The sequence below is a fragment of the Felis catus genome, chromosome F2 (genome assembly GCF_018350175.1).
Source record: "Felis catus isolate Fca126 chromosome F2, F.catus_Fca126_mat1.0, whole genome shotgun sequence".
Taxonomy (NCBI): Eukaryota; Metazoa; Chordata; class Mammalia; order Carnivora; family Felidae; genus Felis; species Felis catus.
The window spans coordinates 5,691,340-5,763,428 of NC_058385.1; the positions used below are offsets into that span (position 1 = coordinate 5,691,340).

At 41.6% G+C, this 72,089-nt stretch overlaps 2 long non-coding RNA genes across 3 annotated transcripts; one reads left to right on the forward strand and one right to left on the reverse strand.

Moving 5' to 3' along the window:
• The first annotated feature begins 606 nt into the window (after positions 1-606).
• Positions 607-29,495, forward strand: LOC109495970. 2 transcript variants are annotated; one of them, XR_002151699.3, is made up of 3 exons: positions 607-1,123; positions 1,783-1,947; positions 28,832-29,495. It is a non-coding gene; the product is annotated as an uncharacterized LOC109495970 (long non-coding RNA). The 2 variants fall into 2 exon arrangements; XR_006592449.1 differs by lacking the exon at positions 28,832-29,495 and adding an exon at positions 5,924-6,203 and having other exon boundaries at positions 612-1,123.
• Positions 29,496-56,703: 27,208 nt separating this feature from the next.
• On the reverse strand, positions 56,704-64,658 carry LOC109495969. The gene is made up of 2 exons (XR_002151697.3): positions 64,017-64,658; positions 56,704-56,835 (listed from the first exon to the last, which is right to left on the reverse strand). It is a non-coding gene; the product is annotated as an uncharacterized LOC109495969 (long non-coding RNA).
• Positions 64,659-72,089: the final 7,431 nt, after the last annotated feature.

Here is a 72,089-nt window from a genome sequence, read left to right on the forward strand (position 1 = left end):
GTCCTTAACCAACACCATCCCTGCCCTTGCACTCCAGATCCCACTCTTCCGTCTATACAGGCACCAGAGTGGCCAGCCCTCCCGCTCTCCTAGAACACCAGTCTACACCTCTTCATTTCTATCAACTTTCAGGCATGATTCGCGTCCCATTAAAAAAAAAAAAAAAATCTCTTGAACCAGCCTCTCAGGCTGTTACCCTTTCTTTGTTCCATTTTGCTCTCTCTTTCTTATTTATTTTTTGAGAGGGAGAGAGAGAGAGCACGAGCAGAGGAGGGGCACAGAGAGAGAGAATCCCAAGCAGGCTCTACCCTGTGCACCGTGAGGTCATGACCTGAGCTGAAATCAAGAGCTGGAGTCTCAAACAACTGAGCCACCCAGGCGCCCCTCCTGTCCCCCCACTTTGCTCTCTTCATAAGGGTCTGTCTATATGCATTATCTCTCATTTTTTTTCAGGCCATTATTTCTTGAACTCACTTTAAATTGCTATTTTTATGATAAAAAAAAAAAAAGATCTCCATGATGCTAAGGGCAACGAATATTCTCAAGTCTCATTTTACTTCCTTGGGCAGCAGAATTTCAAGAATCAGTCCACTTCACTGGAGTATTTCATTTCCGTTTTCATTTCCAGGACGTCCCTCTGTGGTTCCGCTCTCGCCCCTTCTCTGTCTCCCTTCTTACTCTTTCTGTTTCCTCTACTCCTTAATATTAAAATGCCCCACAGTTCTGTCTTCCGTCCTCTTTTCTCCTCTCTCTGCACCTGCCATCCCGGCGCTCTCAACCGATCTCCTAAGTTTAAAAGCTCCGCTAGGCCTTCCGGGGGAGGCCCTGTTGTCTCTGACGTCACCTTCCGCTGCCGTGGTTCCTTCCGGCTGCCGCCATCAGCAACCCCGCTCCTGCCCCCGCACAGGCAAGCTCCCTGCAAAGCCGCCCTGCTTGCGATTCTTCCCCTTGGAATCTTCTTTCCCAGATTTCCACGTGACTTGTTCCCGGAGCCCCTCCCAGTTGTTATTTACATGTAGGGCCTTCCTGGATCTCTGTCCTTCCATCAGTCCGTGCCCTTTCCGGCCCTGGGCGCTATTATCTCGTCACTGGCTGATTTTCCTTTGTGCTTACACTGCGCTCTGTAATTCACTTACTTACTTTTTGGGTTGTCCTCTGTACGAATTGAAGTCCTCACAAAGACGAGATGTGTTTTGCGGTTTTTTTTTTTTTGCCTGATACTATAAATATCTGTAAAGTGAATAAATCCTAGAATAGATCTCTAGATACAACAGCTATCGCTCCTTACATGCTGGAAATTTAAACCAGAATTTAATTTTCCAACATATCCTTCCCCACTCTGTCCCCTCCCTACGCCGTCTTCCCAGCTCCCCGCTATATTCCGTTTTCTTACCTTCTACAGGTAGCAGCATTGACTCAGATTAGGAAGCTTCTCTAACGTCTCGCAGCTAATACACGGCAGAGCTGGCATGGGTTCCCTGTTTAACCAGAGAATCGGTCACTCTGTATTTTCAGACGTTCCCAACCACTCTCTGGAGGGTGATCCAAATACAGCAGAGTCTGATGAGAAACCATCCTACCTTTTTTCTTTTTTTTTAATGTTTATTTATTTTTTGCGAGAGACTGCACGAGTTGGGGAGGGGCAGAGAGGGGCTAGAGGATCTGAAGCAGACAGCCTCTGCTCCGGCTCACGAACCCTGAGATCGTGACCTGGGCCAGAGTCGGACACTTACCCAGCTGAGCCAGCCAGGCACTCCTGATGATCAACTGTTCTGTCGTTAGATGGTGACCTGGTGAATGACATCTGATGTTCATTGTCTACAATCACGTGGTGAGGGTGGCCAGTGAGAAGCTCTGTCACCTGGATAGGGACCTCAGCAGGCAGCTGCCCAGGACACCTATGCGAACATGGACGAGGAGGCCGCTATTGGGAAAGACTTCTTCCAGGTACCTAAGAGGGGGGTGTGTGGTACAAGGTGTGATGAGTCAGGGTGGGAGGAAGGAAACTTGGCCGAGATTCCTGGTGGGTACGTCCACAGAGATTTGGCTGTGAATGCACAGAGGTATTTCTGTTCATTTATAGCCACAGCCCCCCTTAGTGACATCCAAACTATTTATAGGATGTGCTGTCTCCGGCAATCGGGTGATTCATGCAGATTAGTCTTTATTATGCTTTTGGAATACCTGGTGTAAATTATTTTATCACCTTCAAAAGCTAATCCATCAGCATTATTATCAGAAGAAAGTCTACATCACGTTTCTTGATAAAAGAAAACGATATTAGGTCCTTTAAAGGTCATTTCAACCGTTGTAAGCCACTGAAAGGTTGTACAAATAATTTTACGTTTTTTGTCACCAACTTGTGAAAGTTTCCCCTTGATGATGACTACCAAGTGAAGACAGTATTGTTCAAAGCTCTTATGAGAGCTCTTATGCATGTGGTTATTTCAAGTTAAAATCTGTTGGTAAAATCAAGTTCAAATATTGAATTAAGAACTAGAACACATTTTATTAGAAAGTTTTATTTTTTTCCTATCATTATATCATATCAGTGTATATGATGTATATGTATTGATTATGTATATTGATTGTATATATATTGATCATTGTATATGATGTATATGTATTGATATGATATATATGATGTATATGATATATAGCTATATATATATATAGTTGACACACAGTATTACATTAGTTTTAGGTGTAGAACACAGTGATTCAACAGCTCAACATGTTATGCTCTGCTCACCACAAGTGTGGCCACCATCTGTCACCATACAACCCTATTACCATACCCTTGACTGTGTTCCCTCTGCTGTACCTTTCATTCTCATGACTTATTCATTGCATAACTGGAAGCCTGTATCCACCATTCCCTTCACCCATTTGGCCCAGCCCCCTCCTTCCCTCCCCTCTGGCAACTATCAGTTTGCTCTCTGTATTTATGGGTTTGTCTTTGTCCATTTGTTTTGTTTTGTTTTTTTTGGATTCCACACGTAAGTGAAATCATATGATATTTGTATTTCTCTGTTTGACTTATTTCACTTAGTGTGATATCTGGTAGGTCCCTCTTTGTTGCCACAAATGGCAAGATCTTTTTAAAGGCTGAATAACATTCCATTATAGATATAGATATAGATATAGATATAGATATAGATATAGATATAAATATATCTATGTCGAGCGAGCACAGAGCCGCAGCCTCGCTCAGGGAGAGGTCCAAATCTCAGTGGGTGTCAAGACGAAGGAGCTGTGATCGTCACTGAGGTGCCCCAGTAGTGTCAGAGGCCAGTGTTACTCAGAAATTTGAGAATTGCGGTGTGACTTCTCAGTGGGACACTAGGGCTGACTGAAATGTACAACAGTGATATTAAAATGTTACTAAAGGTCTCCGGTTCTGTCTTCTATTCATTGATATTAATGGTTCATTTTGAGCAACACATGGTAATTGCCAGTGTGCTTTTCCTTCCCTTTAATTGTGTAAAAGACATTAACACATAGTTGTCTTTAATCTAATTAGGGATTATTGATCTCAGTGCAGGTATGAGTGCCTTCGTTAGTCCCAGTCAACTTCGGTCCTACACTCGTGTATTTCTGCACTGTAGTTTCTGGTTGATTTGCTTCTTCCGTCACCAAGTGATTTTTAATTGCTTTCCTGTTGGCAGGTCCCATTAGTTTCTCTCATTCTGAGGTGGGTTTCTCCTTTGTTTGAAAGCCCGTACTGTATCTCATTTAATCAACCACAGCGAATCTTTTTAACTGTATGATTTCATCAGACGACGCTTCTTACCTACTTCGGCATATTCTCTTTCTGGTTGTTCTTGTGCCAGACGATTTGAAGCTGGTTCTGGAATGTTAACTGTGGGCAGCATGGCTAACTCAGGTTTGCCTCTTTTAAAGTCTCTTTGTCAGAAGCCTAGGTCTTTTGCGTCACTAAAGTAGGAAAAGACCATATTAAATAATAGTACCCGTGGTTGTCAAAATGGACTTGAATCCACTCTTTTGCTTCCTTGGTGACTTTATAAAATCACATAAACCTTTGGAAATTAATTTGGCGATATTAAGCACGGAGAAGGCACTATTCACTTACATCGTTTCAGGAATTCTACTGCAGAAATCATCGAATACAGGGGAAAATGATATCAGGATGTTTATGCAACAGGGGAAAGAGTGAAATTGATGGAAACAAATGTTCAAAATGGAACAATAATTAAATTAACGATATTATTTGTGTTCTAAGGAGCATTTTGTGACAAGGAAATATCTGGCAACATGAAAAAATTTACTTCACATACTACTAATTGAAACTCACAACTAAATACACTGTCATTACAGCTATGCGCAAACACTCATTTCAAAAAATCTTGCAAAGAAATGAACAAGAATGGCATTGGGTGAGTTAGGTAATGATGACGGGATCACAGGATATCAATTTTCATTCTGGAATTTTCAAATTTCTATATAATACAATTATACTTACTTAAATCTTAAAATAAGTAACGTTCAAGAATAGGGCCATGCAATTTGAATTTGAAAAATCCTGACATATCATCCAACTGACCGACATGGCCCTAATAGAGGGTGTGAGAACTTTGAAACATCACATGCCCTGCACCTGTGCGAGCTGTCTTTCAAAACATCACCATTTGTTAATGTAAGAAGCAAACGTGGTTTGTTTCTATTGTAACTTTTATACTTTAAGAAAAAAATTTATTTATGGAGTGCCTGGGTGGCTCAGTGGATTGGGCGTCTGACTTCGGCCAGGCCATGATCTCACAGTTCGTGGGTTCGGGTCCCGCCTCAGGCTCTGTGCTATATCAGCTCAGAGCCTGGAGCCTGTTTCGGATTCTGTGTCTCCCTCTCTCTGTGCCCCTCCTCTGCTAATGCTATCTCTCTCTCTGTTTCTCAAAAATAAATGTGAAAAAAATTTTTTAAAAAAAGTTTATTTATTTTGAGAGAGAGAAAGAGAAGACACAAGCAGGAGAGGGGCAGAGAGAATTGGAGAGAGAGAATCCCAAGCAGGCTCTGCACTGCCAGCACAGAGCCCAACGCGGGGCTCGATCCCACAAATCGTGAGATCATGACCTGAGCCGCAATCAAGAGTCAGATGCTTAACTGAGCCGCTCAAGCTCTCCTCTTTGCCTATTTTTCCATTTTAGTATTTTTTGGTGATTGATATATGGAAGAACCATGTAGATTAAGGAATTTTGGAATGATTGTGGAATCGTTGTGTTCTTCTTCTTATTTTGTTTATTTATTTTTGAGAGAGAGAGACTCAGAGCAGGAGTGGGGTGGGTCAGAGAGAGAGGGAGACACAGAATCCAGAGCAGGCTCCAGGCTCTGAGCTGTCAGCAGAGAGCCCAACGCAGGGCTTGAACTCATGAGCCCTGAGATCATGACCTGACCCGAAGGTTGGCTCAACCGACTGAACCCCCGGGCGCCCCCATTGTGTTATTTCTTATTGCCAATTTTCCCCTTTTAATTTATTGAATAATGGTTTTAGGTACAAAGATGTTTAAAATATTTTTTGTTATTTAAATCAATAATGTGGATTCTATTTTCTGTACATAAGTATTTCCTACTTTTTTCATTTTGGGGCACTGAAACCACTTAAGAGTGTTTTCCACACACACATACAATTTCACATATATGAAGAAATGCAACGTTGCCAACATCCCAGAAGCCTCCTCTGTCTCTTTTTCACTTTGTGGTCACAAGACCCCTCTTCCCTCCAGCGGTAACTGCCCGTGGGAGGCAGCCTCCGTCCGTGTTCTTCCCTTCCGCGTGGGCTGGACTTGTTGAATTGCCACAAACCAGTAGAATCCAGGAGAGTCAATGAGGTGGCAATTTTGAGATTAAGTTCCATTGCGGTTTCTGTTTCTTCTTTCTCCTCCTCTGCTCCTCCCTGTCCCTCTCTTAGCCCTTGCTCTGGGGAAAATCAGCTGTCTTGTCGTAAGCCCTGTGGAGAGGTCCACGGGACCAGGAACTGGCATCTCCTGTGAACAGCCATTGAGCATCTGAGGCTGCCAACGGCCACATGAGTGAACTTGGAAGAAGATCCTGACCCGGTCCAGCCTTGAGATGACAGCAGCCTCTGTAACATCTTGATTGAGCCTGTGAGAGGCACACAGCTAAGACCCATGGGGATTCCTGACCTGTAGCAACTACGGGATAATAAATGTTTACTGGGGGCACCTGGGTGGTTCAGTTGGCTAAGTGTCTGACTTCAGCCCAGGTCATGATCTCACTGTTTGTTACTTGAGCCCTGCATTGTCTCTCTGCTCTCAGTGCAGAATCTGCATCAGATTCTCTGTCTCCCTTTCTCTCTGCCCTTCCCCTGCTTTCTCTCTCTCTCTCAAAAATAAATAAAGCTTAAAATAAATAAATAAGTAAATAAATAAATATTTACTGTTTTAAGCCACTACATTTGGAGATAATTTGTTATGCAGCAATAGCTAACCAATACACTATTCATTTTTATGGTAATAATTTACATGGTAAATGGACCGTGTAAATTTGGCTTCCCTAAAATTGCAAATTGATGTATAGGTATATCCTACCATTATTTATACCTAGCTTCTGCCACATAACGATTGTAGGATTCATCAGTTTTGTGGCATGTAGCTGTCGTTTGTTTATTTTTATGGCTGTGCGGTATTCAATTTAAAAATATATATCAATTTATTCACTAATTGTCCATGGACATTCGATTTGCATTTTTGGCTATTACGAGCTATGGTGCTGTCACCATTCTTCTACATGCACAATGGTGCAATGCCCATTTATTACCCAGCAGCGGAATTCGCTGTGTGATAAAATATCGATGTCTTCAGATGTTCAAACTATTTTCTGAAGTATTGTACTAATTTATTCTCCCACAAGCAGGTTATTAGAGTTCTTTCATTCCACTTTCTTGTCAAGTCTCATAAGACTTGAAATATTCCTTCAATCTGGTGGGTGTATGACACTATCTCATTGTGGTTTCAGTTTTCATTTGTTTTTTATAATGCAATGAGGAAGTTTTTGTGTATTTATTCGCCATTAGGATGTTCAATTTGTCAAGTACCTGAGTTTATTTTTAAATGGTGTCAGTTGTCTTTTTCTTTCTGATTAATGCAATTTAAAAATACATTCTGTATAAGAGGTAGTTTTTTGTGGTTATGTGTTACAGATATCTTCTCTCATTTTGTGGGTGTTCTTTCTTACTCTTACAGCATATTTATTTGAACAAAATTTTGTCTTGTTTAAGAAACCCTTCCCCGCCAGGAGGTCATGAAAATATTCTCCTCATATTTTTTTCTAGTTTGCTTTTCACTTTAGGTATTTAAGTGGACTTCAATCCTTAAGTCCTTTTTAAGTGGACTTTTTGTGTAGGTGTAAGGTGGGAGTCAAATCTATTTTTTCCTACACGGATACTTAACTGTTTCAGCACCATTTTTTAAAAAGCCCACCACTGGGCACCTGGGTGACTCAGCCGGTTAAGCGGCCGACTTCGGCTCAGGTCATGATCTCGCGGTCCGTGAGTCCAAGCCCCGCGTCGGGCTCTGTGCTGACCGCTCAGAGCCTGGAGCCTGTTTCAGGTTCTGTGTCTCCCTCTCTCTGCCCCTCCCCTGTTCATGCTCTGTCTCTCCCTGTCTCAAAAATAAATAAAACGTTAAAAAAAATTTTAAAAAGCCCACCTTTTTTTCCCCCTTTGCTGCTGGACCTGTCTCTAGGTACTAATTCTGCTCCATTGGTATGTTTTTCCAAAATCAACACTCTGAGGCTTAACCAACTGAGCCACCCAGGTGCCCCTCTACGTACATTTTAGAATCAGCTCATGTAGTTGTGCACACACACACACACACACACACACTTACACCCCAAGACTCGGGGTTTTCTTTGAGATTGTATAAATTAACTCAGAATTCACACCTTTACATTTCTGCCTATTCCTTTTTCCCCCCCAATTTTTATTTAAATTCCAGTAGTTCACATACAGTGTAATATGAGTTTCAAGTATAGATTTTAGTGATTCATACGTGTATGCAACACCCAGTGCTCATCACAAGTGACCTCCTTAATACCCTCACCTGTTTAACCCATCACCCCACCCACCTCCCCTCCAGTAATTCTCAGTTTGTTCTCTATAGTTAAGAGTCTGTTCCTGATTTGCTCTCTTCCCGCCCCCTCCCAAGTTCATCTCTGTTTCTTAAGTTACGCATATGAGTGAAATCTATGGTACTTGTCTTTCTCTGACTGACTTATTTCACTTAGCATAATACTCTCTAGCTTCAACTGTGTCGTTGCAAATAGCGAAATTCTGCTCTTTTTATGGCTTACGTAATATTCCATTGTGTATATATATATATATATATATATATATATATATATATACACACACACACACACACACACACCACATCTCTCGTATCCATTCACCAGTCAATGGACATTTTGGGCTGTTTCTGTAATTTGAACATTGTTGATAATGGTGCTATAAATGTTCAGGTGCATGTATCCCTTTGAATCAGTATTTTTGTATCCTTTGGATAAGTACCTAGTAGCTCAATTGCTAGATCTTAGGGTAGTTCTATTTTTAACTTCTGGAGGGATCTCCATACCGTTTTCCACCAACAGTGTAAGAGTGTTCCCCTTTCTCCGCATCCTCGCCAACACCTACTAATGTCCTGTGTTGTTGATTTTAGCCAATCTGACAGGTGTGAGGAGATATCTCATCATCGTTTTGATTTTTATTTCCCTGATGATGAGTGATGTTGGGCATCTTTTGATGTATCTGTTAGCCATCTAGATGCCTTCTTCTGCCCATTTCTTTTTAACTGGGTATGTTTTTTGGGTGTTGAGTTTGGTAAGTTCTTTATAGACTTTGGCTACTAGCCCTTTATCTGATATGCCGTTTGCAAATATCTTCTTCCATTCTGCCAGTTGCCTTTTAGTTTTCTGGATTGTTTCCTTTGCTGCACAGAAGTTTTTATCTTGATGAAGTCCCAATAGTTTATTTTTGCTTTTGTTTCTTTTGCCTCAAGGAGACGTAGCTAGTCAGAAGCTGCTCTGGCTGAAGTCAGAGAGGTTGCTGTCTGTGTTCCGCTCTAAGATCTCGATTGTTTCTTGCCTCACATTTTGGTCTTTCATCCATTTTGAATGTATTTTTGTGTCTGGGGTAAGAAAGCGGTCCAGTTTCATTCTTTTGCATGTAGCTGTCCAGTTCTCCCAGCACCATTTGTTGAAGAGACTGTCTTTTTCCCATTGGGTATTCTTTCCTGCTTTGTTGAAAATTAATTGGCCACATACTTGTGGGTCCATTTCTGGGTTTCCTATTCGATTCCATTGCTCTACGTGTCTGTTTTTGTGCCAATACCGTATGTTCTTGATGACAGCTTTGTAACACAGGTTAAAGTATGAGATTGTGATACCTCTAGCTTTGGCTTTTTTTTTTCAACATTACTTTGGCTATTTGGGGTCTTTTGTGGTTCCATATAAATTTTAGGATTGTTTGTTTTAGCTCTGTGAAGAATGCTATTGTTATTTTGACCGGGATCGCATTGACTATGTAGATTGCTTTGGGTAGTATTGACATTTTAACAAAATGTCTTCTTCCAATCCATGACCGTGGAATGTTTTTCCATTTCTTTGTGTCATTTCAGTTTCTTTCTTAGGTGTTTTATAGTTCTCAGAATACAGATCTTTTACCCCTTTGGTTAGGTTTATTCCTAGGGTTTTGGTACAATAGTAAATGGGATTGATTCCTTGATTTCTCTTTCTTTCTTTTTTTTTTTTCAACGTTTATTTATTTTTAGGACAGAGAGAGACAGAGCATGAATGGGGGAGGGGCAGAGAGAGAGGGGGACACAGAATCGGAAACAGGCTCCAGGCTCCGAGCCATCAGCCCAGAGCCTGACGCGGGGCTCGAACTCACGGACCGCGAGATCGTGACCTGGCTGAAGTCGGACGCTCAACCGACTGCGCCACCCAGGCGCCCCCTTGATTTCTCTTTCTATTGCCTCATTATTGGTGTACAGAAATGCAACACATTTCTGTACATTGATTTTGTATCTTGAGACTTGGCTGAATTCATTTATCATTTATAGCATTTTTTCTCTTTTCTTTCTTTTCTTTTTCTTCTTTTTTTTTTTTTTTGTGGAGTCTTTTGGGTTTTCTACATAGAATATCATGTCATCTGTAAATAGTGAATGTTTGACCTCTTCCTTGCCTATTGGATGCCTTTTATTTCTTTTTTTGGTCTGATTGCAGTGGCCAGGACTTCAGTTCTATGTTAAATAACAGTGGTGAGAGTGGACATCTCTGTCATGTTCCTGACTGTAAAGGAAAAGCTTTCAATTGTGCCCCCCTGAGAGTAATATTAGCTTGGGTTTTTCATACAGGGGCTTTAATACATTGAGGTATATTTCCTCTAAACTCACTGTGTTTACTTTGAGTACTTTACTCACTGTGTGGTACTTTGTCAAATGCTTTTTATGCATCTATTGAGAAATTTATATCATTCTTATTCTTTCTTCAACAATGTGGTATATCACATTGATGTATTTGTGAATATTGAACCACCCTTGCAGCCCCGGAATAAATCCCACTTGATCATGGTGAATAATTTTTGTTAATGTATTGTTGGATTCAATTTATTAGTATTTTTTGAGAATTTTTGCATTCATGCTCATCAGGGATACTGGCCTATAGTTCTCTTCTTTAGTGGAGTATTTGTCTGGTTTTGGAATCAGGGGGTAATGAAGGCTACCCTCATTGAGTTTGGAAGTTTTCCTTCCATTTTAATTTTGTGGAACAGTTTTGATTGTTTTTTATCTTCTCTGATTTGGGATTTTCCTTATTTGGGTATTTTCTCTTTTCTTTCTGACAAGTCTGGCTAGAGGCTTATCAATTTTAATATTTTTTTCAAATTAACTAGCCCCTGGTTTCATTGATCTGGTCTTCCTTTGTTTTAGTTTCTATATCATTTACTTCTGCTCTAATCTTTATTATTTCCCTTATTCTGTTGGCTTTAGACTTGGTTGTTTTTTTCCTACCTCCTTTAGGTGTAAGCTCAGGTTATCTGAGATTTTTCTTGCTTCTTGAGGTAGACCTGTATGGCTATACACTTCCCTCTTAGGACTGGTTTTGCTGCATTCCAAAGGCTCTGGACTATCATGTTTTCATTTTCATTTGTTTTGATGTATTAAAATTTTTTTTCTTTAATTTCCTGTTGATCCATTCATCATTTAGTAGCATGTTGTTTAACCTCCACGTATTTGAGGGCTTTCCAAATTTCTTCTTGTGGTTGGCTTCTTGTGGTTTGTGCTGTGGTCAGAAAAGATGCATGGCATGATATCAGTCTTTGTGTACTTGTTGAGGCCTCACTTGTGACCCAGTAGGTGATCTATTCTGGAGAATGTCCCATGTGCACTCAAAAAAATGTGCATTATGCTGTTTTAGGCTGAAATGTTCTGAATGTATCTGTTAAGTTCATCTGGTCCAGTGTGTCATTCAAAGCCCTTGCTTTCTTCCTGATTTTGTGCTTGGACGGTCTGTCCATTGATTTAAGTTAAAGTCCCTTACTATTATTGTATTATTATCCATTAGCTCCTTTATGTTTGTTGTAAGTTGTTTTACAACTTGGGAAGGTTTTATAAACTTGGGAAAGTTGGGGGCATAAATATTTGCAACTGTCAGATCTTCTTGTTTGATAATTCCCTTTATTATTACGTAATACCCTTCTTCTCTGATTACAGTCTTTGGTTTAGAATCTAGATTCTCAGATACAAGTATGGCTACTCCAGCTTTCTTCTGTTGTCCTGTAGCATAATAGATGCTTCTCCATCCCCTCATTTTCCATTTGCTGTTGTTGTTGGGTCTAAAATGAATCTCTTGTAGGCAGCATATAGATGGATCTTGTTTTTTAATCTGTTCTGACACCTTATATCTTTCATTTAGTCCATTTACATTCAGAATAATCATTGATAGATATGTATTTAGTTCCATTTTATTACTTGTTTTGTCATTGTTTCTGGAGGTTTTTTTTATCTTCCTTTGTAGTCTTTGTCACTTTTGGCCTTTTTTTTTTTATCATTCAGAGAATCTTTAATATTTATTTTTTAAAATATTTTTAAATGTTTATTTATTTTGGGGAGACAGAGAGACAGAGTGCAAGCAGGGGAGGGGCAGAGAGAGAGGGAGACACAGAATCTGAAGCAGGCTCCAGACTCCGAGCTGTCACCACAGAGCCCTATGCAGGGCTTGAACCCACGAAGTGCAGGATCATGACCTGGGCTGAAGTCTTAACCAACTGAGCCACCCAGGCACTCGTAGAGTCCTTAATATGTCTCACAAGGCCTGGTTTAATGGTCATGAACTCCTTTAGTTTTTGTTTGCTGGGAAACTCTTTATCTCTCCTTCTATTCTGAATGATAGCCTTTCTGGATAGAGCATTCTTGGCTGCACATTTTTCCCATTCAGCATGTTGACTATATCATGCCACTACCTTTGGCTTGCCAAGTTTCTGCTGAGAGATCTGCAATTAGGCTTATGGGTCTTACCTTGTAAATTAGGGTCTTCTTTTGTCTTGCTGCTTTTAGGATTTTTTTCTTTATCACTATATTTTGCAAATTTAATTATAGTATGTCTCGACATTGGCCTGTTTTTGTTGATTTTGATAGAAGTTCTCTGTATCTCTTGGATTTGGATAACTGTTTCCTTCCCCAGATTAGGGAAGTTTTTAGCTATTATTTCCTCAAATAAACCTTCTGCCTCCTTTTCTGTCTCTTCTTTTGGTACTTCTATGGTATCAATGTTATTATGTTTTTTTTTTTAATTTTTTTAACGTTTATTTATTTTTGAGACAGAGAGAGACAGAGCATGAACGGGGGAGGGGCAGAGAGAAAGGGAGACACAGATTCAGAAGCAGGCTTCAGGCTCTGAGCCATCAGCCCAGAGCCCAACGCGGGGCTCGAACTCACGGACTGCGAGATCGTGACCTGAGCCGAAGTCGGACGCTTAACCGACAGAGCCACCCAGGCACCCCTGTTATTATGTTTGATGTAGTCACTGAGTTCCCTAAGTGTGCTCTCATGATCTTTAATTCTTCCTTCTCTTTTTTGCTCAGCTTTCTTATTTTCCATAATTCTATCTTCTGTATCTCCTACGCATTCTTCTGCTTCTTCTCTCCTTATGATTATTGCGTCCACTCAGTTTCAACTCTAAGTTAACACATTTTTCATTTCTGCTTGATTGTTTTTTAACTCTTTTATCTCTGTGGTAAGGGTCTCTCCCTAATGACCTCCATGCTTTTCTCAAGCCCAGAAAGTATCCTTACCATTGTTACTTTAAATTCGCCACTGGGCATATTACTTATATCTGTTCGATAAGATTTCTGACTGTGACCTTTTCTCGCCCTTTCTTTTGGGATGAATTCCTCCATCTTGACATTTTGTCTAGGTCTCTGTCTTCTTTTCTATGTTGGAAAAGCCTGTTAAGTTTCCTGCTCCTGAGGGTAATGGCTCTATGAAGAAGAGGTCATATGGTCTTCAGGGCCTGACACTTAGGGAGTGTCTCTGGTATGTGCTGCGTGAGCTCTGCTGCTGTGTCTTGACTGCTCTGTCCTTCAGGTCAGTCATCCGCAGAGGTTCTTCTTGCCTGCAGTGGGCAGTGCTTTGTCCTTGGCCAGCATGTGGCAACTTTGAATGGGATGTACTCTGTTCTGCCTGCTAAATGAGACCTGCTGTTATTTCCACTAGAACTGAAGCCCTGGAGACTCTACAGTCAGTAGACATGGTGCGTAAGGGGGTTTCCGCCAGTCTTCAGGGGAAAGGGCCCGCTGCACTGGGCCTCGGGAACACTTGCTCAAGAAAAGGAGTCCCAGCACAGTGCACGGGGTGGTATTTGGTGTAGACAGGGTAGACGACCAGTGTTGGCAGGGAGGATGGCACCAGCCAATTTCTTTGTCCCTGGAGGTGGGGGGGGGGTTCCATGCTTGCTGCTCTCAGGGAAGCACCCCCTGAAGACTGAATAATTTCCCCTCGTGTGTCACAGGCATTTTTCAGATCGCTGTTTTCACAGTCTGTCCCTAGAGTGTTTGCCTACCTGGAGCAGTGCAGTGAACCTTGGACTGCATCCCAGCAAAGTCTGCTGATTTTTAAAACTCCAAACATCCGGGACATGCTGTGGCAGGGACTGTCGCTGGTCTTCTGGGAGGGTCTTGCTGTGCCCGAGAGCAAAGCAGGCTAAAGAGTCGGTGTTCAGGTTAGCTGCTCCCAGTATGTGTCCTTGCACAGGTGCTAAGGGGTAGTGGAAGGAAATGGTGCCCACTGGCTCTCTTGTCCCTGGAGAGGTGACTCTGAGATTGCTACCTCTCACAGATGTACTCCAAGGAGAGGTATCTTCCTGTGTGCTTTAGGGGATCCTCAGGGTTGTTTGCCTGTTTCTTTCAAGGAGCAGGGAAGTGCCCTCGGGGTTCTAACCCAGCCAAGCCTGCCAACCACCAAAAGTCTAGTCTTTACGCCCTCTGGTGGCAAAAACTTGCAAAAATCGGCCCCTCTCATCTTTCCAGCCAACGGCTTGGGGGAAGTGTTCTCCTTGTGTGTATCCCCGCGTTCCCCCACTACCACCTACTGGACTCTCTCTGCAATCAGGGCTCCCTCTCCTCCACATCATCCATGATCTGTTTCTCCACCCAAACCACATCTCTGCACTTTGTACCTTCCTCAGTGTGGCCTCTTCTGTCCCTCTGGTAGTTCAGTTTGTTCTGTCGGTCCTCAGGTTGATTTCTTGGGTATTCAGAATGATTTGATAGTTACCTATTTGTGTTCAAGGGATGAGGCAAGCCTAATGTCCTCCTACTATGTTACCGTCTTAGCTCCCCCTCCCCATAAGTCTTCCAGTCCATGACCATATTATAACAAATATGTCTCATATACTAACTTATGGTTATCTATAGAGGTTTTGAACAGATTTTGATTTCATTTGATCCTTAGTTCCGTGATAATTTTGAAGCTATTAGTGGTATTTTAAAAAATATAGTTTCTTGGTTTGTTTATTCGTTTATTTTTTGCTGGCATACAGTAATTATATATTGTATATTATTTTTGTGGGTTGTATGTTTTGTTAAATTCTCTTATTAATACTAAGGGTTTATTTGTAAATTCTTTTGGATTCCTTAGTTAAGCAATCATGTCACCTGTGAATAATGACAATTCTTTTTAATTTCTGCAATTCATTTTATGCTAAAGAAATAGTTATCTCCTTCCAGAACAAATAGCCAACTATTTTTACTAATATTTGTTATACGTTAAAGTTTGTTTTTATTTACCTCATCTGCCCCACTGATTTGTTGATTCTTGTACTGATTACTGTTTTTTTAGGACTCTTAAATTGATGTAGCAGAGTTCGTGCTTTAAAAGCCAGGTCTCCTGTAAACGGAAGGTTCAGAAATTAGAGCCATATTCAAGATTGTTTTTAAGTCATTGGCAAATATTTTATGAATCCCATAATGACCTAAAATGTATGTATTTTCCATTGGTGCTTCGGATTTTATGACTTCGTGGCTATGAAATTACTAATTTCTAGGGGTCGGCTGGTGCAACTTTTCTGGGAAAAGGTGCAGCATGTAATCCTGTCTTTTGTGAAGAGGAAACAGGTTATTTCCCACCGTATACATCCAGGGAGAGTGTAGCCACATTGGTGAAGGGCATAAGCCTAGCACAGTGAGTGCACAGTGCAGGCATCAGTATTCTCGCTGGCTCTATTTAAGGGAAATTTGGAATTGTGAGCTTTGTTATTTGTTCTCTTTATAACCAAATGGAAGCTATCATTCAATATATATCAATATTATATTATTGACATAATCTGTTGGGAGTAATCAAAATCATTACCATGTTCTCATTGACTCGCAGAAGATTTGAGGAGTATATTAATTATTTGGTAAGGGTTTTCTAATCGTTTTCACGAAAGAGGCCGAGTTTCAAGGCCGCCTGGCTGTCTTTGAAGTTTCAACTTACAGAGGCAAAACATTTGTTTTCCTGTCCAAATATGACCCCCATCCACTTCCTTATCAGGCTGTGTAATGGAATGCATGGCAGGTTTGGATAAGCTTGGGAAATGGTATTGACTGGAAACCACACATTTTGGTTCAGAGATTTCCTCATTTTAAGATGTGGTTAACGCTAGACGTGAGAAGGCAGTACTATGATTTCTGAGTGTTGGGAAGTATATTTCAGGCTTTGCCTCCTGCCAGAGCCTGTTGGGTTGCCATTGCCCCTCAAAGCTATCTTTTAAGTCACAAATGTCTTCTGGTGCTGTAGAAGGAGATCTTTTTAGACGTCCCACATGGTCTTCATCCAGAGAAAGCAACTTTGTTCTACCTAACAAATATGCCATGGGCAGTGGCCAAGAGCTCGCTCCCTTCCTTAGCTCAGAGTTTTGTTTCCAACCCACTGTCGTGGGACAGTTAAGAGGAGGCAAAGGAAAGGTATAAAGAATTTTTATTATAATTTCATTGTTCTTGAGTTGGTAGAGAGAACATCATAATAGAGTTTTCTTAATCTGACATCACTGCTTCAATGCTGGAAATCCAAAATCACGGGTTCAGTGCTGGAAGTGAGCTTTTGACTCTTTTTCTAGTCTAATTATTTTAGCTCTTTTCTGTCCCCCCTTTTTTTGTGTGCCAGAAATGTAATTGTCTTCCTAGTAATTTCTGAATAACAAACATATTAGCACACCTGTTTTTATCTCTTTCCATTGTACACTAATTAGCTATTTTTCTGAATGCTAAGCGGAACATTAAATTCTGAAGACCTCTCTAAAACAGAAGAAACATAGTGACAGTATCCTCATGGTATGGCCCCAAAACCAAGAATTTGACTTATTTTGATTGTACTTATATAAAAAAACAGTAAGCAAACAATCAAGATGATTAGTTGCTAAGACAGTATTCCCAAATGCCAGTTTAGATGTGTTGCTTGGAATCCAAAGATATTTTTCCTTTGTTGTTGGAAAGTGCCTCCTCAATCATACCGAATCATAATTATGTATTGTTTCAGGTTGAAAGATTAGCTATCGATCTATATAAACTACCTGAGATCTCCGCCCACTAAGGAGATCTGTTAAATTATTATTTATTTCAAGCATTCTTACTTGGATTTATTCTAAAATAAGTAGAAGTGAAAAAGTATTATGTAAACTTCACAAGGAACATAGGAAGAATATTGACATGGGAAATTAGGCAGAACCGTAGCAAGGCATCACAGCGAGGTATTCATGCCTCATTTTCTCTTTGTGAATAAATAATTCCTCAGAATGGTACTGCTTCCATAGAGATATTGAGATGTTCCTATTGTCTACCTTCATACTACATTTTGCCTTGGTGACACTGCTCTGTTTTTTTTTTGTTTTTTTTTGTTTTTTTTTTTTTTTTATGACAGAGAACTCAGCATAGAATTTTAGAGTGAGAAGGAACATTAAGGGCATCTTATCCAATCACTCACCCACAGTGGTAATTTCTTTAACCATGTCCGTATCCGTACCATGTGGCCACCCATGTTGTCTTACATGGCAGGATTCCTTCTTTTTTTTAAGAATGGAGAATATCCCATTGTGTGTATGTGTCACATATCATGGGTCCAATCATTTGTTGATATTTATCTGGATGGTTTCCATACCTTGACTACTGTGAAAAACGCTGAAATGAACACAAGGGACGTATATCTCTTTGAATTCCTGATTTCATTTCTGGATAAATACCCAGTAGTGGCTTTGCTGGATCATAAGGTAGTTCTGTTTTTACTTTTTGGAGGAACTTCCACACCGTTTGCCATAGTGGCTATTCTAGCCCCATCGAAGCGTTGCATAAGAGCTCCCTTTTCGCTACATCCTCACCAAAACTTATTTTTCTTGTCTTTTTGGTAATAGCCATCCTAACAAGTGATGGAATGATATTTCATTGTGGTTTTGATCTGCATTTCCCTATGCTTGGCGACATTGTGTACCTTTTCATATACCTCTTCGCTATGTGTATGTTTTCTTTGGAGAAATATTCAAGTCCTTTTCTCATTTTTTAATCAGGCTATGATTGTTTTTAATGTTATTCAGTTATATTAGTTCTTTATGTATTTTGGATATTGACTCCATATTAGTTTGCATATTTTCTGCTACTCCATTTTTTCACTTTACTGATTTCTTCTGTCGTATAGAAGCTTTTTGGTTTGATGTAGTCCCACTTATTTATTTTTAGTTTTGTTGCCTGTGTGTCTGGTGTCCAATGCAAGAAATCACTGCAAGACCATTGTCAAGTTTTTCACTCTATATTTTCTTCAAGGAGTTTTACGTTTAAGGTTTGAGCTCAATTTGTGTTAATTTTTGTGTATAATATAAAAGTCTAATTTCACTTTTTTTTTTTTGCAGGCAGATTTCCAGTTTTCCCAACAGCATTTGTTAAAGAGACTATCCTTTATCCATTGCTTTGTCTCTCTATTCTGTTTCATTGGTCTATAGGTCTGTCTTTATGCAAGCACCACACTGTTTTAATTACTGTAGCTTTGTAATATATTCTGAAATTAGGAAGTGTGATGCCTTCGGCTTTGTTCTTGTTTGAGGTCATTTTGGCTATTCAGCATCTTCTGTAGTTCCAAATGAATTGTAAGATTGTTCTTCTATTTCTATTTTAAAAATGCCATTTGCATTTTGATAAGTATTGCACTGAATCTGTAGGGTGCTTTTGGTAGTACGGACATTTCAACAATATTAATTCTTCCAATCCACGTACATGGGGATGTCTTTCCATTTATTTGTGTCTGCTTTCATTTTCTTCATCAGTGTTTTCTAGTTTCAACGTACAAGCCTTTTATCTTCTTGGTTAAGTTCATTATGCTAAGTGAAATAAGCTAGTCTTAGAAGGACAAATACTATACTGCATTCTTTTACTTATATGAGTTATCTGGAATAGTCAGACTCATAGAGCAAGAACACAGAATGGTGGTTGCCAAGGGTTGGGTGAGGGCACAGTGGGTAATTGTTTTCATTGAGAATAAAGTTTCTATTATGAAAGATGAATAGATTCTAGACATCTCCTGTGTAACGCAGTACCTATAGTAAAGAATATGGAATTGTATGTTGAAAAATGTGTATTGAAATAATTTCTAGGCCCAAGATGGACCTGCCTCTGCCTGGAGTGCCACATCAGTGAGTCAAAACTTAGATGACTTTTCCATTCCTATAAATGTAATGTATTTGGATAAGCACAATGGAGAAACTTCTGGATAAATACCCAGACAAATATCATATGACTTCACTCATACGAGGAATTTAAGATACAAAACAGATGAACATAAGGAAAGGGAAGGAAAAATAATATAAAAACAAGGAGGGGGACAAAATAGAAGAGACTCTTAAATGCAGAGAACAAACTGAGGGTTGTCGGAGGGGTTGTGGGTGGGGCATGGGCTAAACGGGCAAGGGGCATTGCGGAAGACACTTGTTGGGACGAGCACTGGGTGTTATACGTAGATGACAAATCGCTGGATTCTACTCCTGAAATCATTATTGCACTAGATGCTAACTAACTTGGATGTAAATTAAAAAATAAAAATAAAAAATATACAAAAAAGAGGGGACATCAATTTGATATGTAAATTTTGAAGTAAGGTAAATAGTAAGATTATGTCCGATAATGTGAGGTTTCAAAACAATATTGATGAGGAGTTTAATGCCAAAATTTTTGCCATTTTTAACATCTGTAACATATTTCTCTATATTGTTTAAATATCCCAAATAATAAATAGATAGCTAGAATAAAAAATTACCTAAAATCTCATCAAATTAGTCAAAAGCTTCATTAAGTTTACTCTTAGCGATAGAGAACAAACTGATGGTTACCAGAGAGGAGGTGGGTGGGGGATGGGTAAAATATATGATGGGGATTAAGGTATGTACTTTAAAAAAAGTTTTTTTTAATGTTTATTTTTGAGAGAGACAGAGTGCAAGTGAGGGAGGGGTGGAGACACAGAATCCGAAGCAGGCTCCAGGCTCTGAGCCATCAGCACAGAGCCCAACGCGGGGGCTTGAACTCACAAACTGTGAGATCATGACCTGAGCTGAAGTCGCTTGCTTAACCAGGCTGAGCCACCCAGGCAGCCCTAAGGTGTGTACTTGTCATGAGCATAGAATGACGTAGGGAATTACTGAATCACTATATTGTACATCTGAAACTAATATAAGACTGTAGGTTAACTATACTGGAATTGAACTAAAAGCATCATTAAATTTGATTTTGATGTCCACAAATGAGAAAAAATGTAATATTCTTAGAAATTGACACTTATTAATTTAACCACTATTTTCTGAATGACCAAGAGGCTGTTTCTTCCTTACCTCCCAGGTTTGTTCTGCCAAATAGGTAAAATTGTTTTTGGTAGCAAGTAACATACTGTCCGACTATATCGGCTAAACAATAAGGTTTACCATTCAATTTCACATGAGAATCAAAGATTCAGGCCATTTTTGGGTTGGCTACCAAACAATTACATCAGAGGTCTAGGGAGACAATATATATGCGCTTCAGGACCTATCCCCACCCTCCCTTCTGGCCAGTAGATCTATAAAGAGGGTTAAGTTATAGTATAACTCATCTAGGGGCATACTGGGTCTGATAGGGGAAGAACAGGTCATACTTCACAGCAGGTACAAGGACCTAGATAGCATGTACTGGGGGACCGCTAGAAATTCTGATGGTGCTTGGTCAAAGTGGCCAGAACATAAAACATAAGAGAGAAGGAGGGAGTTCATTGTTCTGGGAGGACTCTCCCCAGATAATGGATTTATCATCCTATCACAAGTTCCAGAGATGGTACAGGCTCAGTGGTAGGATGGCTGCTAGAAACATGAAAAAACGCAAGGGCCCAGGCTTGTCAAGACCCCAAGCAGTCTCTGAGTAGTTGGTGTGTTAGAAAGGGTATGCCGTGTAAGACTGGAAGGTTCGCAGATGATTAGGTTTTACGGGCTGGCCCAGACGATAACCATTTATTAAAGTCTTATGTCTTATGCAAAGTGTTGGCAAGGAGCATCATTAAAATATTCAATGATGGCTCTCTATAAGCCAAGGCTGATTGGGAAGAGGCCATTACGGAACTAGACTCATCAATAACAAAGGGGATAATAGAATCCTGCAATAATGGAGGCCAAGTGGTGACACTTAATTTGCCAAATTTCCTGAAACCCACCATTATAATGAGGTGTAGGGTCAGAGTGGTTGCCAAGGATGATGGACCTGCAAAGAGATGATTGATAAACCCAGATAAGACAGATGGGTACTACTCATTTTGCATTTCAGAAGAAATCAGGCATGGATGGCCAGGAGTCTGAGGGCAGTCACTCCATGAAGTCACATTCACTTTCCCAGTTTCTGTACTTGAGTCAGTTTTTAGACTTAGAATCTATTAACTGAAGAGGAAGCTGGATCCTAAGGAGGAAGGAATTTGCAACACCGTGATAAGCATCGATGGTTATGACTGTCCTAATCCTTCCCCTAGGAGACCTAAGGCTATTTACACAGGTAACTGATAGCTGGTGAAAAGGGAGTATCTGAATGATTCGAACGTAGGATCTGGTTTACCAGTGAAATCCAAAGACCCGAAAAGTCATAGCCCCTCTGCTAGAGTAGGGGTATACAGAAGCTAGACAAAAATTGCAGTCTTGGCTAAATTCCTGCTTAAATGGATCCACTGGGTTTGCAGTCCCACCTGATTATAATTTCTCTGTTCTCGAATGTGTATCTGTGATTCACATACTTAGTAGTTGGTACAGTCCCCACCTTGGGTTCTTGACCTATGAATTTGGTGCTACTTTAGTAGGGAAGGCCAAGAGATAATCTCTGATTACCCCTGCCTACAGCCAATATAATCAATCAAAAATAATATTGTCTTCCAAGATGGAATAGGTGTACAAGTTAGATTCATTGGTGGTGACTGGTCAGGGGCCTGGAAGAAAAAAAATTGGAAAATTAGGAGAAGGAGGTCTGGGGTGGGGGAAGTAGGATACACATGTAGGAATGGAACAAAGTATGTTCAATAAAAAGCATCAACAACTGGGTTGACAGGATGATTTGGCCACATGATCATCAGCCTTTGTCATTGGCCACTCCAGTACGGGTGTGATAGGTACATACATGAAAGGGGGAGAGTGGGAGAGAGAGGTTACGCATTGGCCCACCAGTATGGGTTTGCACTTAAAAAGGCTTATTTAGGTTCTGCAGTCATGGAAGGTTGAATTTGCCTGTAACAGAGACCAACACTGAATTGGTACAGTCTCATCCCACAGAGAGACCAACCACTGCTCAGTGGCAAGTTGACTGTATCAAATCCCTTCTACCCTCGAAGAACCAGAGAGCTGTTCTAACAGGAAAAAACACAAGCTCCAGGGAGAGATTTGCTTTCTTGCCTTCAAGGTCTCAGCTAAGATGACTATCTGAAGGGTTTGATCCACTGCGTCCCACATAATGTCACATTAGACCAGAGGATCTGCTTTGGAGCAAAGGGTATAAACGAATGGGATCATGAAAATTAGACCCACTGGTTTATTGCCCAGAAGCTGCTGTCCTTATAAAACACCACAGCAGCATCCTGATGGTAGAGTTAAAGGGACAACTTGAGGGAGACACTCTATGAAGATGGGGTGACATTTGCCAGTTCTACATGTGCACCCTGAATCCAAGACTTTTATCGGCATGGTATTCCCACTGAAAATAATGTTGGGGTACAGGAACCAAGGGGTGAAGGCAGGAACAGCCCCACTTGCCATCATTCAAAGTTTATGCTTTCCTTCCCTTTAAGTCTGGGCTCTGGACAGTTAAAGGTCCTGGCCCCTAAAGGGACTGTATTTCGCCATAGGACAGCAAGAGTGCTATTGAACCACAAGCTACAACTGCTGCGTGGCACTTGAGATCATGGGTTGCGGGGCTAGCAGACAAGAGGAAAAGCCTCCATCTTGGCAGGATTATTGACCCCAATCATCGAGCAAGAGGTGGGGATGCAATTATAGAATGGGACAGGGAAGAATATCTGTTGCACTCGGGCGACCCACTTGGACGCCTCTTGATGCTTCTTGATCAATTGTGACTGTAATTGGACAAGTATAGTGATCTCAGCTTAAGCAGAGCGCAGCGACTATGGGCTCAGACCACTCAGGAATGAGGGTTTGAGTCACACCATCACGTCATCTACAGAGACCAGAGGAGGTAATAGGTGAGGGCAAGAAGAATCCAGAATGAAGGGCAATGGGCATTAGTCCCGACAGAAGACCAGTTGCGTCAGTAGAGCTGTGGTTTGCCCTACTAAGCTCTCTTTGCCTTCTAAAGAAACGATACCCTCTGGAATCCTGGGGAAGACAGTCCCACGTGGATATGATGGAAATCCAAGTGACACAAAGGGGGACTGTGGTGGCACAGAGATGTTATACCCTGACCCCTCCGTGAGGAAGCACTTGTTCGTCCAGCTGTCAACAGGAGCTCAAATGTTAGAGATATATATATGTATACATATGTATATATGTATATATCTCTAACATTTGAAATCTGGAGTCAAGATATGTACAAAACTATTAATACTATTTCCTCTAGGTAGTGGAATGGGTTAAGGGAAGAATGTTTTTACTTTTCATTCCTTTCTTTGCTGTTGTAATTTTTTACTAAGTATAGATATTATTATTCTAATATTGAAAAATAAGCAATAGCCTGTCTCAGGCTTTGGTATTTTCCCAACTTGATATTGTCCCAGGGAAAACAGGTCAATAGCACATATATAAACAGGGCAGTGTTCACAGAACCTGAGAAATTTGTTTTGGACAAGCCATAATACAATTTACCTGTAGCTTTGCCTGTGGATTACAGAGGATAATCAACTAAATATTTTAAAATTATTACTAATAGTATAACTTGTTTATTTTGACATTTTAAACTTGCAGAAAAGATGCAAGTATAATATGAAGATTTCCTCTGTGCTTTTCACTTAGATTTATTAATCTTTCACGTTGGCCGTATTTGCTTTGTACCTATCTCTTTATGCATACATGTACATGTATATATTTACATAAATATACATAATATTAACTCGTATATGTTTCTGGAATGCTGGAGATTTGAAGTGCAGAAACTGTGCCTCTTGACCTTTGAATGCTTTTGTGTATATTTCCTACCTACATAGAGCTACAGTACAGTTATCCAAATAGGGAAAGTTGCCATTGATACAAACCTAGTATCCAATCCATATTCCATATTCATATTTTGCTAATTGTCTCCATATATCACTTATAACTATTTCTCCACGACCAGGATCCAATCAAGAGGTACGTATTGCAATAAGTTGTCATTCCTCTTTATTCTCCTTCATCTGGAACAGTTTCTCCGTCTTTGTCTGTCACGATCTTGACATTGTTGAGGAGAACAGGACATTTACTCTGGAGAATCTCTTTCAGCTTGGCTTTGTCTGGTGTTTCCTCACTTTGATTCAGGGAAAACATTTTTTTTTGTTTTTCCCCGAGAAATGCTGGAAAGGGGATGTTGTGTTCTCGGTCTATCACTTTCTAAAGCATCAATGGGTGATCACTTGGTTTCTATGGTGTCAGTAGATTTCTTCACTGTGAAGTTCTTACTTTCCTCCTTGTAGTTAATATGTCATTTGTGAGGAGATACTGTAAGCCCAAGTGCATATCTTTTTTCTCATTATGATGATCTCCTAATTTTAATGCCCATTGAAGATTGTTGCCTGACACGATTATTACTTTGGTGGTTGCTGAACGGTGGCATGCCATTTCATTCCTTCTACGTTTATTGGTTGGCGTTCTTCTGTAAGGAAGAGCTATTTCTTTTTCCACTGTATTTATTTATTCACTTGTTTATTAATACCTGTATAAGCATATGGGTTTTTATTTAATTCAACCAGCTATAAACTGTTCTATTATTGTTCTTTCATTCTTAAGACTTTATTTTTCAGAGCAGTTTTAGGCTCGCAGCAAAACTGAGTGGGAGGTACAGAGATTGCCCACATACCCCCGCCCCATTCAAGCATAGCTTCCCCCATTATCAATACCCCCACTGGGGTGATGCATTTATTGTAGTTGATGAACCTATACTGACACATCATTATCACCCAAATCCATAGGTTACATTAGGGTTCACTCTTGGTAGTATAAATTCTATAGGTTTAATGACAAATATTTAATGCCATGTATCCACCATTATAGCAGCATGCAGACTGGTGTTGCTGGCCTAAGAATCCTCTGTCTTCTGTCTGTTCATCCCTTCCTCTCCCTGTAATCCCCGGCCAACACTCATTTTTTCACCGTCTTAATGGTCTTTTCCAGACCATTCCAGAATGGTCGTATGGTTGGAATTGTATAGTATGTAGTCTTTTCAGACTGACTTCTTTCATTTAGTAATATGCATTGAAGTTTCCTTCATGTCATTTCATGGCTAGAGAGCTCATTTCTTCTTAGCACTGAGTAATATTCCATTGTCTAGATGGATCACTGTTTGTTTATCCACCCACCCACCCACTGAGGGACATCTTGGTTGCTTCCAAGTTTTGGCAATTATTGTTTGTTTTATGCTCAAATTATGCAACGTCTGGTCAATGGTAGTCGCTTCAGCTGTCCCTGGGTCCTTTTGATGCAGTCCCAGTTTTCGTTTGTTTGTTTGTTTTTTGTTTTTGTTTTGTTTTTAGCATTTCCTTAGTTTCTGGTACAATAAGATATTTTAAGCCTTTCTGGTATTTTCCCTGTCCCAGTCCTATCTCTCCAAGAAGCATTGCCTTCTTTTATTGCAAAATGGCATTACTACCACCATCTGGGTATTAAATGTGTTCGCTGCTAGGAGAATGTCACAGCTTCTAGGCCCTCTTGATGGATAAAGAAAACACAGGCACACAGACACAGACACAAATATACTCATACATACATGGACACACACACTCGCATATACATACACTCACACGTACACACACATACATAATACGCACAGGCACAAAGCACACTCGTATATTTAAATACTTATTTAAAAATCCAGTCATACTCATATGATACTCCCATTTCCTTCTAATTTAATACCCCAGAGTTCATTCTGTTCTCTCTCCTTTCTATGTGTGTGACTGGCCGTGTGGAAGAGAGAATGAAATCAACGTACAGAAAAGCAAACTAAAGCTGGACGATTCTTGGTGACAACACAATCCCTGACTGCAGTTGCCCTGAACCTGCTCTGCACCTACCTTTCCTCGGGTTTTTGAAAATTCCAGGAAGATGCCTAACTAGCTTGGTTGGACGATAGTCTTTGGAAACTAGGATAGCATTGACTAATGCTGCAATGAAGGACAATCCGGTGCACGGTCATTGATGTGTCCTCCCTTGTTCTGTCTCCAACAGTATTGGAATGTAACTCACTAAGTTTGACCCTCGTGCTATTTTACTGTATCTGCCTGCAGGGGTGAGGAGACTATAGATATTACGATGTGGTGCTGAGTCTTTTAGGCATGTAATAAAGTGTAGTCCCCGTGAACACGCGGAGTTAGGAATAGAGCCCCATTTACAGATAAAGGGGTTGGGGTTTAGGGAAGTGAACGAAGTTCTTTGGGCCACACACGTTGGAATGAAATCGTTGGCCTCTGTAAAACTCTTGGTTGTCTTGCCCACACAATGTCACCTCTTCCGCAACTCTTTACTGTGTGAGTTAATTAATTGGACAATTGGTTCTGAGTCCTGCACACGCCCATCTATGCTCGGGTTGATTCAACAGACTTATCAACGCATGTCAACTCTGTTGGTTCCTTCGGCACTTCGGAGAAATTTTAAATTACACTCATGTGAATTACACTCACATAATAGTGGGAAGGAGCTGAAAAAAGTCTTGAGTCAAAGCTCTTGTATGCAAAGAATAATAAGTAAATTAGTTTGCATTCAAAACTGGTTCTGGTTTCCCAGGGGGGACGGATTACGTGCTAGTGTTCATAAATACTTATTAGCAAATGCTTCTTGTGGTATTATATACAAACGATTGTCATTATTTCCATCTAAACTTCTCATAGAGATGGCCCCTCAGAAAGTTTCTTCGGGGTGGGCCTGACTCCTACTGCTGGATTCGGATTCAGTCTCATGATTCGATCGTTCGTTCATAGAGACAGCGATAATATTTCAAAGTTATTAGATAATGATCAAAACACTAACACACAATATTGTCAGGTAGGAATGAAATGTTTCATGTCCTTAGAAATAGCTCAGCTCTTAGAATCCCAAGGCTCTGTGAAACCCCCATCTTGGCTACGCATGATGAAAGTAATCACTGTTGTTCTGTGCTTTAATGTGGATAAGCCAGAGCAACAGTCCGGAGCATGCTGGGTAATGAGGCTTTGGGGTTTTTTGAACACCCTGTGAGCAAGCCTCTCCTCAGAGGACTTCGCCACATCAGACAGCTGCTGCCCTGAGCATCACGACTAACTTTGCAAAGTTATGGCGTTTCAAGTTTAAAAATGCAGGGCTCGCATATATTAGCCCTTGTTCTATCCTCGTCAGAAATGAAGGAAACGCTTCCCCCGTCACATTCTTCAATCAGCAGCGGGCAGACACGGACGTTACTACAAGTGCAGATCTTCCGCCAGTGACATTTCATCTTATACCGTCATTATAATAACCCAGGGAAGCTATTTTAACTCTTTCCATTCTGCATGTGGGAAATGGGCTCGGGCACTCCTAAAGGGCAGACTCTGCACCTGAACCTGAATGTCTTTGACTCTGCTCAGCCTTTTAGGCAGAGCTAAGCCACCACATATCCCAGTGGGCTCCTAACTGCCGGGTCTCTCAGGACTTGGAAACGTGGTTTCTGTATTAACTGGGTGACTATTTGGTCGATTGTTTTCAGGGCTGCCTATATTCTAATAATAATAATTGTATGGAATTGAGTATTTTCTGTCAAATGCTTATATAGTATGTAATTATTGTTACTTAGAAATCTTACCCAAAATTTGGTGTTAACAATAAACAATACTGTGTGGTCAGGAATTGCTAAGAGGCTCATATATTTATTTCTTTTTTCTTTTTTTAAAAAAAAAATTTTTTTTAACGTTTATTTATTTTTGAGACAGAGAGAGACAGAGCATGAACGGGGGAGGGTCAGAGAGAGAGGGAGACACAGAATCCGAAACAGGCTCCAGGCTCTGAGCTGTCAGCACAGAGCCCGACACGGGGCTCGAACTCACGGACCGCGAGATGGTGACCTGAACCGAAGTCGGACGCTCAACCGACCAAGCCACCCAGGCGCCCCTGAGGCTCATATATTTAAACCTGTCACGTCCCCGTGGATAGCATGGACTGCTGCTTGTTAGGATTTTATTATCCAAAATGAGTGAAACTGATGTAACACGACATTCTTATATGATTACATATTACATTTGTTACATTTTCTGGTAATAAGATATGTAATAACATATATATGTAATTATACACATGCATAATAATAAAAATGCATAAAAGTAAATGTTATAGGTTTTGCCCCATTGCATAAATAAAGCTTAGCGCATTAGAAAGGATATTATTCTTATCCTGCCTAATTTTGAATAAGCAGTGTAACAGAAATCTTTTTCAAACCGGTGATGGGGGAGAGTGCATATTATGTGCGTGTGTGTGTGTGTGTGTGTGCACGCGTGCTCAGGCATGCGTATGGTGTGTTGACCCAACATCTCTCCCTGACCAGCTCTTTCTTCTGGTCTATACCACATTTTGTATTTGGACGGTTCTTAATACATCGAAATGACAAAGTGCTACTATACAGATATTAAGCACTAATGTTTTACTCTTGCAGAATGAAGATAATAAAGAAGAAAAAGATACAACATGCTGATATCTCTCCTTAGCTCTGTGGCGTTTCTTTGACTATTCTAACTGGCCTTGATTTGAACTCAGTGAACTTTCAAACCAGCGACACACAGTACGTTACTGTTTCCAACTAGTTTCTAAGATGCTTCTGCATCACGTGTTATAAAGGGAGCCTTTTCATTATGTGCTGTTCGGGTCTCAACATCATGACGTCCCAGCCTCTCTGTTTGCTGCACTGTTTTTCCCTCTAGATTCCTTACCCCCATCTCCCCCTCCAGGGCCTCCAGATCTACCTCTGTGGTCCGTTGCCTATCTGGGTGGCTGGTTATGACCTCAGTTTGAATGTGCTTTTTGGCTGTAACTTTGGCAGTTTTTCTAGGTCACCACTCGCTTCTGGTATCAATCTACTGTCCCATCTTTGAACCACTAACTTGAGTCGGGCCATCTTCAGCTTCTCCTAAATCCTATGGGACCAGCAATCAGGCCCTTTGAATCAGAGAGATGGGATTTCAGAGACCATATGCTTCAGCCACTGAATGCATTTGGATCTTTCTGATCCTGTCTTTATCTAGAATTTTCATATTTTGTTCATCATGGATTTTTTGCATGAATTTTGCTTTAAAAATACTGTGTTAAAATATTATTTATCTTGGGACGCCTGGGTGGCTCAGTTGGTTAAGCAGCCGACTCTGGATTTCGGCTCAGGTCATGATCTCACAGTTTGTGAGGTTGAGCCCCGCATTGGGCTCTGCACTGACAGTGTGGAGCCTGCTTGGGATTCTCTCTCTCCCTCTCTCTCTGCCCCTCCCCTGCTTGTGCTCTCTCTCTCTCTCAAAAATAAATAAACATAAAAAAATTAAAAATAAATAAAATATTATTTATTTCGATGACTGAGATTTTGGCACCCCCTTATTCACCAGGTCCCACTGTGTCTGAAATTTTTCTAGATCTAAACTACAGTCCCCCTGCTCCTGATCCCAGCCTTTCTTGCTTTGTAAGCTCTGCCAGAGAAACAGAACCAGTTGGAGGCAGATGCATTAAGAGATTTATTGCCAGGAATCCACTTACGTGATTGGAGGACCGACCAGGCTAGTCTGAAACTCACGGGAGGGCAGGCTGGGACTCTTGGCTCAGGTGGAGCTCCAGACCAAGGTAGAATTGCTTCTTCCTTAGGGAAGACTCAGTTCAAGCCATTCAACTGATTGGATCAGGCCCACCCAGATTACCTAAAATAATTCCTCTTACCTATAGTTAACTAATTATTGACTTCACTCACTCGTACAAAGGACCTTCTGACAGCACCTAGATGAGGGTTTGAATAGCTGAGGACTATAATTTAGCCCAACTGACACATAAAACCAAACCTGCCAGACCCCAGGAGTCTAACTGATTAGGCCGTGTCTTGTGTGGGGTTCCCTGTAAAAGTAATCACTCCTCAAGTTTAATATAAATTATCGAAAAAATAAAGAGAACATTTTTCTCAGAGGCTGTGCTATGAACATGCTCTAAGTCTCATGGAAGAGACTCACATTTATTACTTGTTTGTTTTCTCAACAGCTCCGGGATAACAATAGCCTGTCTTGGTGACTTTACCTTAACTGTTCAAAATTTGGAACATATTTTCAAACAGAAGGAAAAAAAAAAAAATGAGTCAAGGCTCATTCCTGGTCCCTTTTTCTCTTCAGGACTTGTCCTAGGCCAACTTTCAAAATGTGTTGCCAGGAGCCTCCACAGCCCGTTCTGCATTTCCTTCTTGCAACCTTGGGTTTCAAGAACTGGGGGTTCTGGATGAATCGCCCACTGTGGTGGCCGTGCCCTCTGTCGCCACTAGGGGGCAGACCCACGGTGCTGCGCGCGCGCCCATCCAGGACTCCCAGCCTGCTTGCGGCTCCTCTCACCTACTGAAGTCAGCCGGGTACTCACTGGGACTAACTTGACCGTTCTGGAACCCTGGACTCCTCCTCTCTCTGACCTCCGACTCAACTCTAATTTCCCTTCCACTGGACCTTTGGCCATTTTAGGACTTTAGGGGAGAGAATCTCAGCCCAAGTGACCTGCCTGGAAAGGTCACTCCCACCCCAGCCCCCTGACCTTTCACACCAGAACCAGGTATGCTCTGTTGAATTTTCATTGTGAACTGGAGCCACCAAAGTGAGGTAAATTCTGAGGAGGGGTCCCACTTTATTCCTTGCTTTGGTGCTTTTCTTTACTGGTGCTGATAACAGGGTCAGTGTAGGCAACAGACATCACTTAGTATCTTGAAGGTGGGCCTAGTGAGACTGATGTGTGCTGTCCGTGGGGGGCTGCAAATAAATATACCAACCATGAGTTTTTATTCAGTATTCCATAGAATCCAATAATACATTTATTTTTGAAATATAACTTGTATCGGTTAAACTTTTCATAATTGTTTTTCACAATTATATATTATATCATTACACATAGGTACAAAATAGTGTCACCCGGTTTCATCACAGGGCACGATCTCACCGTTTGTGAGTACGAGCTCTGCATCAGGCTCTGTGGGATTTTCTCTCTTCTTCTCTCTCTGCCCCTCCCCCTGCTCTCTCTTTCTCTCAAAATAAATAAGTGAAACAACAGAAAGTTAAACAAAAATAGGTACAAAATATAATTCCATTTTTCAAAGTCTCTGTTAGTTATGGCCTCTCTTCAAAAGGAGGATGCATGTAGTGTTGGAGGCACTTGGGCCTGTGCCCTCTGACTGGTCCCTTGGTGACGGGCTGACGATGAACCAGGGCCCTGTGGCGCTGAGTGGGGTAAAATTTCGGGATCACAGGTGTGCTCAGAGAGGGAAGAGGGGGCAGGAAGGAGGAGGGAGGAGGCCTGAGAACAAAATGGAACTCCCCCGACCATAAACCCCAAGAACAGAGGCCTCTGGAGCCAGGAGAGGCCTCTGGAGCTACAGGGGCCTGGGTTCCGCACCTCAGCTCTGTGCAGCGCGTGACTGCGGGCCACTGGCAGAGATGTTTTCTTTACTGGTGCTGATAACAGGGTCAGTGTAGGCAACAGACATCACTTAGTATCTTGAAGGTGGGCCTAGTGAGACTGATGTGTGCTGCCCGTGTCTCAAGGCTGGTGTTGGTGGTGATGGTTTTTTCATCTGTAAAATCAGGAAACCATTTTATCTACCTCAAAAAATTGTTTCGTGGGTCCAGAAAGATACCACAGGTCAAACGTCTGCCACCAGGGTGGTACTTTATAAACGATAAGTTTCATCAGTAGGACTATTAATATGGGGCTACAAGTCCTCAGAATACGCAAAGTGCTTAGTTAAGAAGCAATAAATAATGGCTGTTGCTTTTATTAGTAGAAATGACAACATGAGTCCTACTATAGTGGCTAAGGGAGAAATTCAAGGACATAATTTGCAACGTATATTTACGATATGTGTGTGTGTGTGTATACATGGATGAAGGCAGGGAAAGATTTGACTGGAAATGCACTTCACTGGCTCGGGGACTTGGCGCTGAGGTGGGCGCGGAATGGGGCACTGAGTCAGGAAGACGGGGGACAGACTGAGTAGAGGCCCCCGTGGCAGAGTTTCTCAAAATTCAGATGGACGAGTTTTGCTTCCCCAGTTGATTTCACTAACTTAAAAAATTCACGATGTGACAAGTTCTGAAACGGAGACCGTCGAGACGGATGGTGTATATTAAGCGATTCAATCTGGCGTGACCTCAGGCAGAGCTTGTCCTTCGTAGCCTGTGTGTGTCTGTGCCTGCGTGGGGCGGTGAGCCACTTGGGACAGCCGAGGGAAATCAGTCCCACTCATAAATGAATCCACCTGGCGCGTGGGAAGGGCACATTTGGAGATGCCAGGATCTTTCCCATGGGGAGCAGTGTGGCCAAGTAATGTCCATCCGAGCCCCGAGCGCTGTCCAGCAGCTGAGAGAAGGCTGGCTGCGGCGAAGTGAATTCCTCTTGGGAGACGGTCCCCTCGCTCCTGTCCCCATGTAAATGGCTGCATCTTGACAAAGCGAGTTAACACTTAGCGCGCTCACCTATTTGAGCCACGGGTGCAGAAACTGCTACAGATGTTAAGAACGCTTGCTCTCTGATGGCAAGAAAATCTGGGTCTAAATGCTGCCACGTTTGACAAGGAATGTTGGCTCTCTACTGAGAAAAAGCATAAATGCAGTGCAGTGTCTCAAGGCCTGAAAGTTGGAGGGGGGGAGGGGTGTCAACATTGAAATAGATAGAATTTATCCTTCAGGTAAATCTTAGTGTCATCATTTTGATCAAATCATCTCTGACACATAGCAACATGTGACGCAATGCATTATTTAGCCGATTTAGTAGGAAAACAAAGTTTTTTCAAAAAATCTTTTTTTAGATTTTTTAAATTTATGCTTGAGAGAGAGAGAGAGAGAGAGCGCACAAGCAGGGGAGAGGCAGAGAGAGAGAGAGAGAGAGAGAGAGAGAGGGAGACACAGAATCCGAAGTAGGCTCCAGGCTCTGAGCTGTCAGCACAGAACATGACATGGGGCTCGAGTTCATGAACCATGAGATCATTGCCCGAGCCAAAGTTGGACGCTTAACGGACTGAGCCACCTAAGCTCCCTCTGTTTGGTTTCTCCTTTTTTAAAAAAAATTTTTTTTCTTAAATGTTTATTTACTTATTTTGAGAGATAGAGACAGAGCACGAGCAGGGGAGGAGCAGAGAGAGAGAGGGGGACGCAGAATCTGAAACAGGCTCCAGGCTCTGGGCTGTCAGCCCAGTGCCCAATACGGGTCTCGAACTCACAAACCTTGAGATCATGACCTGAGCCGAAGCCGGACACTCAACCGACTGAGCCACCCGGGCGCCCCTGCTTGTTTCCTTCTTAATTCACTGTCAAGTAGGTACTGTGTTTGTGGGATCGGAGCTCAAACACTCAATAATGGACTGTGTCTTTAAAATTTTATCGTGCAAATTTCATATTAGAAATATTTTTCCTTTGGGAAGGAAAATCACTTGTCCTCGTATTATTTCCCTGAACACGTATCCTAATGATAGTGATGCACCTGGGCGTTTCAGACAGAGGCAGATGGAGATCGGCCTACAATTCAGACCTCGGGGAGCAAGAGGGGGAGGCAGTTGGAACGTGACCCACGAGAATGTAGCTGTAGCAGTGACAGAGGCATTTCGTAACGATTTCTTGTTTTAAGCAGAGAGAGTGGAGCACGTAAGCTTGGCATAAGAACAGCTCTGAGTATTCAGCACGTTCTCTGTCCCATGGTTCAGCTCCAGGCATGCGTACCTGAGCCCGTCGAAAGAGGAACTGACGGCCACGGAAGTGTCTTTTGAGCCGGGGGGGGGGGGGACAACAAAAGGCAGCACTGTTTTGGAACCCGTGGCACTGAGTAGAGAACTTACTACATCGCGGCTAGAGCAGGCTGTGAAGACCCGCAAATGTCATCAGTGGCCTGGAGGCCTTTGGCGAAGAGTCACCTCCAAACGGTTCAGCGTTCGACTCAGCAGATCGACTTGGCGGATCCAGGAGTGAGGTGGCAGGAGCAGCTGGGCAGCCGCGTGGTCTTTTTTGGGGACACCGAGGCTCACAGCGATCAGGAGCTGGGGGTTGACAGGGGCCACATGGTGAACAGCACATGGCCGGTGGAGGGGTATTAAATTTTGGATTTTAAGCTAAGCCAGGTAAGGGGTGGGGACGTCTAGGCAGTAACACCCTGGATCGAAAGGAAAACAGCCTGGCAGCCTCTTTCGGAGTTAGCAATACCAGCCAGGTGCCTGGGACCCGCCACCTGCCCGTGGCTTCCACAATCCCTCCCCCGCACATACCCCCTTTTGCTTTGCACGTGCGAGTCTCCAGAGACATACTCACCTACCAGTGATCGTTCTCAGGACTCATCTTCTTTGACTTCTCTGTGGCATTTGAATGCGTTGGCCCTCCTTCCTTCCGGAAACTTTCCTATTTGGCTTTGAACTCACTGCCTTATACAGATCCTCCCTGTGTCCTTCCTTCCATCTGTCCTTCCCTTACCGCCTCCCAGACACTTTCTGTTTCAGGATTCTCCATTCAGGAAGCTGGGATCACCGGCATTCAGGCAGGTACCTAGTCTTAAATCTTAGAATCATCATCTGATACTTGTCCCTCCATATTTTTTCCAATCAGACTCTTCCTCCCTTTATACCTACCAGTTTACCATGTTGGCAGCCCATGCGTTTGCCTCCTACTGAGTCTCAATGACTATAAGCTCCCTCCCCTCCAGCACAAGCCGTGAATGTGTAGATAATAGGCACTGTAGTGTTCCTGCCTTATACAGTTCTGGCCTTCCCACTGCACTCAGCACAATGCCTTTTGAAACACAGGCACTCGACAAATGTTTGTGCAATGAATGGGTAAAAAGAGGTGTGCTGGGCACTCCTGAAGCATGAGTGGCAACCCAGATAGGGAAAGATGGCAAATGCAATTTGTAAATGCTCTTCTGTTGAAAATGAACAAGAAGATTAGGCTATAAATATTCTTTCCGAGTAATTAAACAGAACAAAAGGTAATAATAGTTAGCATAAAATGCAATCATTTTTAATAGCTTCTGAAAATTAAACAGGCCTTATGGCAATTAATCTTAAAGCACTTCCATTACCCGTATTAAAGAACCATAATTCCTGGGACTTAGAAATGGCCCAGTCCTTTGAATTGCATGGAAATTATCACTATGGAGCCTGGAAGCTGCATTCCTGGCATTAAAGAACCTAAGAGAATCATTTAAATATTAGATGTCGTCAGGTTCTGGCATTTGATTTCACCCTGTTTACTAAGCTTGTAAGTTATCCTGTTAGTGCTTAGTGGATATTGACAGAAGACACAAGACTCCTGGGTCAGAGATAAAGGACTTCATTACACATAGCACACCAAGTGGTATGATTTGCGTTGATTCCCTTGCCCTCCAAGTTTCAAGGAGATGAACAGCCCAGATGGATACCTGCACATGTAGTGAGTTGTGTTACAAGAGAGGACCACTGGGTTTGGAAAGCTCTCCAAAGAGTCTGCTCCTTGAGCTAGAAGGAGGCATTATCCATCCTTAAGATTGGTCACTGCAAATACAACCCAGAGAGATGGATCAAGAAAAGGGGGCTTCATATATTTTTTTTTTTCAGGTCAAATATCCAATTTGAAAGCAACACAAAAAATCAACATGGAAAAAAATAAGGATGAAACACCTACCAATGAAATGAGAGTGTCTTGACACCAATTTGAACTAACTGCAAAAACAAAATTAATGTTTACAAAATAATAGGGAAAGAGGACCACTAGATATTTGATATTAAAGAATTATTATTTATTTGGGGAAAGTATGAAGATAACAGAGTATCTATATTTTATTTATTTTTTTAACTTAATTTTTTATTTTTTAAAATTTACATCCAAATTAGTTAGCATATAGTGCCACAATGATTTCAGGAGTAGATTCCTTAATGCCCCTTCCCCATTGAGCCCATCCCCCCTCCCACAACCCTTCCAGTAACCCTCTGTTTGTTCTCCATATTTAAGAGTCTCTTCTGTTTCATCCCCCTCCCTGTTTTTATATTATTTTTGGTTCCCTTGCCTTATGTTCATCTGTTTTATATCTTAAAGTCCTCATATGAGTGAAGTCATATGATTTTTGTCTTTCTCTGACTAATTTCACTTGGCTTAATACCCTCCACTTCCATCCATGTAGCTGCAAATGGCCAGATTTCATTCTTTTTGATTGCCGAGTAATACTCCATTGTGTATATATACCACGTCTTCTTTATCCATTCGTCCATCGATGGATATTTGGGCTCTTTCCATCCTTTGGATTGTTGATGGTGCTGCTATAAACATGGGGGTGCGTGTGTCCCTTCGAAACAGCACACCTGTATCCCATGGATAAATGCCTAGTGGTGCAATTGCTGGGTCGTAGGGTAGTTCTATTTTTAGTTTTTTGAGGAACCTCCATACTGGTTTCCAGAGTGGCTGCACCAGCTTGAATTCCCAAGAGGGATTCACATTCTTGACATTCCCAGCAAGAACCTGAAGGAATATTCAGGACACACAGCAGACTGCCTCTCCCAACCGTTGTCAGATAAGATTCTTTTTCAAAGTCACAGGATACCGGTCTTAGCTTTTGAAGTTTAGAATGTTGGCTATTAGGGTTCCTTGATGAATGTCCTTAGAGAAAAAAAATGTGAACAGAAAAAATAATATTTGTTAGTAAAACGTGCAAATACACATCAGACCATAAAGAAAGGGAGACGTAAGTTATAACTTGATGTTTTTCCACAAGAAAGTGTAGTAAGCCAAATAAAATCCTCTTGACTTTAGCACAGGAATTGACACTTTAGAAAGAAAACCTTTTCCTTGCTATGTATTACTCTTAAAAGCCCATGGCTATTTTACTGCAGCAGAGTCTGACTGTATCCCAATTGTTACTGTAACATTTGTTAGTGGACCTCTTTACTGAGTTGTGCAAGTTATGTTAGGGATACAGGTGCAGAAGAGAAGCTAGCCCCTTCCTTAAAAGGCTTACAGTTGAGTTTGGTCATGGGCCCTGTCATCTGTTCTAGTATGTTTGAGCACAAAGGAATGTAGTAAAAGCATCTTGGTAGTTCATGAGATGCTCGAGAAGGCCTGGCAAGCCGTTCGGGGGGCTGCACCACAAGAACGTACGCAGGGGGGAGCAGCCCGGCCAACCCAGCTGGGAGAAACAGCCAATCTCACGGCAGAGCTGTGGGGCGGACACAACTCAACAGCCACAGCCCAAGGCTGGGCAGCTATGGTGTTGGGACTCGACCCCAGACCCTCTGCCCCAGCTGCCCCAGGAAACACCATGGCCGCCGGAGCATCTTCTCGCTGTGACTGCTCCTTCCACATTCTCTCTTCTGCTTCTCAGTGGTGTGTCGTGCAACCTGATGGCGGGAGCTTGGTCTCACACAGAACTTGGCTACAGAGGACTCAGGGGAGATGAAATGTTGGCTGTATAGTCTACGTACTTCAGGAAGACAGGCTGGAAAGGGGACTGGAGTCAGTAGGCCAGTGTTTATCCTTCTTCTCCTCGGCAGGCGGGATAGACAAGTAGTAAATCGCAAGCAGTTATTAAATGGTTGCTAAAGAAAGGACTGCAGTGATGCATGCACATGCTCATTGGGTGTGTATAGACCACTGCCGTCCGCTAGAAGCAGAGTGTGGGCCACAAATGTGAGTCTTACACGTGGCTTTACATTTTATAGTACCCACATTAAAGAGGTAAAAAGAAACAGGTGACATTAATTCATTACTGTGATCTAGCCCAATATATCCAGAATATTACCATTTTCTCATAAAATCTCAATGTACGATTTAAAAAGTATTTCGGATTCTCCTGCGTTTGCTCCTCCTCCGTGTCAGCCCCTCCTGCTCCTCGTCCGCCAACCCCCTGGGGGAGGTGCGCCCGCCACCGCCGGGACCTGGCCTGTCACCTGCCAGGTAAGAAGTCCCAGCTGGAAGAGAGGGAAAATAAGAAGTATTTTTAAGGCTGTGCCGTTCAAGGGCCATGGGGTGTTGCGGGGAATCGCTCTATCCAGGTTCAGGCTGATGAGGGTTTCCTGCACCTTTGAGTATTTGAAAGTCACCCGTACGAAAACTGGCCATTGGTCTTGTCCAGCCATGAGACCCACAAAGCCAGCGGTGACCAGCTGGCTTGCTTTTAGGTCCCAGTTTTGAATAGGGCCCATCGTCCGGGTGGATTTTGTTTGTATTTTCAGGTATAAATAAAGAGGGCTGGGGGCCTTCAGAGAGAGGATCAAGGAACCCCAGGGTGGTGCAACAGAACTGCATGGAAAAGTGGCATTTGAGTTCATCTTTGAAATAATATTAAAATTGAGAGGAATTTGAAAATGGAAAATAATGTGGCAAAGGTCAAGGTTGGTTATCTTCAAAGGTCGTGGAAGTCTTCCTGGACTAGTCGCCCTTGCTATGTTGGCCAGGGTTGGAACCTGACCCTCAGAAGCCTGATTCTGGGAGCACAATGCGTACCAGCCAATCTCACAGCATTGATACATGAAATCAAAGTGCCATTTTTAAAAAATTAAACTTTTTAGGGGTGCCTGGGTGGCTCAGTCGGTTAAGCATCGACTTTGGCTTAGGTCATGATCTCACCCTTCGTGAAGTCGAGCCCCGCGTTGGGCTCTGTGCTGACAGCTCAGAGCCTGGAGCCTCCTTCGGATTCTGTGTCTCCCCCTCTTTTTGCCCCTCCCCTGCTCACCCTCTGTCTCTCTTTCTCCCCAAAATAAGTAAACATTAAAAAGATGTTAAAAAGTAAACTTTTACTTTGAGGTAATTGTAGAGTGACAGGTAGTTGTGAGAAGTAACACAGAGATATCCCAAGTACCCTTTGCCCAGTTTCCCCCAATGGTAATTATCTTGCAAAACCATGGTAGGGCATTGCTACCGTGATACTGACATTGATACAGTCAAGATACAGAGTATTTTCATCAACACTGGATCCCTCAGTGCTGTTCCTTCCTAGCCACATCTACTCCCCACTTCTTCCACCTTTTTTTTTTTTGTTTTTAAGCCTTGACATCCACTAAACTTTGCCATTTCAAAATTATATATTATAACTTTATATCAATGGAATAATACAGTATTATAAACTTTTGGGACTGGCTTTTTTTTCACTGAGCAAGAGTCTCTGGAGGTTGTTGCATGTCCCATAGTTTGTTCCTTTTTACTGATAATTAGCATTTCTCTTGTATACATGTGCCACTGTTTCACCCATTGAAGGACATATGGGTTGTTGATCATGTTTTGGGTACTGCAAATAACGGCGCAGCAGACATTTATGTACATAAATGTACAGGTTTTTAAATTTGTTATTTATTTGTGTTTTTAAGGAGAGGTCCATTCTAGGACCTGCCCCTTTAGCTTACCCACCAAGATGACAAAAAGCCTCAGGGTTTTGTGTAAACATAAATTTCCATTTCCCTGGGATAAATACCCAGGTGTGCCATTGCTAAGCTGTATGGTTATGGTATGTTTAGTTTTTAAAGAAACTGCCACACTGGGGTCTAGAGTGACTGTGCCATTTTATATTTCCACCAGCCATGTGTCAGTGATCTGACTTCTCCACATCCTCATCAGCATTTGGTGTTGTCACTATTATTTATTTTAGCCATTCTGTATGACGCGTAGCGATATCTCACTGCAGTTTTAATTTGCGTTTCCCTAATGGCTAATGATATTGAACACATTTTTATGTGATGATTTGCCATCTGCATATCCTTTTCAGTGAAATGTCTCCCCATGTCTTGAACCATTTCCTATTTCAGTTGTTTGTTTTTTTTTACTGTTGATTTTTGATCGTTCTTTATGCGCTCTAGATACTTATCCTTTGTTGTATGAGTAGTATGCAAATATTTTCTCCCCATCCGTAGTAGCATGTCTTTTTATTCTCTGGACTGAGCAAAACTTTTTACTTTGATGAGGTCCGGTTCAGTAATTTTTCTTTTTATGGATCATGCTTTTGGTGTCTAAGAACTCTTTCTTTAAAAAAAAAAATTGTTTTTTAAGTTTCATTTATTTTCAACGTTTATTTATTTTTGGGACAGAGAGAGACAGAGCATGAACGGGGGAGGGGCAGAGAGAGAGAGAGAGAGAGAGGGAGACACAGAATCGGAAACAGGCTCCAGGCTCCGAGCCATCAGCCCAGAGCCTGACGCGGGGCTCGAACTCACGGACCGCGAGATCGTGACCTGGCTGAAGTCGGACGCTTAACCGACTGCGCCACCCAGGCGCCCCAAGTTTCATTTATTTTGAGAGAGAGAGAGAAAGCATGAGGAGGGGAAGGGCAGAGACCAGGAGAGAGAGAATCCCAAGCAGGCTCCTCGCTGTTAGTGGGACCCAAACTCCAGAACCATGAGAACATGACCTGAGCCAAGATCAAGAGTCGGATGGGTGTTTAACTGGCTGAGCCACCCAAGTGCCCCTGGTGTCTTAGAACTCTTCTTGCCACCAGACCCCCAGATGTTTTTCTAGTTTTTTTTTCTCCCTAAAACCTTTATTGTCTCATGTTTTACATTTAAATTGGTGACCCATTTGAGGTCATTCCGGTATAAAGTGTGAGGTTTAAGCTCAGGTTCGTTTTCTGTTGCCTGTGGATGTCCGTCTTTCAGTTCCATGTACTGAAACGTCTATCTTTACTCCAGTGTGTTGCTTTTGAACCTTTACGGAAAAGTTGGACTTATTTGTGCGGGTCTACTTATGAGCTCCCTGTTTCATTGGTTTGTGTGTCTGTTACTCTGCCAAGGGGAGGGAGAGAGGAGACATCCTTGGCCTTGATCCCGATGTCAGGGGGACAGCGTTCAGTCTTTAGCATAATGCTAGCTGTAGGGATTTGTAAGTGCTTTTAATCAAGCCCAGGAGGTTCCCCTCTGTTCTTATTTTTCTGAGAGTTTTATCACGAATGGGTGTTGCATTTTGTCAAATGCTGTTTATCAGTTGATAGGATTCTGCAGCTTGTTACTATGGTGGATTACCTTATTGATTTTAGAATATTGACCCAAGACTTGCATCCTTGGAATAAACTCAAATCGGTCATGGTGTATAATTTTTTATAAATACAGAATGTAAAAAAAATCCATAAAACTTATTACCATAATCCTTTTTTTTTTAGTATACAGTTAAATAGTGTCAAGTGTATTCACGTTACTGTGAAATAGATCCCCAGAGCTTTTTTTTCACCTTGCAAATCTGACACTCTGTATCCTTTTTAATAACTTCCCTTTTTCCCTTCTCCCCAGCTCCTGGTCACCACCATTCTATTTCCTGGTTCTGTGAATTTAACTACTTAGCTGCCTCTATAGTTGCAATCAGATAGTCGTCTCTTTGTGACTGGCTTCTTTAAGTCACTTAGCATGATGCCCTCAGGGTTTAACCGGGGTTGTAGCCGTGACAGCAATTCTTTCCTTTTTAAGGCTGAATGCCGTTTCCTCGCAGGCATTGACCGCGTTTTAACGACCCACACATCTGCGGACGAACCCTTGGGTTGCCTCTACCTCTTGGATATTGTGAGTGGTACCCCCGTGAACCTGGGTGTGCAAATATCAAATATCTCTTTGAGACCCTGCTTTCCATATTTTTGGATCGGTTCTCAGAAGTGGACTTTCTGGATCATCTAGAAGGTTCTATTTTTTGAGGACCCTCCGTGCTGTTTTTTTGTTTTAAATTTTTTTTTTCAACAACGTTTTTATTTATTTTTGGGACAGAGAGAGACAGAGCATGAATGGGGGAAGGGCAGAGAGAGAGGGAGACACAGAATCGGAAGCAGGCTCCAGGCTCCGAGCCATCAGCCCAGAGCCCGACGCGGGGCTCGAACTCCCGGACCGCGAGATCGTGACCTGAGCTGAAGTCGGACGCTTAACCGACTGCGCCACCCAGGCGCCCCACGTTTTTCCATACTGCACTATTTGACAAGCTCACCAACGGCTTACAGGGATGCCAACTGCTTCACATCCTCCCAACACTGGTTTTTTTCTTTTCTTTTTCTTTATAGTAGCCCTCATAATGAGTGTGAGGTGACAGTCCCTACTCCAGCCCTTGTTGCAGGGGGCGGGTGGGTTGGGGTGAGGGTGGAAGTCTAGTCTCCCCACTTGGCCTTTGCTGATGGGAGTGAAGGGCCACTTTTTTAATATGGTGTTGGTTATAGTAAAATAGTTTATTGTCCAAAAGGTTTCTGCCTCTTTCTTGGTCTGTTGACCAGAGAGACCAGAGTTTCCTTGAGGCTTTTTGTTTGTTTGTTTGTTTGTTTGTTTGTTTAAATCTACGCCCATTGGGTACAGCTTATCCAGTTTTCAGTCTGGGGTGCAGGAGGCAAAAAGAAAATGCAGAGAATTTACCACCGTCTTGTTCCTTGGGTCCTAAGATTTCTCATCAGCCTGCCTTTTCTCTGTCTTTCAGAGTCTTCTTATGTTTGTTTTATATAATATCATAATACATTTATATAATATATTGTTGTACTTAGTGGGAGGAATAAGGAAAAGGACGTCTATTTTTTTCTCCTAGGCTAAAGGGCCAGTGTTTAAATTTTCTGATAAAACAATGTAATTGCCATGGAGACCAGAGGTCTAGTTTGCTTTAACATTAGTGACATGTTCTCTTATGTGGGTTGTCTCATGTGGGAAGACAAATTGCCATCAGGAGGTTGTTGAGTAAGTTTGGAATCAGGGCACAGGTTGTTAGATTAGCAAATAAAGTTTTTTGTTTTTGTTTTTGTTTTTTAATGTTTATTTTTGAGAGAGAAAGAGAGAGAGAGTGTGAGCAGGGGAGGGGCAGAGAGAGAGAGGGAGACACAGAATCCGAAGCAGGCTCCAGGCTCCGAGCTGTCAGCCCAGAGCCCGACGCGGGGCTCGAACTCACAAACCGTGAGATCATGACCTGAGCTGAAGTCGGACGCTTAACCGACTGAGCCACCCAGGCGCCCCGACAAATAAAGTTTAAAGGCTCCAGACTAATGCAGCTGGATGCAACCATCTTTTGAAACAAGACTTCATCGCCAACTTAGGCACCTTTCCTCTGTACCCAACTAAGAGACAGTATACCTGGTCCATAGTAGTGTGGACTAGGGCTAGGTTGGCCGGCTTTGAGTTCGGGTTCTGCCTTTTATAAATTCTGTGGTCTTGGTCAGGTCATCAAGCTTCCTCATTTCTTTACCTCTGGAATAAACGTAACCAAACTACCTGCCTCATAGAGTCGCTTTGAAACTGAAATAGTTAAAACACGTAAAGCACTCCGAGAAATCTCTGGCATGTATCTAACATTCAAAACATTTTAATTCTCATTAATTCTTACCAAGCATCCTGAAAGGCGTGACTGTTTACCGAATATGTTCATAGCATCACGCCACAGTCAAGTCTTGTGACACTTTGGTTTCTTCGAAGTCTTCGCCTGCCCTGTGATTCCTTTATGGTGATTTCATGATTGAGTATTCAGAGAACTGTCTTTTCCCTCATTGACACGTTCTTCCATTTCAGCCAGCAGGCAGCTCTGGGGCACTGACACTCACATCTGGACAACTGGCATTTCAGGTGAGGGAAATGTGAAAGGAAGCTACCCAGAGTGTGAGTGAGCCAGATTGGTGCAGATCTGAATGGATCGGGTCCATGGTGGGGAGAAGGGTCAGATTATCACAGATCTGGAATTTCACTTTGAGAAATTTGGGTTCTTTGGGGCGCCTGGGTGGCTCAGTGGGTTAAGCGTCCGACTTCGGCTCAGGTCATGATCTCAGGGTTCGTGAGTTTGAGCCCCGCGTCGGGCTCCGTGCTGACAGCTCGGAGCCTGGAGCCTGCTTTGGATTCTGTGTCTCCCTCTCTCTCTGCCCTTCCCCTGCTCCCGATATGTCTCTCTCTCTCTTAAAAATAAATAAACATTAAAAAAAGGAAAGAAATATGGGTTCTTTAGCAATTGGAAAACATTAGGTAAATTGGTCTAGCACATGAGTTCTTAACTTTTTTTTATGTCATTATACCCTTAGTCAATCTAACAAAATTCATAGACCCCTTCCCAGAATAACATTTTAGATAAAATACATAGGATTACAAAGGAAATAAACCATAACGGCATAGTTTCAAACATTTAAGTCAATATGTTTCTTTAATAGTCAATAACAAAATCTGTTAAATGTTATAATTTCAGGATACTGAGAAGTATAAACGTTATTTTGAAATACTCACAAGAACTAATGCGACATAAAAGTATCTGATTTCTGGTGGTGACAAAGCCATAGGTACTGACAATACGATTGTGATTTGTTGCTTACATTCACGATTGAACAAAAATGGTACAGGTTAGTGAAAATGGAGTTGCTTTTTTTTCTCCTCCCCCATCTAAATTTATGACTGTGGATCCTATGCATGAAGTTTTCGCAAGTCTGTGGGCCTCGGGTTAAAAATCTGTGGCCTGTGGGCTCTTCGGTTTGACTCATGGTGGCTCATTCCGCCTACAGAAGAGCCCTCAGGTGTGGCCCACACTCATTCTCTGCCACCTCCTTGTCTCAAAAATCGGATAACTTGGAAATGTTAGGAGGCAAAGAGGCATAACGCCATCCTTGGTTTGGATATGAGCAGGCTGTAAGGTCTCGTTCACCTTAAAGAACACGATCTATTTATATAAGAACGAAAGCAGCCCCATCAATAATTGTTAACCCCATGCTTGGCCCTCAGAGAGGAGGAAACAAAGTATGTTCTGAAACCCAGATGGAACAAGTAAATTATTGAATGGTTCACGTAAGCTGACATCCCGAGCTGTTGCCTGGACACCAGCCCTCTAAACTGATGGTGCCCATCCCCTGGTGACTCAGAAAACTTAAATAAAACAGAATCGAGCAAATGTAACCAATTTGAGATTACACTTTCTCCTAAAAGATCGGTTACTTGTTTATTTAAGACATCAATTCTCTGGCTGTCCCTCCCCCTCCCAGGGAGCTTACTCCCAGTTGAGCCAAAAACAAAGCTAAGTATACAGACCCAAATCCAGGTGGCAAGGTTATTTGGAAGTCAGAGGAATAAAATTGCCTGATAGAGTGGTCTGTACATGTATGTATTTGCTATTTATGCAAGCTTACAGTTTTCATCATCAATATCAGTAATGATGAGGGGCTTTGTTTAGGGAATGTTCTACTTGTATATTCAGGAGTGAAAGCAAGTTTGAGCTATGCACTCTTAGTTTGTAAATATTCAGTTGTACTTCCATTGCTACCTAATGTTTACTGAACACTTAGTACATCTCAGACACTGTTTTAAATACTTTACAGATAGTAACTTTCTCGATCTTCTCAATAACATTACGATATTATTTTGTAAAGAAGAAAATTGAGGCAGTGAAAGGCCCAGTAACTTGCCCCACATAGTTGATAAGAGGTGGACTTAGGGGTTTAAACCCAGACTCCGGAGATTACACACCCCATAGAATCACATAATCGTTATGATCTCTTGCCTTCTTAGGTGGAATATAAATGTTAGACATAAGCTAATTCCTATTGTCTTCTATAATATAATTATAATTTCTATACTTTGTTAGTTTGGAGCTAGAATTTAGAAAAGAGTGTATGAAGAAATTGATAAATACTGGAGTATTTATTCCTGGAAAACTCACTTTCAGAGAGAATTAAAATGAGAGAGATAAGTTACAGATACAGACATTTAAAAATGAGGGGCACCTGGGAGGTTCAGTCGGTTAAGCATCCAACTCTTGATTTTGGCTCACGTCATGATCTCACAGTTTGTGCGATCACGTCATGATCTCACAGTTCGTGAGATCAAGCCCTGTGTGGGGCTCTGCTCTGACATGGCAGAGCCTGCTTGAGATTCTCTTTCTCCCTCCCTCTCTGCACTGCCCCCACCTCAAAATAAATTAAAAACTTAAGAAATTTAAAAATAATATAATGTATAAATTTTAGGTTTCGGACCCTTTGCGTTTTTTAAATTCTCAGATAGAACATATGTCAGAGGTTGTTCAAGAATATGAGTTGACCAAAGCCAAGAGAAATACGGAGACCTTGATTTATCTGGGGGTCCTGCTAAAATATTTGAATTCCTACCGAGCTGAGCACTTATTTTTTCCCCCATTCGATATTTTTATTTCTTTTGCTTTGTTAATATTCTGGTAGCTATACAGGTTACAGTTATGTTTGAATAGACATAAAATTTTTCCTATTTCATGACCTTTCTTTGCATCTATTTTAACACATTGGTAGTTAGTTAACAAAATAAAAAACACGGTATTATTTTCGTAAGTTCAGTTTAGGTGGTAAAATTTATTTTGCCAAAAAAAAAAAAAAAAAAAAAGAAAGAGCACAGATATTTGAAATTGAAAGAACATTAACTGCCTCTTATTCAGAGATCAAAATTCATAGCAGCAACTGTGAGTCTTGGATATTGTGCAATGGATTTTCTTCGTTTCTTTTGACTGTTATTCTTGATCTGCCTCTAAACACTTTTACCTATGTTACCTGTGGGTCCTATACACCAATATCACAACTGACTGATGTTGCCTAGACAACGTAAAATTTTATGCGTTTGGTTTTACGCTATTTCACTGTTTCGCACTTCCTCCACTCGGAGTTATAATCAGCCCACCCAAGGATTTACTTTGATTAAAAAAAAAAAATAGTGAGTAGGGGCACCTGGGTGGCACAGTCGGTTAAGCGTCCAACTTCAGCCAGGTCACGATCTCGCGGTCCGTGAGTTCGAGCCCCGCATCGGGCTCTGGGCTGACGGCTCAGAGCCTGGAGCCTGTTTCCGATTCTGTGTCTCCCTCTCTCTCTGCCCCTCGCCCGTTCATGCTCTGTCTCTCTCTGTCCCAAAAATAAATAAACGTTGAAAAAAAAAATAGTGACACTAGATTTTTCTTCTGTTGCTGTTTAAAACACACTGGGACCTGCTTACATTCTCCCCTCATCCCAGCCAAATCGATCTAATAATCCATTTTCTTCTTAGGCAGTTGAACTAAGATAGCGCTGATTAGCTCTCATTCCTTCCCCAGCAGCTAACAGTGTGTTTGAATCTTTTCCGTTCAGTTAAAATAATAATGGTACACAGTGATGGCATTCATCCTTTTGCTTGAAAAAGCATCAGAATGACTTTTAAAATGGCAAATGGGGCCTCGTGTTGACTCCATTTCCAGCATCCCAGTGAGGACAGTGGGATGACCAGCAGCTTAGGAATTTGCTTGTAGACATTAATGAATTTTCATTAGAAAAAAAAGAAACACATTTAAACGGCACAAGTATACAATTTGATCCCTACAAATCACATGCTGCCAGTGTGGCCCGGTACTTACAACACAAGCTTAGTTACATTGTGCCTGTAGCTCTCGCCTAGTCTACTGGTTCCGCTCTATTTTGTGTTCAAACGTTGACTCCTGCAAACTCTGTGTGATGATAGTCTTTTATATTTTTTCTATTAGAGGAAATAACTCAATTAAATGAGCAATTCTTTTTTTTGCTCATCAACAACAGACCACAAAATGGGCTAAATTCTTTTTTTTCAAAATTCTTTTTTTAATTTAATTTAAATCCAAGTTAGTTAACAGATAGTGTAATAAATGATTTCAAGAATAGAATTTAGTGATTCATCACTTACATATAACACTCAGTGCTCATCCCAACAGGTCCCCTCCTCAATGCCCATCACCCATTTAGCCCATCCCCCCACCCAATACCCCACCAGCAACCCTCAGTTTGTTCTCTGTATTTAAGAGTCTCGTATGATTTTTCTTCCTTTCTGTTTTTATATTATTTTTGCTTCCCTTCCCTTATGTTCATCTGTTTTTGTTTCTTAAATTTCACATAGGAATGAAATCATATGGTATTTGACTTCACTTAGCATAATACACTCTTGTTCCATCCACATTGTTGCAAATGGCAAGATTTCATTCTTTTCGATCTCTGAGTGATACTCTATTGTATATACATGTATACCGTATCTTCTTTATCCATTCATCAGTCCGTGGACATTTGGGTTGTTTCCATACTTTGGCTATTGTTGATAGTGCTGCTATAAAATTGGGGTGCACGTGTCCCTTCGAAACAGCACACCTGTATCCCGTGGATAAATGCCTAGTAGTGTAATTGCTGGGTCGTAGGGTAGTTCTATTTTTAGTTTTATGAGGAACCTCCATCCTGTTGTCCAGAGTGGCTGCACCAGCTTGCATTGCCACCAACAATGCGAAAGAGATCCTCTTTCTCCACGTCCTTGCCAACATCTGTTGTTGCCTCAGTTGTTAATGTTAGCCATTCTGACAGGCGTGAGGTGGTATCTCATTGTGGTTTTGATTTGTATTTCCCTGATGATGAGTGATGTTGAGTATTTTTTCATGTGTTTGTTAGCCATCTGGATGTCTTTTTTGGAAAAGTGTTTATTTCTGTCTTCTGCCCATTTCTTCACTGAGTTATTTGTTTTTTGGGTGTTGAGTTTGGTAAGTTATTTATGGATTTGTGATACTAACCCTTCATCTGATATGTCATTTGCAAATATCGTCTCGCATTCTGTCAGTTGCCTTTTAGTTTGGTTGATTGTTTTCTTCGCCGTGCAGAAGCTTTTTATCTTGATGAAGTCCCAATAGTTCATTTTTAATTCCCTTGCCTCTGGAGACATGTCAAATAAGAAGTTGCTGAGGCTGAGGTCAAAGAGGTCGTTGCCTGTTTTCTCCTCTAGGACTTTGATGGCTTCCTGTCTTAACGTTTATGTCTGTCATCGATTTTGCATTTATTTTTGTGTATGGGGTAAGAAAGTGGTCCAGGTTCATTCTTTTGCATGTCGCTGTCCAGTTTTCCCAACACAATTTGTTGAAGGGACTGTCTTTTTCCCACTGGATATTCTTTCCTGCTTTGTCAAAGGTTAATTGACTGTAAGCTGTGGATTCATTTCTGGGTTTTCTATTCTGTTTTATTGATCTACATGTCTATTTTTGTGCCAGGACCATACTGCTGTGATCACTGCAGCTTTGTAATATAACTTGAAGTCTGGAATTGTGATGCTTCCAGCTTTGCTTTGCTTTTTCAACATCACTTTGGCTATTTGGGGTCTTTTGTGGTTCCATACAAATTTTAGGATTATTTGTTGTAGCCTGTGGAAAATGCTGCTGGTATTTTGATAGGGATTGGATTAAATGTGTAGATTGTTTTGGGTAGTACAGACCTTTTAACAATATTTGCTTTTCTAATCCATGAGCATGGAATGTTTTTCCATTTGTGTCATCTTCCATTTCCTTCACGAGTGTTTTATAGTTTTCAGCATATAGGTCTTTCAATTCTTTGATTAGGTTTATTCCTAGGTATCTTCTTGTTTTGGGTGCAGTTGAAAATGGGATTGTTAATTTCTTCTTCTGTGCTTCATTATTGGTGTATAGAAATGCAACAGATTCCTGTACATTGATTTTTGTATCCTGTGACTACTGAATTCATTGATCAGCTCTAGAATTTTTTTTTTGGTGGAGTCTTTTGGGTTTTCTATATAAAGTATCATATCATCTGTAAATAGTGAAAATCTTATTTCTTCCTTGCAAATTTGGATGCCTTTTATTTCTTTTTGTGGTCTGATTGCTGAGGCTAGGACTTCTAGTACTAACGCAAATACCAGGGGTGAGAGTGGACATCGCTGTCTTATTCCTTACCATAAAGGAAAAGCTCTCTGTTTTTCACCATTGAGGGTGATATTAGTTGTGGGTTTTTCACATATGACCTTTATTATGTTCCGATATGTTTCCTCTAAACCCACTTTGTTAAGGGTTTTTATCATGAATGGATGTTATACTTTGTCAAGTGCTTTTTCTCCCATCTTTTGAGAGGATTATATGGTTCTTATCCTTTCTTTTATTAATGTGATGTATCACATTGATTGATTTGTAAATAATGAATCACACTTGCAGCCCTGGAATAAGTCCCACTTGATCATGGTGAATAAGGTTTTCTAATGTATTGTTGGATTCAGTTTGCTATTGAGAATTTTTGCATCCATGTTCATCAGGGATATTGGCCTGTAGTTCTAAATTATACCATGTATCTTTTCTGACCACAATGCTACAAAACTAGAAGTCAACCACAAGGAAAAAATTTGGAAAGACCACAAATACATGGATTTTAAACAACATGCTAGTAAACAATGAATGGGTCAATCAGGAAATCAAAATGGAAATAAACAAAATACATAGAAACAAATGAAAATGAAAACACCATGGCCCAAAACTTTTGGGATGCAGCAAAAGATATCCTAAGAAGAAAGTGTGTAGCACCACAGGCCTTCCTCAAGAAGCAAGAAAAATCTCAAATAAACAAACTAATGAGGAAGGAACTAGAAAGGAGCTAGAAAAAGAACAAATGAAGCCTGAAGCCAGCAGAAGAAAGGAACTGATAAAGATTCCTGGGTGGCTCAGTAGGTTAAGCATCTGACTCTTCATTTCGGCTCAGGTCATGATCTCACAGTTGTGACATTTTTTGTTTTGAAATTTTTAATTAAATAATCACAAATGAGAGAACCATGATTTGCGATTCCTCCCACTACTTAAACTCTTTCCAGATGTACCTTATATATTTATTAAAAAAAGGAATGTATAATTTGAACTCATGTTAAATTAAATATATGTGTGTATACAGATATTGAGAGAAAATATATTGGATTTTTTTACTTTTTTATTATGATAAAATTCACATAGGACACAATTTCATACTCTTAAGGTGTACAATTAAATGGTTTTTATTATATTCACAGAGCTGTGCAGTCATCACCACCATTAGTTTCAGAACATTTTTGTGAACCCAAGAAAGGAACCCTCTTCTCACTAGAAGTCACCCCCATGCTAGACAACCATCGAATCTACTTCCTGACAACAGTCTTGCCAATTCTGGACTCTCTATGAATGGAATCATACAACACGTGGACTTTCATGATTGATTTATGTCACTTAGCAATTTTTTTTCAATACATTTTAGCATGTATCAGTGGTTCAATCCTTTTTATTATGGAATAATATTCCATTGTATGGCTGTACCACATTATATTCCTGTTCTTCACTTGGACATTTTTTTTTTTCACTTTTTAGCTATTATAAATAAAGCTACTGTGAACATTTGTGTATAAGTTTTTGTGTGAACAAGTTTTCATACATCCATTTTCCTGGGTAGAGAGCTGGGCCATCTGGTAACTATATTCAACTTTTTGAGGAACTGTCAGGCTGTTTTCCAAAGCAGCCGCACCATTTTACATTTCCACCGACAGCGTATAATGGTTCTAATTCCTCCAAATCCTCTGCGACCCTTGTTAGTATCTTTCTTTTTGGTCAGAGTCATCACTGTGGGTATAAAATGGAATGTCACTGTGGTTTTGATTTATATTTCCCTGATGGCTAAGAATGTTGAACATTTTTCCTGTGCACATGAGCCGCTTTTGTATCTTCTTTGGAGAAATGCCTATTCAGATCTTTTACCCATTTCTAATTGGGTTATTTGTCTTTTTATTTATTTTTTTTAATGTTTATTTATTTGAGAGAGAGAGACAGAGCATGTGCAAACAGGGGAGGGACAGAGAGAATCCCAAGCAGGCTCTGTGCTATCAGCGTGGAACCTGATGCGGGGCTCGATTACACACACCCTAAGATTAGTACTGAGCTGAAGTCAAGAGTTGGATGCTCAACACAGTGAGCCACGAGGCATCCCTGTCTTTTGATTTTAGAGTTGCAAGAGTTCTTTGTATATATTCCAGATATAAACCCCTGATTAAATAGAGAATTCACAAACATTTTTTTCCAATTGTGTGACCTTTTTTCACTTTCTTGATGGCATTCTTTGAAGCTTGAGTTTTTAATTTTGATGAAGTGAAATTTTCTATTTTTTCTTTTGTTGCTTGTGCTTTTGGTATCATAGCTAAGAAACCATTGCTTCATTCAAGATGACTAAGGCTTATGTCTGTGTTTTCTTGTAAGAATTTTACAGTTTTAGCACTTCTGTTTAGGTCTTTGATTCATTTTGAGTTAAATTTTGTATGTGGTATGAGGTAGAATATCCAATAGTCCAACATCAATTGTTGAAAAAATGATTCTTTCTCCACTGAAATGTCCTGACACCTTTGTTGAAATCAATTGACCATAAAGGGGACTGTTTATTTCTGGACTTTCAATTCTCTTCCATTAATCTATCTGTCTGTTAATATGCCAGTATCCCACTGTCTTGATTACTATAGATTTGTAATAATTTTTGTCATATGGAAGTGTGACTCCTGCAACTTTTCCCAATGCCACTTTGGTTATTTATAGTCCCTTGAATTTCTTATATATTTAAGATGAGCTTGTCAATTTCTGCCAAAAAAAAAAAATACTAGCTGGGATTTTGAGACGGATTGCATTGAAAATGTCAAGCAGATTGAAGAGTATTGCTATCTTAACAATATTAAATGTTCCAATTCGTGACCATAGGATATCTTTTCATCTAAATGAAATACCTAAGTATTAAAATTTTTTTCAATATGTTTTGTAGTTTTCAGAATATGTTTTATACTTCTTTCATTAAATGTACCTAAGTATTTCATTATTTTCATTGGTGTTGTGAATAGAATTGGTTGTTTTTTTTAATTTTTTTATTTTTTTATTTTTTTTTCAAAATTTATTTATTTTTGGGACAGAGAGAGACAGAGCATGAACGGGGGAGGGGCAGAGAGAGAGGGAGACACAGAATCGGAAACAGGCTCCAGGCTCTGAGCCATCAGCCCAGAGCCTGACGCGGGGCTCGAACTCCCGGACCGCGAGATCGTGACCTGGCTGAAGTCGGACGCTTAACCGACTGCGCCACCCAGGCGCCCCTAGAATTGTTTTTTTAAAGTTCTGGATAGTTCATAGATAGTGTAGAGAAATAAAATTTATTTTTGCAAATTGATCTTCTGTAACTTTCTTGCACTCGTTTTTTCTTGTTCTAAGTGAATTTCTTAGGATTTTCTATATTAGGATAATGCCATCTGCCAACAGAAATAGTTTTACTTCTTTCTATGTAGTCTAGGTGTCTTTTATTTCATTTTCTTACCTAATTGCCATGGCTAGAATCTCCAATAGAATGTTGAATAGAGTTGCAACAGCAAACATCCTTATTGTGTTACTTATCTTAGGGGGAAAGCATTCAATATTTCCCATTAAGTGTGAAGTCTGCTGTGACATTCTTGTGGATGGACTTTATCGGATTGAGAATGTTCCTTTCTATTTGTAGTTTGTTGAATTTTTTTTTTTTTAAATCATAAACAGGTGTTGGATTTCATCAAGTTCTTTTTCTGCATCTATTGAGATGATCAAGTGAGTTTTGGTTTTTTGATATGGTATACTACATTAATTAACTTTTGGCTGTTCAGTCAACCTTACCTTTCTGGAAAAAATCTGATTTCCTCATCATGAGTAATAGTTTTATGTACTGCTAATTCAGTTTTCTGGTATTTTGTTGAGGATTTTTAAAACCTATATTCACAGGGATATTGTTACATAATCCTTTACTTAATGATGCCTCTGTCTGCCTTTGGTATCAGGGTGATTCTGGCCTCCTAAGATGTTAGGGAATGTTTTCTCCTTTTTAATTTTTTGGAAGATGTTGAAAACAACTGGTGTTGATTCTTTAAACATTGGGTAGAATTTGCCAGGGAGACAGTTTCTGGGCTTTTCTTTGTTGGGAGAGTTTTGATTCCTGGTTCAATCAGCCCTTAGGACTTGTCCCTCCCCTTCTTGTATGACTTTGTTTTATGGCATCTCATTAGACTTTCTCTCTGTCTGTCCTTCACATTAAGAACCTCTCGGGGCGCCTGGGTGGCTCAGTCGGTTAAGCGGCCGACTTCAGCTCAGGTCATGATCTCGCGGTTCGTGAGTTCGAGCCCCATCGGGCTCTGGGCTGATGGATCAGAGCCTGGAGCCTGTTTCGGATTCTGTGTCTCCGTCTCTCTCTGACCCTCCCCATTCATGCTCTGTCTCTCTCTGTCTCAAAAATAAATAAACGTTAAAAAAAATTAAAAAAAAAAAAAAGAACCTCTCTTGGCTCTCCCAGCACTGTGTATCACCTTGCCCTGCCTTATTCCTCTTAGAAGCTTCTGTCAACACTGCCATCACATACACATAGGTAAGTATATGTCCAGGCTGGACTTCCTCCCTCCCCCATCTCCAGTACCTGACGTGCAAGGCGCACAGACAGTACTTGATGGATGGTTGTGAATGAGTCGGGAGAGTGATCTCGCCAAATGTGCCAGAGCTTCCAGAAAGCATTCAGAGGTACTCAGTCTGATCAAAATGTGGCCGTGCAACTGTTTGTGCAGGTGACGCGTTATTTGGGTCATCACCTGGCCATTTTGAATTTTATATGGAAATGACTCCAGTGGGAGAAAAATAACTGTTTTATCTTTTTAGTTACTTTGGTAACTGAAACACAACTTTTAGTAAGAAGACTTTATCTATCTATCTATTTATTTATTTATAGAGAGCGCGAGTGGGGGAAGGGCAGAGAGCGAGGGGAACTGAGGATCCAAAGCAGACTGTGTGCTGACAGCTTCAGCAAGCCCAGTGTGGGGCTGAAACTCAACTGTGAGATCATGACCTCAGCTCAAGTCTGATGCCCAACCGACTGAGCCACCCAGGCGCCCTTAGTGAGAAGACTTTAAATAAGTGTAAGTTAAAGTGATTAGTTCACTCCCCCCGCCCCCCGACTCTGACATTCCTTTATTTGAGTGGGGCTTACTGGGTGATGGTAAGCACTTCTAAAGACTTGTCCCAGTTTATTGTAAATTCTTGAGCAAAGCTTGGTCTTTAAAAGCAGACACGCTTCTGTAAATGCTATGCACTTGTCCCCTCTGGAGTCTGTAATCCGGGACTGCGGACAACAGGAGTAGGGAAATTTATCTCACTTCAGTTTACTCTTTGCAAAACGGGCACAATTGTAATGCTCACCTTTCAGGGTCGCTGAGACGATCAGACAATACAATGTAGAAAAAACGCTTAGAACAGTTACACACTCAATAAGTATTAGCTATTGTTATTGTTTACTCGTCCTTCTGTCAACCACAGCAACAACAGAAGAATCCCTGAGGACAGGGCCATGATTGCATGCAGTGTTCACTAATATGTGCTAAGGGCATAGTACACAGTAGGCACTCAATAACGTCACTGAAAAAAGTGAGTACTTTACGGGTGACTTCGAGTTTCTTTTTGCATAAAGTGCCTTGTTGCTTATTTTATTTGTACATGACAGTCGAAACAAATGGTAAGCTGTACCAAGCTGCCCAAAATTTGGACTCATCATTTTAGTTCCCTGGAAGAAAGACAAGAACAGAGCTAGTGGGGTGTTACCAATATGTTAAAAGGAAAAACAACAACAACAACAACAACAACAAAATCCCAAAACAGCAGCAGCAGCATTTGGCACTATTTCTTCCTCTTCGTTTTTAATCCATCTATTTATTTTGAGAGAGACAGAGACAGTGCAAGAGAGGGAAGGGGAGAGAGAGAATTCCAAGGAGGCTCTGTATTGCCAGCACAAGCCCGATGCGGGGCTCGATCCCACGAAACTGTGAGATCATGACTTGAGCTGACACCAAGAGTCGGACGCTTAACCGACTGAGCCACCCAGGGGCCCCTGTTTGGCACTACTCTTAATGAAAATAGATTTTTTTTTTTTTAATATGAAAGAAAGCAGACCTTCTGATAAGAAATGCAGGTGTGTCAGTGGTTCTCAGACCTTTCCGAGCGTCAGAATCACTTTGGGAGCTTAACTGATACAGATCCCTGGGCTCGTTCTCAGAGATTTCACCATTTGGTCTGGGGAGGGGGAGGTCTGAGCATCTCCCGAGGTGAGGCAAACACACATCCAGGGTCCAGGGTGGGAGATGAGGCACCCTGGGCTCCGTCGCTGCCTCTGTATGTTTCCATATGACTGTTGGGGAGTGTTTTCCCCCTCAACCTCAGCGTCCTCTACACGTGTACGATCCATGGTCGCAGAGATCACGGGATGAATGGCTACAAGTGAAACACAAGAGGCGAATCTGCTATGTCTTCTTGACTGCCGTGGAAAAGAGTTGAAAGAGTCACTTGGCTGGAGAATGTCCCTTTTCGGAGGTGGGTGCTGCAGCCTCGTACACAGATCTGAGCAGGTTAACATTCCTCAACCGAAGAACGTTGTACGGTCTGAAAACGTAGACGCACTTAGTATTAATGGTTAAAAGTAACAATTTTGATGACTTTAAGGGCACGTTTATTTTTTGCAATAACGATCAACGTGGTTAATCAAACCATTCCAAATATGAAATTCCATTTACTTCGATAAGCCGCATCTCCAATTAAGATTCAGTCTAGGCAGCCTATTCACCTAAATAAGAAACACAACAGCAACGGATTGGATGGTGATTCGCTTTGTTCATTTCACATAACTTTTATTCTGGCGAACCCCAAACAGCACACAGGATTGTTGTTGTTGTTTTATTCTGAAGCCGAACTGATGTAATTGTGCATGACGGCACTTGCTTTTCTGTGGAAGGAGAGAGCAGTATGTAACAAGAGCAAAGAATAGTTTCGGATCAGACGGTCACAATTTTAAGGGCTTATCAACTTTTTCCTAGCTCTTGGTATTTTGATGCCTTGTCGTAGCTGCTCCCATCACACAAGGCAGGAAATTATTGCATTGTTGAGAGGGCATGCACACAGAGGCATTAAGCTGCAGAAACATAGGATGAACAGTGACAAAAAGGAGAGGGAGACTACAAGGCATTTTAGAAACAATCCTCCCCCAGCACAGCTCCGGAACTAGGAATTATCCTGAAAGTCTAAGAGTAAGAATAGATTCTTACCACCCATAAGAGAGATGTGGGGGAAGAAAGAAAGATATAAAGAGAAAAATCAGCAGGTTGGTATTTTGTCGTGAATTGGCAGTGACCTCAGTCATTCAAATAAAAATGCCTAAAAATAACCGGAACTGTGCAGTTAGACAGATATCAAACATCAACTTTTCCAACGCAGGTACCAACCCCTACTAGGCCAGCAGAAAAAAATTAAAGTCATTTGTCTTGCTTTGTGCTTGAAAATCAGGCAGATGGATACATGTCAGGGCAGTTTGTCAATGTTTTATACTTCTTTCCAAGACAGTTGAAAAATGTTGAGCGTTGGAGTCTACACATGAAGGAGTGCACCTGTGCTCCAGTGACTTAATTTATGGAGTCAAGAAATCCACAAAACAATGTGACAATCCTCTAAAAATGTTAGATGGGATTGTTGGGGGGGGGGGGAAGCAATGATTTACAATTCTTCTAAGTATATTTCTTCTTAGTAAACATAAAAGGAAAATGGGCTGGGATTCCAAAGGTTACATGATTATTAAGTGATCTTTTTTTTTTTTTCCAGTGAGGATAGAGTATAAAAGTGATTGATGGCTAATCTATTAATTCACAACTGTCCTTGAGTGTTCATTGGGAACTCTGGACTCTGCTGGGTGTTGAGGACACAAAGTTGCTAACACAGGTCTGGGTCCCTGCCCTCAAGAAGCTCCCCGCTCACACTGGGATTGGAAGGTAGAAACCGATACTAACTAGCAACATACACAGTTGACCCTTGAGCAGCCCCCGTTTGAACTGCGCACGTCCGCTTATACGTGGATTTGTTTCCTAATAAATAGAGAACCATATTGTAAATGTATTTTCCTTATGATTTTTCTAAGAACATTTCCTCTTCTCTAACTTAATTGTAAGAATACAACATATAATACATATTACACATAAAATAGGTATTAATTGACTGTTTATGTTAACACGTGAAATCCGCATTGCCCAGCACAGCGTTCTGTACTATGTGGCCCAAACTCCAGCTTAGAAAGCTCTCGCTTCCCTCACAGAAAGTCTCCCCAGTGCAAATGCCATGGGATTCTGATTCCCTCAAACGGTGGTGGGTCACTTCCTCCCCTCATCTCCAAGTGCGGTTGGTTCTCACCAGGTGCTCAGGAAATGTTTCTGGAAGTAATCTCTCTCTTTTGTAGGGTACAGACACTTTGTTTCCCCGACTGCTCTCTGCATTTTTATGGGGACATATACATCATATATTTTTTATGTATTTCTTCTCTCCTCCCATGGACGATAAGGGCTCTGAGAGCAGATCTATTCATTCACGCATGCAGCACAGAGGGGGAGGTGGGGGGAGAGACAGGTGGGACGCAGGTGGGAGTTGGGGATCCCGGTGGGTCAGGAGAAGTCTCTTCCGAGAAGGCGATGTCTAACAATCCGTAAAACTCATCTAGACTTGGAAGGAAGAGATGGGATTTTTTTAGAAGAGTCCACTAAACTCTAACCTCTGTGTAGATATTTAGTTCACCATAACATTCCCAACCTTGAATAGTGTAGGTACGTCAAGTGAGCGTGGAGGCAGTGCAATAACACGAGTAATGGGTTGAGTCCGTGCCAAGGAGGCGTTGTGGCCTTGACATAGTAGCGGGTGCTGGCCCCCAGAAAGGTGGCTGGAGGGCACAGCAGTCCGGGACTTGTGTGAAGGCCAGAACTGAGCAGGACGAGTCTGATGGCAGACGGAATGGTAACAACGCTGTGGTAACAGAGCAGGCCTGCAAATGGATCGTGGGTTGGAAAGGCCAGGCATTGGAAGAGACCAACACGTCTTGATAGCTGATTGGATCTAGATGGAGAGGGGTGGGGGAGTGAAGCAAACCACGATCAGTTAAGTGGTGGTTTCATCCAGTTAAGAACAGAGAAAGGAGAACGCTTCTGTGGGAACACAGGAGGAGCCTGCCTGGTGAGATACTCAGGAGATGCCTCAAAGTTGCCAACAGAGTAGATCTTACACGTTGTCCTCACAAGGAAAAGACATTTGCAACTATGTGTGGTGGTGAAGGTTGGTCATTGTGGTGATCATTTCACCGCGTATACAAATATTGAATCGTTATTTTGTACGCCTGAAACTAGTATGATGTTACATGTCCCTTATACCTCAACGCAAAAAAGAGAGAGAAACTTACCTAAGCCAGTGGCTACGATAGAGTGCGTGCTCCATAAACGATGGCTGACTTGGGTGAAATTAGAAAGGAGAAGACAGGTTTCCTTTCCCCTTTTTTCACCGATGAGTCACTTGAAACCCTTATGTGCTGGGGATGCAGGGCCAAAATGTGCCCATTAAAATAAGCGCTTTAAAGCAGCTTTTGATGGAATTAATGACGGGATTTGGGAGGCAACACCTTTAAGGTAAATGTCAGGATGTGGGCTTGAATGCTTAAATGTAGTCACTTAATGGATCAAAGATAAAAATGCTGCTTGATATATTCTCCCTGATTGCTTCAAAGCTGTTCAGAAGGTCAGTGGCTAACCAGTGGGATGCCTGTCTGATGAAGCAAGCACATTACCTTAGCTGTCCTTGTACAGGACAGGTAGATTGCCATTAAACTGACACGCTCCCAATTTCCTTCTGGAGGCCCAGAAGACAGACCCATTAACTTTATGTTTAAGAACTTGTTTCTCCCCTTTGTAACCTTCAGAGAAATGGCAGTAATTATACAGAAAAGGCGGACCCACAGACCAAACAGCCAGAAGCTATTGAACCCCGCACCCTCGAGAACCTTCAGAGGCATGGAATTTCTCGCAGGTAGACGTAAGAATTTAAATATGTTTCCGTGTGAATCATAGTCGATGCATTTTGCTAATGACGTTCGAAACCAAGATGTCAGCTCCACTTGCTTCTCTGCCAAGGTAAATTTTTAAACCATGAAATCACTTGCCAAGCCTACAACCGTGTGATCATATGTGAATACACAGAAATACATATGTTGCTGACGATTTCACCAGACTCTCAATGCTAACCTGCCCTTTAGGCATTTAGTAGTGAAATAAGGGATAGATAAAGTGAAATAAGGAGAAACGATGCACATTTGCCAGTGCATTTAGAAATCTGCACAATGTTGCAAATGTGCTTTGGATTACTTATTTGTACCACTTTTGGGTAAAGCAGATAGAAGCAAGTATTTGGGTAGAACATTTTCACGCATACGCATTTCACCATTTAATTTAGCCCTCACAAAATGATTTTTATTTCTTTTTAAGCTTTTAAGAACATGTGATTTAAAGGAAGAAGAGTAGAGCACTGTATAACCTAGAAAATGCCAGCGTAGAGGGGCCTGAGTGGCTCGGTCGGTTAAGTGTCCCATTTCGGCTCAGGTCATGATGTCCTAGTTTGTGGGTTCGAGCCCCGCGTCGGGCCCTGTGCTGACAGCTCGGAGCCTGGAGCCTGCTTTGGATTCCGTGTCTCCCTCTCTCTGCCCCTCCCCCGCTCATAGTCTGTCTCTGTCTCTAAAAAATGAATAAACCTTTAAAAAAATTTTAAAAAAATACAAAAGGAGGAGGGAACTGAGGCACGGTAGTGTTTGATCGCTTTCCCCCATGTCACATCTGGTGAGACCAGTGTTGGGACTGGCTCCCAAGTCTGCCTGTCCCCCCAAATCTATACTTTGAGCTGCACTGCTAGACGGATGTTTCTACTTTTAGCTCATTCTCTTCCAACCACGTTACTGTTTTCTTTCTACTGCGGCTGAAGAATCCGATTAAGCACTGACACACTAAAAGGAGGAAGCAGCTGTTTTCTGGATCAAAAAGTGGATTAGAGATCATAAAAGTCAGATTGTAGGAAAGAGGCAGCGACTCATCAGATTCTCTTGCTCGGTTTGTCAGTTCCTTGGGCACAGAGTTTGCTATGTTGATAACCACAAGTCACTTCGAAAAGTGACATTCGAGATAGAGGGAAGCATTCCCTCAAAGCCGCTGACAATTGGTGCTGTCATTACACGGTACATCGTGGGCCTGTACCAGAGAGTGACAAAACACTCGGAGGTTTCAAATGATCTTCCGCTCGCTTGGTTGTAGCCAAAGGGTTGAAAAGAAAAATTGCACCACTGTAGCCAGAAGGGCCTTCCTTCCTCTGCTCCCCAAGCTGGAGTCCTGCTGTTGAAGCCTTGGCATGACCAGTCGCCTGCCAGTTGCTTGTCTGAAGGATGCTGGGAGTTGATGAAGGAGGAGAAAAGAGCAGGAACAAAATCTGAGCTCCTATCCTTACTCTTTAATATTTACGTCTGAGGATATTACTTCCCTCTCCCTTCCCCCATACTCCATGTTCTAGACTTATCACAATGAAACCCAGAGGGATTTCTGGATACTTTAATTTTTTTTTTAACGTTTATTTATTTTTGACACAGAGAGAGACAGAGCATAAACAGGGGAGGGTCAGAGAGAGAGGGAGACACAGAATCTGAAACGGGCTCCAGGCTCCGAGCTGTCAGCACAGAGCCTGACGCGAGGCTCGAACTCACGGACCTCGAGATCATGATCTGAGCCGAAGTCGGCCGCTTAACCGGCTCAACCACCCAGGCGCCCCTCTGGATACTTTATAGGCTGAATTGTGTCCCCAGTCTCCGATTAATATGTCCAGTACCTTATTTTGTGACTGAATTTGGAGACAGTCTTTAAAGCGGTAATTAAGGCAAAATAAGGTCATTAGAGTGGGCCCTAATATGACTGAAGTGCTTATAAGAAGAGATTAGAACACAGACAGGTACAGAGAAAAGACTGTGTGAAGACACAGGGGAAGGATGGCCATCTGCAACCCATGATGAAAGGCCTCAGAAGAAACCAACCCTGAGGACATCTAGATATTGAACTTTTAGCTTCCAGAGCTGTGAGAAAAGAAATTTCTGCTCCTTAGGCCGCTGTCTCTGGCATTTTGTGATGGTGGCCCCAGCAGATTAACACAATATATGAAAGCTGACCATCTTCTAGACTTACAGTGAACCTCAGGGAGATTTCTGGATGCCATTTTCAAAGAGCTAAGTTATGATGTGAGTCTCCGTTCAAGATAATCCTTCTAATTGCTAAGGCAAGAAATTTTATTCTTTTTTTAAAAGTTTTTTAAAAATATATTTATTTATTTTTGAGAGATGGAGAGTGACAGAGCATGAGCAGGAGAGGGGCAGAGAGAGAGAGACACACACACAGAATCGGAAGCAGGCTCTAGGCTCTGAGCTGTCAGCACAGAGCCTAACATGGGGCTAGAGCTCACAAACTGTGAGATCATGACCTGAGCTGAAGTTAGACACTTAACCACCTGAGCCACACAGGTGCCCTGAATAATTTTATGCTTTAAGGAATGGTAGCCATATTCTATCCTGGGTGGTCAAGGCCCAACTGGAAGAAGGCATTCACTTTTGGGTACCACACGTTAAGGGAGATACAGTCAAGGGCGCTTATTAAAAATGGCAGTTATCTCAATAGTGAAAGAGGCAAAGTCCATGTTTATTCTTCCAAATTTGAGATGTTTGCTCTGGAAAGGAAATGACTCATGAGGTGGGGATTTGCCTTCTTTAAGCATTTAAGTACTTAAAATATTTGCTTCTATTATTAGACACTTCAAAAAAAAAAAAAGAAAATAAATAAAAAGTAAAGTCCCCCATGTTTATAGCAGCACTATCGACAATAGCCAAAGTATGGAAAGAGCCCAAATGTCCATCGATGGATGAATGGATAAAGAAGATGTGGTATATATACACAATGGAGTATTACTCGGCAATCAAAAAGAATGAAATCTTGCCATTTGCAACTACATGGATAGAACTGGAGGGTATTATGCTAAGTGAAATTGGTCAGTCAGAGAAAGACAAAAATCATATGACTTCACTCAGAGGAGGACTTTAAGAGGCAAAACACATGAACATAAGGGAAGGGAAACAAAAATAACCTAAAAACAGGGAGGGGGACAGAACGGAAGAGACTCTTAAATATGGAGAACAAACAGAGGGTTACTGGAGGGGTTGTGGCAGGGGGGATGGGCTCAACGGGGAAGGGGCACCAAGGAATCTACTCCTGAAATCATTGTGGCACTAGATGCTAACTGACTTGGATGTAAATTTTAAAAAATAAAAAATACAATTAAAAAAAAGTATTTGCTTCTACAACTGCAAAATAGTGAACAACAGATGATGCAGAAGGATTTTCATGTAATATAAGAAAAATGTATGGAGCCAGCCATTTCCAAAGATGAAGTGAGCTGATAGGGAAGGAGTGAGTTCTTTATCACAGTTGGTGGCCAGACAGAGGAGAGTTGACCACCAGTGGGAGACGTTGGTGGATGTATCCATCAGGAAAAAAACCAGTTTCAGTCAGTAGCATGTCAACACGGGAAATTAAAGGCCTGTGGGTAAGGTGCCGGAGTTGCAACGCAGGAAGATTAGAAGGTCAAAGATGAGAGTTTGGCTAATTGGCTAATTAAGCTACTCAAAGATTAGAAACTCCAGGGCTACCACACGAAGGACCTGAGGGCCACATGGGAAAATGGCAGCAGGATGGATGGCCGCCATTTTCATCACAGGAGAGCTTTGAGTCTGTGAAGTGACTTAATATCGCGGCCCCTGTCTGGTCAAATCTAAACTCAGTAGTTGCTCTCCTTACATCTTGGAGAGAGAGAAGGAAAGTCTAACCTCCATGACCCAGGCACACGTGCTTGACGAAGAGGCTTGGGCAGCCCCGGCCTAGCACACCCTGGTACAGAGCACCGGCAGACCCCTGACTGTCCTTCTCAAGTTTCAATTATTTAGTCATTCATGCCTTCACTCACTCACTCACTCATTTAGCAAAGTGCAGACCCTGGAGGAAATTGCCTTTGTCTGAATCGGGTACTTACCACCTTTCTGACTTTGGGCTGTGTGTCAGGGGTCCCGATGTTGGCTTTCTTCCAGACTGTCCATGTGAGTCTTCCAGGGACACAGCAGAAGCCTCTGCCTGCACATGTCTCTGCTCTGGATCTTCCGGTTCCCTTCTCTTCTCTGATGCTTCCGGTTCCCGACTTGTCCAGAGGCCACTCCTTCAGGAGACCCAAGCTTCTCGCTGTCGGATTTCTGCTTTACAGCTTGCCCTCGGGGACAACGGCAAAGAGCTCAAGCTTGGTGATTTTCCATAACGTGTCCTGGAATCCTTTGCAGGGCTACGTGGTGGTGCTGCAGCTGGGCAGTGGGGTCCCTCTCTCCTCCCCCCGGTTTGCCTCTAGTTCTCCTAGGTCACTGTTTGGGTAGGTAAAGGGCAGGTCAAAAAGTCTGCTGTCTAAGAAGATACTAAGCCAGCGAGTGAGATGGGAATTCTCCTTCGGAAGGAGCACCTCCAAACTCTGCAACGATTTTCTTGAAGTCTTCCTCAAGAACCCTCTCACCTCCTGCTGGGCCAAAGATAGTAAGTAGGCCTTTATTCCATCCCTTCCCGCTCCTGGGGGTGGTGGCGTTGGCGGGATAGCTATGGGAAGGCAGATTCTACCTCCCCTGGCAACAGTGTCTGAATGCTTTCTAGTTTAGAATATGAGGTCATAGTGCCTCTTTGTTTCCTATATTTGGGCCCCAGGATAACAAAAGTCCTACTTAACATCTTGTCACATTTTCTCTGACCCCTTCCTCTCTACATCCCGGAATAACCTATGGTTTCTCGCCAGGTCCATCGACTTCAAGTATGAGAACAGAAGGATCATAACGATGTAAATCCTTTGGGCAATCCATCAAGACCGTGCGGGGGACCAAGAGGGTATACAGCTGGTGCCCCTGTGGCCGTGGCAGCGTGCCTCTCTTTGGTTTCTTGCACATGCCCTTGCCTTGTTCTTTAATATTATTATTATTACTCAAGTATAGTTCACATGCAGTGTTATGCTTAGTTTCAGTTGTATCATGTAGTGATTCAACAAGTGCATACGTTTCTCAGTGCTGCTCATCAAGACAAGTGTATTCTTAATCTCCTTTATGTCACCATCCTGCCACCCACCTCCTCTCTGGCAGCCAGCCACCAGTGTGTTCTCTGTATTTAAGAGTCTGGGGTGTTTTGTTTTGTTTCTCTCTTTTTTTCTTTGTTTGTTCATTTGTTTTGTTTCTTAAATGCCACGTATTAGTGAAATCATATGGTATTTGTCTTTCTCTGACACACTTATTTCGCTTAGCATAATACCCTCCAGATCATCCATATCGCTGCAAATGGCAAGATATGGCAAGATTTCATTCTTCCTTATGGCTGAGTAGTACTCAGTTGTATATGTGTGTGTGTGTGTGTATATATATATATATATATATATATATCCTTCACACCACATCTTCTTTGTCCATTCATCTGTGGATGGACACTTGTGTTGCTTCTGTATGCTGACCATTATAAATGGTTCTGCAACAAACAGGGATGCATATATCTTTTCAATATGAGCCACCCTTTTAAGATATATCTGCTGGCAATAAATTCTCTTAGTTTTGCTCCATTTGAGAATGTCTCAGTTTCTCCTTCATTCCTTGAGGATGTTTCCCCTGCATACAGGATGTAGATTGGCCATTCTTTTCCTTCAGGGCTTTGGAAATGACATAGTGATGTTCCATCTTCCATGCCGAGTAATCCTGCACCGCTTCTGGGCCCCATGTGTGCGGTGTTCTCAGACTTAGGGACTGGGTCCCCATCGGGAGACAGCCTTAGCTAGGGTTAGGTTTTGGTCCAGGGACGTCTGCAGGGCTGAAGCGACACCAGTCCCGTGCTCTCCCTGAAGGGCTGAAGTGAGTTGTTAGAGTTGCTTTCTATTAGCCACTTCCGTCTGGCCTCCATGACCTCTGAGGAATTCATGGTCATTCACGTTATTTTTCCCCTGCACTAAGGGGTCCTTTTCTCTCTTGCTGCTTTAGAGAGTTTCATTTTTGTCTTTAGTTTCAGAAGCTTAATCATGATGCCTCTTGACACAGTTTTCTTTGGATTTGTCCTTTTTGGAGTTCACGCAGCCTCTTGACTGTAGATTTATGTCTTTGTTGAATGATTGAGGACTTTTTCAGCCCCACCCTTTTTCTTCTCTCCTTCTGAGATAAGAGGACAGTTGTTCGTTCAGCCCGTTTTCCTTCTTTTGTTCTGATTAGAATAGTTCCTATTTTTTCGCTTTTCAGTGCACCGATGCCTTCCTCTGCCCCCTCCTTTCTGTCATTGAGCCCTCAACTAAGCTTTTCATTCCAGCTACTGTACTTATATCAGTTCCGAAAGTCCCACTTGGTCCTTTGTCTTTGCTGAGGCTTTCTGTTTTTCAGTTGTTTCAAGTGTTCTGCGATTGGTCACTGAGCTGTTTTTAACATTGCTGCTTTTATCTTTGTAAGATAATTCTAATATCTCTGCCTTTTTGGCGTTGGCTTTCATTTATTGTCTTTCATTGTTTCAGTTTGAGATTTTCTTGGTTCTTGGTATGAAAGTAATTTTCTATTGAAAGCTTGACTTTTTTTTTTTTTTCTTCCTATTACGTAATGAGTCTCTGGATATTATTTAAATCCTGCCAGGTGGAGGTGGAAGTCTGTTGCCCCACTTGGCCTCCATTGACACCAAAGCGGGTAGGGGGTCTCCTGGTTACCGCTGAGTGGGGTAGGAGTTGTGTTTGCCTATGTGGTCTCCACTGACGTCCCCAGAGAAGGTGGCCTATTACCTCTGGGTGATGGTAAAAATCTTGACTCCTCACTAGGCCTCCTCTGGCGCTATCCCAGGGAAGAGGGAGGTGCTTTGCTATTGCTGGGTGGAGGTGAAGGCCAAGCCTCCCCATGTGATGTCTGGTGACCATTACCAAGAGGCTGTCACGAAAGCCCTGGTTTCTATACCCCGTTTGCTCTTTCTACTGAGGCACGTTCATCCGTTGTGAAATTTTACGATGTGTAAGAAGTCATAGCTTTCGTTTGCTCTTTCTCTAAGACTAAGTTTTCGTGGGATTCTGATCCTCAAAATGTACCCCCCCTCCATCTTATACTATTTTGGGTAAAGAAGCAGTTGGCTCTCTCAACTCTTTCCCCTTCCTTTCTGCTCGTAAACTCGTTGTTTCTGAGCTTCTGTTTCTCATGTAATATTGTGCCATATCTAGTCAAAGCACTTTATCCGTACTACTAAAATGGTTTCCAATGTCTTCCCTAGAAGTGCAAGTTCCTTCTATACACAATCCACCCCTAAAGTTTCTCAGTTTCACCAGAACTTTTCACTACGTGATAGGGCCTCCGGCCTTCTGACTGCTAAGCCTTTGCCATACCCCCTTGGGACGCTTGTGAGAGCAACTTTCAGCTCTTGCCACCAATATTTTTATCGCTGAGGCTATAGTTGGTTATGCTGTAATACAAGCACCCTGAAATTCAGTGGCTTAACACAGCCGAGGTTTCCTTCCTTACAATCTGCTTTGAGTTTCTTTTGGTGGCTTTAAGGCCGTGGACCTCCACACATCGGGTCAGCTTTCAAGATCTTTTGATGTGTGGCATCTCTACCTCACGATGAATATTCTTCCATGGCCAGCACTGCAGGAGAACAGAGGGCACAGAGGGCTCTGCCCCCACTCCTTAGTGCTACAGCCCAATATGTGTAGATACGCATGGTTTTACTTTCAAATGGATCATCTGACAGAACTATTGCTCACCCACATAGACGCCAGGGGCCTGGGAAGCACACTTTCTCCCCATCCAAGCGGGGGGGGGGGGGGGAGAGAACTAGATGCAGTGGGCATTGAGGAGAGCAAGCAGGGGGTGGTGACCATGGTAGTGCCTGCCCCTGACAGGAGTTCTGCTGAACTCGATTGTGAATCCAAAGCTAAACAAAACTTTCATCTTCAGTAACTGGGGTCTTTCGCTCCACAATTTAAACTAGCAATACAGAGCAAGTGAGGACAATTTGAAATGTCTTTGAGTCTCGAACTATGCGAGACCACTCAAGGTTGATCACCACAGCACATGAAAGTCTTAAAGGTGCCTTTGTGCGGCAACCGCATGCCGCGTAAGGACCGTAATATCTGAATCTCTGAGCATTCTGAAAGGGCTGTCGTGGGGACAGATCTTACTAGATCTTACTTTATTATTGTCATCTTTTTTTTTTCCTCACTATTCCATGCCTTCTCTTCAGATCAGGAAGCTTTAAAAAAAGTTTACAGTTTGATAATCTTTCCAAACCGTGTACATTTGATGGTAGGAATCAGTGATGTGAATACTCCAGAAATCATAGTTTTAGCATTGGAATGCATGATTCTTTTCCCGGCAGCATTTTAGGGTACATGGCTTCTTTTATTTAAGTTGATATAACATATTTCATGGGACCATTAGCGTTAGAAGAAATAGAAAAGACATTTCGTCTCACGTCACATACATTGCCATTCCTACAGCATACGCTAATTGAACACAGAAAAGTGTGGCTGGTACTTTAGAGAAACTGCCCAAGAAAGTAAAATCGACCACTGATCATCCGTGATTGTTCACACCTTAGAGAAGATGATGCTGTCGGTCCTTCTATGACGATGTGACTGATGACCAACGAAAGAGTATCGTGCGACAGTGTTGGCTGGAGGTAACCAGTAGTGGGGATAGATGGCCACTTTAATCTGTACTCTCTTATTTTATTAGTTATAGTCTACCTAACTCCCAAATTATTTGAGGTGGGGGAACTTCCGCTTCTGACCATTGACACAGTATGTGACTAGCCCTCTTGCTAGAAGTATCTATAAAACTGGACACCTATTTTCAAGGCTTTGGACAACGGAAATACACGGCTAATCGGACACAAGGGAAACACATGAGGGGAACCCCCCCCCCATCATCATTTCCTCCAGGACTCTGCGAGGGGCAGCGTACCCATAACATGAGAGGCCAAGGGGAGCTCAGTAGTCTGCCAGGGCTGGGCAGCAGCCCCTCTGAGGCAGGGGAACAGGGTCAACAAACAGGTGCTACCCAGGGACCTTGCGCTGGTGTTGTCTCTAACAGATTTTCTCCAAAAATCACCTCCAAGATTTTGTGTTTTTTCTTAGGCACTTTAAATCTGTGAGACCTTAAATCAACATGGCTGTATTTCAGAGTTTTAGGTTTTTCTCTCCCTCGGCCTGCTGAGTAATGCTTTAATTACACGTATTAGTCACATCCCTGAAATTGTTTATCAGACACTAGGTGTCCATTCAGTTTCCAAATAAAAGGTCACCTTTCCTGGGCGATACCCTCCCTGGACACAATTTTATAAGCATAAGTTGTTGCCGTTAAAATATGCTAAGATACCAAACTACTGATAAAAGTAAAGAATAAATGCTCCTTTCTTAAAAAATATAATCTATTGACAAATTGGTTTCCATACAACACCCAGTGCTCATGCCAACAAGTGCCCTCCTCGAAGCCCATCACCCACTATATAAAAAATAAAAGTTTTATTTTAAAAATGGCATTTAAAAAGTATTTCTCTACTCTTCTATCAGATGTTCATATTTATCAGAACTTACCCACCTATTTTTTCTCTTTATTCATTTATCGTTCTTATTTTTACAAGTTGCCACTCCTTTACTTCATGCTTATTTATTCTTTCTACTGCTTTTGTGTTAGTTTTTTCCCAAAAACTACAGAAATGAAGCCATTTTGCCCTCTTAGCTGACTGTCAGAATCATTTGCGAGGCTTATAAAAATACAGATTCTTGGGATCTCTCAGGTCCGGTGAAACAGAATCCTCATGGAGAATTCTCAAAATATATTTTATTTTATTTTATTTTATTTTATTTTTTATTTTTTAAAAATTTTTAATGTTTGTTTATTTTTGAAAGAGAGAGAGACACAGAGTGCAAGCAGGGGAGGGGCAGAGAGAGAGGGAGACACAGAATCTGAAGGAGGCTCCAGGCTCTGAGCTGTCAGCACAGAGCCCGATGCGGGGCTCAAACTCACGACCCGTGAGAACATGACCTGAGCCAAAGTCGGATGCTCAACCGACTGAGCCACCCAGGCGCCCCTCAAAATATATTTTAAATAATCCCATAGCTGAATGATATCATCCATCAAGTGTGGAAAGCTGATACAAGTCAAAGTTGGTCTTTGGGAATTATTGGTTAAACATCTGCAAAGTTTCCTTTACCTTCTGCAATCATCATCAAGCTCGGCATGTGGATCTGGGAGCCATGGTATGATCTAATGATAACATAATGTATCTATCTATCTATCAGATTAATTTGATGAAACATGTTATAAACATCTACATTTATTTGCTTTATTACCTGAATGTTTGCTTCCTGGAAAGTTATAACAAAACAGCCTTTTATGAGAGAATCCGTATTATTTTCTTATTTATGATATAACCTAATAGCATCTGACCATAATCTTCAACTTTGGCACTTGCCCTTAGAGAAGAAAGATCTGTGCTATACATTGAATATTTTTGTCCCTCCAAAATCTGTATGTTGACCTAATCCCCAAAATGATGGTGTTTGGAGGTGGGGACTTTGGGAGGTGATTTGGGAGATGATTAGGATGGGGTTAGTGCCCTTATTGAACAACTCCTAGCCTTGTTCTAAGCTGTTATGGTTACGAGAGTAAACGAAAGAGGTAGAAGGCCCTGCCTTCAGAGAGCTCACGCCACCAGTGTTTCCATTTCTTACCTACTGAACTGTGTAACTACTGAACTGTGTAAGCCCATTTTGGATGAGAAGCTCATTTAATCGGTTTGCCTTAGAACAAGTTTATATTTTCTTTAGGTGACAAGAATAAGTATAATCTAAAAAATAATTGCAGTGGAAATAAATCCAGAGAAATTTGGCTTCCATCTCACGAAACCATTTAAGTAGATTTAAATTATTTACCTGACAATGTGGATTACGTAACACCCAATGGGTAATAAAGAAGTAAGACAAAAATCTCTGCTCACAAATGCCTTCAGAGATTTTGCTAAGAAAATTCGGGCAAAAACCTTAATTTCTTCCTCCTGTAATAGGGTATATGAAATCAGATGTTTTCATCAAAATTTTAATAAGGCAAATCTTAAGCATCAAATTACTAGCTCTATTCATACTCATCCTATTTCTTCCCTGAATTTTCATTGACTCTATACTTGACAAACATTAAAAGTTATGTTGACTAAAAGTTAAAGTAAGAAATCTTAGATGTTGCAATCGTTCTCCAAATCATAGAAGCTATAGAAACTTCTAGATCCAAATTAGGATCTAGTTAAATTTGTCTTTAAAAAATGTGGATGTCAAAATAACCATTTTCTTTGTGAACCATGAAGGCAGAACCTTGTGTAGGCTTCTGGAGCAACTATATGGATGCATCAGAAAGCAAAGGGTGTGCCTGGGTGGCTCAGGCGGTTAAGCATCTGACTGCGGCTCAGGTCATGATCTCTCGGTTTGCGAGTTCGAGCCTTGCGTTGGGCTCTGTGCTGACAGCTCGGAGCCTGAAGCCTGATTCAGATTCTGGGTCTCCCTCTCTCTCTGCCCCTCTCCTGCTCACCCTCTGTCTCTCTCTCTCTCTCTCTCTCTCAAAAATAAACATTAAATTTTTTTTTTTTAAAAAAGAGAGAAGGCAGAAGAGAAGCTTTGTTTGAAAACCTTTGCAGTTGCCCTATCAGGTTTAAAGAATACTGTGTAGAATTGGAATTACTTCCTCAGAGAGTTATCCACCTACATTTAAAGAGCTACCATTTCCAAAGCTTTTCATAAGAATCCCCATAATATGTGCCTATGGGAATTTTAGTGTGTAGACAGAATTAAATATATATAATATTTATAAATATATACTATAAATGTATTTGATATTGTTATAGGTGCCTTGTATTGTACTGCAACTTTTTGTACAACTTGGAAATGAGAGAAAGCATACATTACAAAAAATAGTATTTGCTACTAGTGAGATAAAATGGCAATTTAATGAGAAAATAGATGTGGTTAATTTCACCTCATTGAAGTTTTAATAGTAGATTGCAGGCAGGAAACAGTTGGATTTTATTCTGT